The sequence below is a fragment of the Lepidochelys olivacea genome (genome assembly GCF_965140295.1).
Source record: "Lepidochelys olivacea isolate rLepOli2 genome assembly, chromosome: 5".
Classification (NCBI taxonomy): domain Eukaryota; kingdom Metazoa; phylum Chordata; order Testudines; family Cheloniidae; genus Lepidochelys; species Lepidochelys olivacea.
In genome coordinates, this window is record NC_140415.1 from 64,900,264 (window position 1) to 64,972,352 (window position 72,089).

The window sequence follows — 72,089 nt, forward strand, 5'->3', positions numbered from 1 at the left end:
CAATATGGGACAACCTTAGCTGAAATTAAATTATTAGTTTCATTTTTCTCAACATAAAAAAACCTTGGAAAAATAAAAAAAAAAACTAGAAAATATTGATTTTGTGGAAGCCACATGTTCTGTTGTGGAGAAAAAACAAACAAACAAACAAACAACCAAACACAGTAGCACCACAAAGATATTTGCAATTCCTGAAGCCTGCTGGATTTTAAATTATTTTGGCTCATAGTCTCCAAATTGTACTGTTAAAATAGAAATACATGTTCTTGCTCCTGTTTGACCAGAAAAATCCAGACTGACAACAACACTCTCCACTCCAGATTCTGGCACATTCAGGAAGCCCTAAAAATGTACAGAAGGAAATCAAAGCCACTAAATGAGACTGATTCATGAAATCTGTGGCTGTTGGGGAAAAAAAGTAGAGAGTTTATGAAAACCCTACTAATAGAGGTCCATCAGAAAGTACTCTATAGTTTTGTCAGGACTCAGAAAACTATTACTCATTGCCTAATTTCTCATTTCTGAAAAGTTAATTCTACCTTCACTTCTTGACTGCAAATATCTGGGATAGAGAGGCTGGAAATTTTCCATCAGTGTTTTTCCAACAGAAAATGGCTCTCTTGCAAAATCAAAATTGTAATTGCTGTATTGAGGTCTGTTTTTTTTCCAAAAGAACTGAAACAACTGCACTTCTTCAGTTAGGTGGTAGGATTTGGGAGACTGGGAAAAAGAAGTCGCTGGAACCAGCTTGTTTTTGCAATTCTGTACCTTTTGCAACAGGCATTTAAGGTCATTAGGATTTTGTACATTACTTTTTATTCAGATAGTAGAATTCAGAAGATTGAGATTAAAACCTGGCATGATCCAGCATGAGCTAGGTACCAGCTGGTAATTTTTTCCAATGCTATTGGACCAAAATGTGTCAGAGGTAGGGTTACTAGGCATCCGGTCGAGATTGCCAGGTGTCTGGTTGGTGGCACAGCGGGACTAAGGCAGGCTCCCTGCCTGTTCTGGCTCCACGTGGCTCCCAGAAGCGGCCAGCATGTCTGGTTCCTAGGTGCAGAGGTGGCCCCCGCCCCGAGTACTGACTCCACAGCTCCCAGTGAGAGCTGCGGGAGTGGCACCTGCAGGCGTGCTCAGCACACAGAGCTCCCTGGCCCCTCTGCCTAGGAGCTGGATATGCTGGCTGCTTCCAGGAGCCACACGAGGTAAATGTTCCTCAGCTAGAGCCTGCACCCCGAACCTCCTCCCACACCTCAACCTCCTGTCCCAGGTCAGAACCACCTCCCACACCCTAACTCCCTCCCAGAGCCTGCACCCCAATCCCCTGAGCTCTCTCCCGCACCCAAACTCTCTCCTAGAACCTGCACCCCAACCCTCTGCCCCAGCCCTGAGTTCCCTCCTGGACTGAAACTGCCTCCCAGAGCCTGCACCCCACACCCCTCCCATGCTCTAACTCCCTGCCCTAGCCCTGAGCCCCCTCCTACACCCCAAACCTCCCAGCCCCACCCCAGAGCCCACACCCCCTCCCACATCCCAACCCCCTGCCCTAGCCCAGAGCTCCCTCCTGCACCCCTCATTTCTGGCCCCACTCCAGAGCTCACACCCCCAGCAGGAGCCCTCACCCCATCCTGCACCCCAACTTCCTGCCAGGAGCCCCCTCTAGCACCCTGAACCCCTCATTTCTAGCCTCACCCTGGAGTCCACCCCCCCCAACCAGAGCCCTCACACCCTCCTACACCTCAACCCAGTGAAAGTGAGTGAGGGTGGGGGAGAATGAGCGATGGAAGGAGGAGGGATGGTGTGAGCAGGGGCGGATCCTCGGAAAGCAAAGCGGGGCCTCAGGAAAGGGGCAGGGCAAGATTGTTTGGTTTTATGCAATTAGAAAATTGGCAAACCCACCCTATTCACAGGGCACATTTTTCTTCGGAAGCAGGAAGATATTTATGACGAACTAGAAGCCGCTCTAATTGTTTTGTTTCTTTTCTTTACAGTGTGGGGGTTAGGGCCAAAAATTGCCAAGATCCAGCTTGCTCTAGGTGCCGGATCTATTTCACAGCCTCATGCACTGTCATACACTCAAGGTCTGGAATGCTTCGGGCGCAGTAGGAGGGGCTGATACACGTGGTCCCTGTTCCTGCCAGGAGCCTTGGAAGTGAGAGACAAAACCTGAATGGATCCAGATCTGGGCTGCAGCAGCGCTCGTGCTTTGGGAAGCCACGGGCTACGAGCGGGCGTGTACTTGCACTAGGATCAGCGAGGCTTGTTCCCTAGGTGGTGGATGGTGCAACTGGGGGAGGAGATGAGAGCCAAAGACAGCCAGGCAGGATCCAGGTACCTCCAGCTCTTGCCTTATCCCAGAGCACAGGGTCTGGGGTGGGTCACCCTATTGCAGCCCCCTTTTTGCTCACACTCTCGTCCCTGCGTCCGCGGAGTCCGGCATGGCGCCGGACTCCCGCCTGCAGTCCGCTTCTGCCCAGCGCCACGGCCAGCAGCAACCAGCCTGCCCAAGGCCCCACGCGCGCGCCCTGCCGCGCGCCCTCAGGCTTGAGCTGCAATCGCGCATGCGCCGACCCCAGTTTCGGCCTGGGGCGCCGCGCCTCGGTCACCTGATAGCAACAGCGGCGGCCCGGCCGGACGCGGAGCCGTGATGAGAATTTCCGCTTCCTCTGCCACAGGGCCCGGCCGCGCCTAGCCCGCGGCGGCTTCCGCGGGAGGCCGTGCCCGGGCCGGGCAGGGAAGGGGCGCGATGCCGCCGCCGCGCTGGCTCCTGGCCGGGCTGCGGCTGCTGCTGGGCGCGCTGTGCGTGGAGGCTGCCGCGGCGATCAGCGAGACCCGCTCGACGCTCCCGCAAGGCGGCACGCCCGGGGAGGCGACGCGGAGCAGCAATGGCAGCAGCAGCAGCCTGGCCGTGTCCGCCCCGCCCGAGCGCAACCAGCCCATGACCCAGCGCGCCCTGGCGGTGCTCGTGGTGGCCAGCGCCGCCCTCATCGTCTACTTCGTGATCCGGACCGTGCGGTGAGGGGCCGGGCGCGGGGGTATAACTGGGCCCTGTCGGGTTCTGGGCCTGGCCGGGCGCGGGGCTCCGCGCTTCCCCGGCAGTGTCCCGCCTCCGGGCCCGGGTGCGAGGGTTTCTCGCTGCACACGCCGGGGTGGGGTAGTGTGTGTGTGTGTGTGGGGGGGGGGTTGCTAATGAGCGCTCAGGTGAGGGGTTATGGAGCCAAACACGGCGTGCCCAGCAGCACACCCTGTCCCGGGGGCATCCCGCGGGGTATGACGCGGGCCCCTCGCGCTGTGCGTGCTGTGCAGGAGAAACTGCTCTGGCATTAGCCTTGCACGCCCATGGGCCCACCACCTTCGGGTCCTTAGCTGCTTTGCCGCCTTACTGATGGCAGATACTTTGGGCAGCGCTTTCTAGGGAGGACCAGTCCTTTACCATCTCCCTTGTACTGAATGTCACAGGTCAAGTACCAATCTAATATGTTGACTGCATAGTTATAGATGCCTAAACATAAATACAATGTCAAGTATTAATCCCCAAGCACGGGTGTCACATTTTACACCCATTCAGAGTCTTGCTGTAAGAATACTTGTTGTTTTGACCACCTTAACCCCTCTGTGCGTATCTACTCAAGCATGTGTCTACTTGTCTTCACTTTTAATGTCCCTATGTAGAAACATTGATTTAAAAGTCCTCTATGGCTTATTCTTGACTTGCCTTTTGAGACTTGGGGCTGGTCTACCCTACCACTTAAGTCAATATAACTTACATCACTCAGGGATGTGAAAAAGACAAGTTACAGCGACCTAAGCACCCTGGCACTATATCAGTAGGAGATGCTCTCCTGCTGACATAGCTTCTACCTCTCGTGGAGGTGGAGTGATTGTGCCAAGGGGAGAACGCTCTCCTGTTGGCATAGAGTGTCTTCACCAAACACGCTACAGTGGCGCAGCTGCATTGGTGCAGCTGCAGGGTGGATTTGATTTAAAATCATGATTTAAATCACTTGTTAGGAAGACTCGATTTAATCATGGATTTCTACATAAAAGTGCATTCTTGTTGGTTGTTATAACCTTAATACATATTCTTCACAACTCAGAGATAGATGTAGGTTTCATTTTTAGAAGGTACAAACTATACATTTTTAAACAGTGATTTATTTTGAAAACTTTTCAGATTATATTTACAGCTATATCAGAAAATGAATGATTGTTTGGTTATTTCATTTACCAAAGGTAATTGAAGCAGATGTTTATGAAGTCATTGGAAGGTGAGCTATCTCCAACAGGTTAATCATTAATATTTGGAGGATTTTCTTGCCATGCTGTATTAGGAGAACATCACCAGACAGACATTTAAATTGTTTTATTTAACTAAAACAACAATGGTTATGTATTCGAGAATTTTTTCTTCAGTGACAAACATATTATTTTAACAAAACAAGCATATATCCTTCTGTCATAACTATAAAGGGAAGAGTAAACACCTTTAAATCCCTCCTGGCCAGAGGAAAAACCCTTTCACCTGTAAAAGGTTAAGAAGCTAAGACAACCTCGCTGGCACCTGACCAAAATGACCAAAGAGGAGACTAGATACTTACAAAGCTGGGGGGGGGGGAAGGGGAGCGGAAGGGTTCTCTCTGTCTGTGTGTTGCTTTTGCTGGGACCAGAGCAGGAATGCAGGTCAGAACTCCTGTAAAGGGTTAATAAGCAATCTACTTAGATATGCGTTAGATTCTGTTTTGTTTAAATGGCTGATCAAATAAGTTGTGCTGAATGGAATGTATATTCCTGTTTTTGTGTCTTTTTGGAACTTAAGGTTTTGCCTAGAGGGATTCTCTATGTTTTGAATCTGATTACCCTGTAAGGTATTTACCATCCTGATTTTCCAGAGGTGATTCTTTTACTTTTTCTTTAATTAAAATTCTTCTTTTAAGAACCTGATTGCTTTTTCCTTGTTCTTAAGATCCAAGGGTTTGGGTCTGTGTTCACCTATGCAAATTGGTGAGGATTTTTATCAAGTCTTCCCCAGGAAAGGGGGTGTAGGGCTTGGAGAGATTGTGGGGGAAAGACATGTCCAAGTGGGCTCTTTGCGTGTTATATTTTGTTAGATGCTTGGTGGTGGCAGCAATAAGGTCCAGGGACAAAAGGTAAAATAATTTGTACCTTAGGGAAGTTTTGACCTAAGCTGGTAAAAATAAGCTAAGGGGTTTTTTCATGCAGGTCCCCACGTCTGTACCCTAAAGTTCAGAGTGGGGAAGGAACCTTGACACCTTCGCTTCTTACATTTATCTCCAGACTTCTCCTTGTCCGGATCTGTTCTGCCTCCAACAATCTTCTATTCCTTGAACTTTTTGAAACTTTGCACTTTTAGAGAGAGGTAAGGGATTGACTCTGTGTACACAAATTTGCAAAGGGACAGTAGGGTTGAGGTCTGTTATTTCTCACCTCTAGATATTATTTATTTTAAAACATTTTTGCTGTTAATAAGCATATTCCCTTTGGAGAGACAAATCCACAATTTGAGAACTGCAAAACTAAGCATCTCTGATGGTATCTTCTAGACTGAGCACTGAGTCCTATTGGGTAGATAGAAAGAGTAACCTAAATAATCTATACAGAAGCCCCTGGAACTCCATAAGATTGGGTCCCTAATCCATGAACTATTGGAACTCATTTACAAAACTTTTCTTAAACATGACATGATGTCTCATACTATTAAAATTTATAATCCCTATTCCATGATGAGATATCTTTGAGTTATAATATAACTTAATTAAAACTATCTTTAGGTAAGTTTTTTCCTCAAAAAGCATTTTATCAAAAAAATTATGGATTTTTATCCACCCTGTGCAGCTGCACCAATGTAGCGCTGTAGTGTAGACTTGCCTTTGTATGCCAGTAATGCTGCTCTTCATTGCTAACTTGTCATTATTTTTCAGACTCTTTTTACATTAAATTAAAGATGATCTGTATCCTAAAACCAGACACGGTAGTTAACCATTAGAACAATTTACCAAGGGTTCTATTAGATTCTCTATCATTGGCAGTTTTTAAATCAAGATTGGATTTTTTTTTTTTCCTGAAAGATATGCTGTAGTTCAAATAGGAATTATTTTAGGGAAGCTCTATGGCCTGTGTTTGGTAGGAGATAATCACAGGGGTCCCTTCTGACTTTAGAATCTATTAATCTAAATCAGAAAAATGACCAAGTTTAGTCCTGGAGCAACACCTTTTTACTCTATTTTGCGAGTTCAGCATATTTATTTAAAATAGGGTTACCAGTTTTCGTTCAAGATAACGTGTGCATATGAGAGACAGAGATACATAAATACAGTCTGATATGTTTAATAGATTCCAAGGCTGGAAAGGGCCATTATGATCATCTAGTCTTACCTCCTGTATAGCACAGGCAATAGAACTTCCCCCAGATTATTGCTAGAGTGTATCTTTTACACACACATCCAATCCTGATTTTAAAATTGCCAGTGATGAAGAATCCACCACTCTTGAGAAATTGTTCCAGTGGTTAATTACTTTCACAGTTAAAAATGTAAGCCTTATTTCCAGTCTGAATTTGTCTAGCTTCAACTTCCAGCCATTGGATCATGTTATATCAAGGGTCGGCAACCTTTCAGAGGTGGTGTGCCAAGTCTTCATTTATTCACTCTAATTTAAGGTTTTGCATGCTAGTAATTCATTTTAACATTTTTAGAAGGTCTCTCTCCAAGTCTGTTATATAACACAGCAATAGTTTAATGTAAAGTAAATAAGGTTTTTAAAATGTTTAAGAAGCTTCATTTAAAATTAAATTAAAATTCAGATCTTATCAGTTGAGTGTGATCCTTGCCCTTGCTTTTCCTTGCTGAGTTTTCCAATGTTTGGCAAGTATTTGGATACTTTAAGCTTCACACAGGCTTCTGAATGATCAGTTGTTAACCAGCTCAGAGAGAGACAGGACAGATTTCATGTGTGAAAATACCTGTTCATTGCAGGAATGTGGATCCAAATATGGAAAGCATTGCAAACGCAATTTTCTTCAAACAGTTAAATTTCACTGGCAAGGATGTCAGCAGGTCAGAATAGAGGCCCAATGAGCTCTCTCGGTAGCTTCAAGTGCACTCCGCAGATCTCCAAACTTTGCTGTCCACAATTCTGAGCTTTTTAACTGAGTGAACTGCATTTTGAAATCTTCAACACCCATCCACTGAAATACAGACAAATCCAAGTCGCTTTCATTGAACTTTTCAGGTTTAACTAGAAAAGAAAGCATTGGGCCAGAGTGCTGAAAATCTTGAAATCTGTCAGAAGATTCTGATTCCAGTTCTTGCATGTACATTCCAATCTCATTGACACTGACAGTGGAACGTGTCGATAGCTCTTTTATGTGTTAAAAGTAGCGGAAAGTCAAAGTTCGAATATCCCAAGGAAAAAACTGCTAGGTTTACAACAAATACCTTCCAGACTTCAAAAAGATCTAGAACCGTTTGTCCTGAACCCTGGAGACAGAGGTGGAGTTTGTTTAGGTGAGTGGTGATGTCAGTTAGAAACATGAGCTTATGCAGCCATTTGTCAGCATCCAGTTCAGGGTAGTTTTGTCCTTTTTCTGACAAAAGGGCCTTGATTGCATCAAAACAGTTTAATAAAGTGCACCAGAACCGTGCCACGACTTAGCCACCGAATGTTGCTGTGAAGTAAAGTGTCGTTATAAGCACTGTCCATCTCTTCTAGCAGTGCTTGAAACCATGAGTCAAAGCAGATAGAGCAACAGGGAAATTCACACTTTGCACCACTGTATTAATCACATTATTAAGCTCTGAATTAGAAATTTTAGCACACAGGTTTTCTTGATGGATGATAAGTGAAATTTGACTGCCGGGCAGCCAATTTGATCTCCAAGTAACTTCACAAACCCCTTCTGTTTTCCGACCATGGCAGAAGCACCATCTGTTGTCTCACAAAATATTTTTCTGATGTGAATTCCTCCTTCTTCAAAATGGCTTACAAAACTTTCCATTATATCTTCCCCCTTTGTTGCGCCATGCAGGGGTTTTAGGCAATGAAGTTCCTCTTGGATTTCATTGGAAGCACAATATCTTGCAAAAGCTGTCAAACGTGGAACGTCGATATATCCATGCTCTCATCAACTGCAACGCTCAACACTGCTGTGTCTTTTAATGCAGTCGTCTGCTTTTCGTTAATGTTTTCTTCCATTTCACTTACATGTCTCTCAACTGGTCTGGCAGAGACTGGCAGTTCTTTTATTCTAGATACGATCGTATCTTTATTTGGCAAATCATTGAACAAAACCTCAGAACTGCTGAAAAAAACTTTTTATATATATTCCCCATCTGTAAACGGCTTTCCGTTTTTTGCAATGCCCTGTGCAATCTTGTAACTTCTTTCTGTGGCTTGATTTTTACTTACACTTAAGCATTTAAAAACACTGCTTTGCTTCTCATATCCTGCTACTGCCTTTTTAATTCAGTCTTGTCTGCTTCATCAAGAAAGGTTTTCTTGTGCTTCGTTTCAAAATGTCAAACACTTGATGTGTGGCAAACAACATTTTCACAACAGAAAGCACAAACAGCACGGTCCTTCTTTTGAATAAATCCAAATGTCTCTGTCCAAGAAGGCTGAAATAAATAGACATCTAACTTTGCTTTCTTAGGAGCTGACATTTTGTCAAATGTACCTCTCGGGGGGGGATTGCGACAGACAGCACGCACGACGTCAAATGCAGTGTGCTGTTCCACGTGGCGTGATAGTGATGTAAGCAGCAAATCAGGACTTAAAAATATCCCAGTGGCGCTGGAACAAGTTTTAAGGTTCTTGCCACTGTCTGCACCCCTCACAACCCCAGGGGGTGGCTGCAGAGCCCTGGGCCGAGGCCAGGAGCAGAGCCCTGGGCCGGCAGCTGGGACCCCAGGCTGGCAGCAGAGCCCTCTGGGATCCGGGGCCAGCAGTGGGCTGAATGGAGCTGGCGGCCGGGACCCAGGCAGTGTGAGTGCCACTGAAAATCAGCTTGCGTGTCGCCTTTGGCACGCTTGCCATAGATTGCCTACCCCTGTGTTATATCTTTCTCTGCTAGACTGAAGAACCCATAATTAAATATTTATTTCTGTTTAATGCCTTTGGTTTGTCCTATGTCACCAAAGAGTGAGTCTTGCATAGATGATCCAGTGCAGAGCTGCACTGTGTGATTTGCAGTCTTTAACTTGCTAAATGTCTTAAAGATTCAACATATACCAAGTTGATTCACTTTTGTGATAGATTGATCATTGTTCATTAAAAGATGTAAGCTTCAAAGTTAATATTTGAGCCCTTCAGCAGTATGCTAACCAGTATATTACATTATATAACATCTCTTCTAAAAAGGAATATTCTCTCTTTTTGATAAGATCCAGAACACTCAGGTACATTAAGGAGTGACCTAATTACTTAAGTAGTCCTAAAGCTTTCTTTCAACTGTAGTCTGGCACAATTGGCATTTTGCACCTTGGACTGTATTCTCTGACATTAGTTTTCCCTATCCGCTCTTTTTGATATCCTGGAGTCCATGCTGATTTTCCTCTCATTTAATAAAATAGTAATGGTAGCAAGCATATATGCTTGCATATTTTCCACATATGCACTTATCACTTGTTTGGAAAGCTTGGAGATACATGGAGAATGAAAGCACTATATAGTGTGAAACTTTCTTTTTAAAACCAGTTACTTTTATATATTTGCAGAAATATTACAGGGATGGTTATTGTTTTGTTTTGGGGGAGAGACATATTTTCATGCACCAAGTACCATCAAGCTTCAGATCTGATTCTTTAAGGGGACCTGTCAATTTTAAATTGACTTCACTCTGAAAGTTTCTCATCTACTCTTATTACAAGTAATTCTTGTTATTGGGGTATTTAGTGCAATGGATTAGGTACACCACATGTCTTGAAAGGTATGTTTGGCTGGGTATTAATCATCATAGCAGTGGTGGTATGTCTGCAAGTTTTGTGTCTGTTGTTCTGGCAACGTCTAGTGCTGCTTTGAGTTTGTGTGTCTTGGTCTGTGGGAAACTTGCTTCTGTTAATGAATATGCAGAAGTTGGGGGGTGTTTGGAGGCCAGAAGAGGGAGTTCGGGAAAGATTTCTTTCAGGATGTGGCCCCCGTCAAGCACAGATTGTAATTGTTTAATGATACCCCATATGGTTTCCACCATAAGGTGTTTGATAACTAGTGGTGTGCAATTGCAGTTTTTTTCCTTAATGAAGCAGTTCTTTTGATACAGGTACCGATACAGCTGCGCCCTGCAGCGCATTAGGTGAAGATGCTCTATGCCGACGGGAGAGAGAACTCTCCTATGGGCATAAAAAACCCACCTCTGCAAGCGGCATAAGTGATGTTGGCAGGAGACGCTCTCACATGAATGCTAATGTCAGTTTAATTTATGTTGCTCAGAGAGGGTGTGAATATTCCACCCAAGTGACAAATTTTGCCAACACAAACTGTAGTGTAGACATAGCCTCAAAGACACTGGTTTTATGGCTTAGTTAGAACAATCTATAACCCACTAACCCTCCTTTGCCCTAGAACTGCAAAGATGTTAACTGCCCACTTCAGCTTGTATGGTCTTTTATAACATGTTAATTCCTTATACTAAACAATCTGTTCCACCCTGTATTAGGTGTGACACTGAGTATCTTTTCAGACCTGAAGAAGAATTTTGTGTAAACCCAAAAGCTTGTCTCTTTCACCAGCAGAATGTTGCATGTCTGAGTTAGTGACAACTCAAGATTGTTGAAAAATAGTCTTGATTGGAATTATTTAATCAATGATTATCAATCAGAGATTAGTACAGCACTATATAGAATACAGAATGAAAAGATACATTACCACTCTGTTGTCAGATCTAAGGTGTCTCTGTCTCTCTCTCTTCTTCACTGTATCTGGAGGGATGTGCAGTTTCATTCCCCAACTAACTTCTCCTACCAGTTTCGTCATACAGGGTTTTTGCCAAAGAAATATATGTTCTGATGTCATTTCTATACACTCTCGGTTTACCTGATTTATATGTGAAGGCATAATTATTTTACAGCTGAGAGGCCCAACAATTCAAGATAGTATCTCTCAGTGGGTCCTTCTTATCCCATGATCATTCTTCTGTTTTGATTCCCCAACACAAAACATCTGCTGTAACAATCATCCCTTATTAGTTTTCCAAGCCTTTATATATGCTTATGTAAGGCTATATTTTAACAACGGGGAGAGGGTTTCCTAGAATATCTGGAGTTTTATAGACCTGAAGATGCTATGAATTATTAAATACAGCCTAACGCATAAAATTCCTGAGTAGGGTTACTTGTCGGTCAGTGTTCTGGGCCTTAGAATTCCACTTAGTCTTAGTTAATATTATAAAGATTCTGAAGAATAGTTGATAGATAAATGAATCAAATATACAGAACGAAAGGACTAGAAGGATTAATATTTACTAATAAAAAGAAAAGGAGTACTTGTGGCACCTTAGAGACTAACAAATTTATTTGAGCATAAGCTTTCGTGAGCTACAGTTCACTTCATCAGATGCATCTAAGGTGCCACAAGTACTCCTTTTCTTTTTGCGAATACAGACTAACACGGCTGCTACTCTGAAACCTATTTACTAATAGATAATAGCAAGAAGTTGGTCCAATAAAAGGTCATACCTCTCCCACCTTGCCTCTAATATCCTTGTACCAACCAGCAAGTCATGTATTTTAAATAAATCCTTCTTCCATAAGAGAAAAAATGAAAGTGCAAAACTGGTTTTGGACAACCCAGAAGGATCATAATGCTGCCTTAAACCAAATACATACACTTCTGTTGACCTTAGTGTAAAATCAGCCATTGAAAAAGGCAATATACAATTCTTCCAACCCCTTCTTGAGCTAAGATGGTCTTCACCTACCTGTATAGGCTCTTATAATAGAGCCCATCACCATAGCACCTTGAACAATGCATGTGGACAATTCATGCATTGTATCCAACCGAAAAATAACTTCAAAAAGCAAAGGCTTTATAAGTGGAAACAAAGTTAGATTACAGAATAGATGTTCACTGTCCTAATGTGGGTAAAAGTTTCTTAATGTTATGCACTGCATGTTCTGTCACGTATGAATAAAACTGGCACATGAGTGATAGTTTTATATTACAGCCTCACTTTTTAATGCTGAATTTAAGAAACCTTCTTTCATCACTTCTGGTAAACAAATTTCTAAACCAACATCTTGCAGATCATGTTGTAGAATAAATGCACATGCTAGCAAAGATGAAGGGTTTCAAGGTCAAAGTTACATGTGTAGCATGAAAACTACGTAACACTGGCGCTCCTGGCAGAATAGATGGCTCTTGGAGTGGTAGAGGATATACGTGATTTCATGTCAAGGTTGCAGGTTTAAATTTGACCTACTTTGGTAGTGAACAATCATTATCTTCTGAAGTATGATTGGCTAGCCTACAGCATATGAAATAAGGGTCAAATTCGTGGTGAATATTGGTCCATTTCCAGTTCCCTTAGTGAAAAGGACTGACAGATTACCTTTCACTCCCAGAGAATCTTTCATGACAGGAGCTAGCCATTGTATTGGTGCCCGTATTGTCATTGCCCATAATTCAAGAACTTTAGCCTTCATTATAGTCAGTTTTGCACCAGTCGTGATCAAGGACATTCACTTTTAAGAGATTTTAAGAAGCCAATGTACACAATTATGTGTTATCAATTCATCAGATGGAGGAATGTGCAGATCAGTATCTAAGGAACGAAGATCTGTTTCCAAGCAAATCTCCACTTGCAAAACTGAACCAATAGAAACTCTTGCCATGATTTTTTTTTATTATTATTATTAAATAAACCTTCCCCTGCAGTTTGTGCTCCAAAAAAAAATTGCATGACTACACTAAGAACCTCCAAGCTAAAGACTGGAATCTGACTGGGCTAATTTCATTTTTTTAGATTAGAAAAATTCAAAAGTAAACAGCATGAACAGTGGAAAGAAAATTGTATTTTAAAGATTCTATCTTTGGTTATCCAAGACTCTGCTTTTGGTATAAAGAATCTCTTTTCTGAAGAATATCACTCTTTATCCATGGATGTTTAGAGGGATATTGTTAGATTGATATCTGGAAATTTGCCAAACTGTTACAGTGGTTAATATATCACTCGGAGCAAATTAAACAAATAGATTGATAGATTTACAGGGCCCAATATTACAAGTCCTTACTTATGAGAGTAACCTCATTGAGCTGAATAGGATTATTTCACGTGAATAAAGGCAATTTGTGGATTAGGCTCCAATGCTGTAAACAGACACATGCTTAACCTTAAGCATGTGCATAATCAGTCTGATTTTGTTAGTTAAGTATGTGTGTGTTTCAGGGTGAATAAAAATCAATGTCTTTTATTTATTTAAATAGGTTTTTTTTTTTATAGTGTTTTTTGAGGAAAAAACCTAAGATACATTATAGCTGAAAGATATCTCATCATGGAATAGGGATTATAAATTCTAATAGTATGAGACATCATGTAATGTTCAAGAAAAGTTTTGTAAATGAGTTTCAGTAGTTCATGGATTAGGGACCCAATTTTATGGAGTTCCAGGGGCTTCTGTATAGATTATTTAGGTTAATCTTTCTATCTACCCAATAGGACTCAGTGCTCAGTCTAGAAGATACCATCAGAGATGCTTACTTTTGCAGTTCTCAAATTGTGATTTGTCCCTCCAGAGGTAATATACTTGTTAACAGCAAAAATGTTTTAAAATAAATAATATCTAGAGGTAAGAAATAACAGACCTCAACCCTACCATCCTTCTGCACATTTGTGTACACAGAGTCAATCCCTTACCTCTCTCTAAAAGTGCAAAGTTTCAAAAAGTTCAAGGAATAGAAGATTGTTGGGGGCAGAATAGATCTGGACAAGGAGAAGAAGTCTGGAGAAAAATGTGAGAAGGGAGGGACAGGCAGTAGAAACCAAAGTGAAACTGTTTGCGCAGCATATTCCAGAAGTCTTGAGGTCTTTCTGAGTGTAGCCTTCATTGATTTGAGATCTACCAAACCATTCTCTCACTAGAAGGGAAAACCTATAATGGCAGCGGGCCCTAAAAGAGACCGCCCAGTTTGGGAATAAGAACCATTCAAGAAATATATGTTTGCTGATGATGTTTTAAAGAAAGTCACACCAGTGAACTGGTGGAAGTCACTTAAGCGCTGGGATTCAGACACTGTTGAAGTCATGATCTCACTTTTAACAGCAGTAGCTTCTTCTGCTGGTGCAGAAAGAATATTTTCTTCCTTTGGACTAATTCATTCCAAACTGAGAAATCGTTTGGGACCTTAAAAAGCAGGAAAGCTTGTTTTTCTTTTCCAGATTATGAACAAACAGGAAAATGAAGGTGAAGACGACTGATTTAGCTGCAGAAGCCAATATTTTAAGTTTCTTGTATTGACCTGGCTGACTGTAGTAGATTTAATATTTTTTAATATTTCATTTAACTATTGTAGTTAAACAATTTTATCAAAATCAAACCTGATTTTAAAAAACTTGAATTTAACTAAATTCAAAAATGTATATGCTTGTTTTGTTAAAATGTTATATGTTTGCTGTTGAAGAAAAAAATCCAGAATACACACGTTGTTTAAAAAAAACAATTTTAATATCTGTCTGGTGATGTTCTCCTCCTAATACAGAATGGCAAGAAAATCCTCCGAATATTAATGATTACCCTGTTCAATTGGAAATAGTTCAACTCCCAATGACTTCATAAACATCTGCTTCAATTACCTTTGGTAAATGAAATAATCAAACAATTATTCATTTTCTGATTTAGCTATAAAACTAATGTGATAAGTTTTCAGAATAAATTACTGTTTAAAAATGTATAGTGTGTACCTTCTAAAAATGAAACGTGCATCTGTTTCTGAGTTGTGAAGAATATGTATTAGGGTTATAACAACCAACAAGAATGCACTTTTACGTAGAAATCCGTGATTAAATTGAGTCATCCTGACTAGTGATTTAAATCAAATCCACCTTGGTGCGTTTGCAGGACTGAGGCCTTATGTGCCATTTTGGAATGCAAGCTTGAGCATTTTCCCCTTGGATCCATTAAAGTAAGTGGGATTGAGGGCCCCTGGCATCTCATTCACTTGAGTGTATAATAAGTAGAGTTGTGCGAATAATCACTGAGGTGAGGAAGGGGAATTTGGTGGGGTTTTTGTTTGTTTCGTGGTTGTTTTTTTGGTGTGTGTGTTGCTGTTTGTTTTCTTTTGACCAGCAAACCAAAAACAAACAAAAATCATCTTGCATTGACCTAAAATGATTTTTTTGTTTTGTTTTTCTGTGCAAGAAAAAACATGGAAGAAAATTAGGTTTTGGTCAAATGACAAGTTTTATTTTCCACTATTTTTAACTGTTTTTTTTATTTTTTAATTAAGAGCAAAGCAAATTTTGGAAATGTCATTCACAAAACTGGTGTTGGTGTTGCTGCAGTTATACCCCATAGCCTTGTAGTTAGAGGACTCACCTGGGATGTGGGGGACTTGCATTCAAGTCCCCATTCCTCCTGATGCACAACAAATTTTTCAGCTTGGGTCTCCCACATTGCAGGTGAATGCAATAACCGGTAGACTCTAGGGTATTCTGGGGTGGAGCTCTCTATTCAAGCTGTTCCACTTATTGTAAATACTCATACAGAATGACTCTGTATTAGCCTGGTGGTTAGAGTACTCATCCTGGGGGGTAGAGGGTTGGTCACCTTGGTTTCAGTCTCTGCTCCATTGAATATTTTATTATTTATCCAACATGGCATAGCTTCAACCAGACAGATTATGACCCACCCCCAAATACACTATAGTTCAGTTGTTAGGGTCATTACCTGCAATGTGGGAGACCCAAGTTCAAAATTTTGTTGTGAATCAGGAAGAATGGGGACTTGAACCGAAGTTTCCTGTATTGCAGGTAGCTAATCCTGGTGCTATAAGGAATATAGAGGTGGCAATGCCTCCACCTTCTTTGATGGTTTTGTGAATATCACCTAACTTGCCTTGTGACTCTCTAGGCTGGAAAAGAAAACTGGCTGGTACTATTCAGTGAATTTGAGTCACATTCATGAATACTTTTGGTCAACCTGAAACTTCATTTTTCCACAGATAAACTATTAATCTTAAAAAATTCACTCAGCTCTAATAAATAAAATGGTATCTTCCACCAGCTCTTGATATGTTTGGAGTTTTTCAATAAAACACTTCAGTTTGCAAGCATTTGATGAAGTTTAATAAAGGCTGCCTAGTCAAGGCTGCTTAACTGCTTCAAAGTACTGTCTGTGAGGTAATGAAAGATAATTTGACTTATTAGTCTTTTTACCCTCTATTGGTGACTCATTGTGAAAGTGGACTTGATCTGCAAAAGATACGATGCCTGATTTAAAAAATAAAAATGTTCTTCCAAACAATAGCTGCCAAGAGTAAACTCACCAGTACCCCTCTTGCCATTCTGATTAAAGCTAGTTTTATGGTAATTGAATGTACAACAGCAAACGTGCCCTTAAGTCCTATTAAAAAAAAATGCATTGCTGTTAATCTTGAATAGTGTGTGTCCACTTCTATGTGTAGATTCTAGTTTGCTCTTCTCTAGATCTGAGAGCTTATTATGGGTCATTATTATTCACTGCAGTGAGGGTTGTGTTTGGATCATAAATACAAATTACTGAAAATAGTGAAGTGCTGTAAAAGATGGTACAGTAAAAATGTAACATTGAGAGGGATTTTATTCTTAATTTATTAATTTTGATTGTAACCTCCTCATATTACTCTTTTAAACAATTCCAGAAACATGGAATTCATGCAATACAAGTGAACCACCTCATTGTAGGGACCAGACTACTCTTCTTATTCCATCATCAGACCCATGGTTAACCTTGCTTCCTCTGAGGGTGATGCTTTTGAGAATGCCCTTTAAAGATGGAGTCTCTTTTTTCTGAGAGCTGCTCTACCATCACTAGCAATTCTGGCAACAGTACATGGGTTGTAATGCTTGTTCCTGTAACAGAAACAGACCTCCAAAGTGAAGGAATGATGCTGTATATTGTAGATTCATGGATGGTAAAATTGCTTATTATGCCTTTCAGCATTTCCATCCAAAAAGATAGTCGTCATATTCCTGAAAGGCTTCCGCTCTAGCACTGTTTATAGTCCTTTGTTTCTTCTGACTACCATTATTAGACTGAAAATTATTCTTTTGCTGTCCTTTGTGTAGTAGGGAGCTGTCTAGATTTGTGTTTGTTTTTTTACTGGCTGTTTGGCTAGAGTAAAAATGATAGATGGTGAGTGGCAACATATTCCTGCAAAGTAATTAAATATCAGTTTGTTGTGGTCATAGCTTGATAAGTCGTTCGTTAATTATGGTAGTGGTTTTGGGGATGCAGAAAATGCATCCATGCCAAGGTTCTCAAGGTCTGACCAAACCAGTTTTAATGCTCAGTCTCCTCTGCTTGATCCATTTTTTTTTATTTTATTTTTTTTCCTTTTATAACCCCAAAACTTCCTATTAATCCTCTCTGGAATTCCTGAGAACTGAGGCATTGTCTACACAGGAGGGTTCTGCACCAATGTAAAAAGTGTCTGACTTGCATTGGTGCTGCATTCTCTGGCTGGAAGCCAAGGTAAACCATATCATTGCAGTGAATATACATTAGGGGCTCACTTTTCCTGCTACATTGGTGTAACTACACAGATGCCACACTCTCCTTCACTGCTGTAGACTTGAAAACACACTTTTTCCCCCTCCCACACACATTTTCCCCAATGGCCTTCTCCAAAGTCTCTCCAAACATCTTCCTTCTGGCATTTTAGCTACAGCAATATTTGCCAAAATTACAGTAAAATATAATTGGTTTGTTTAATGTCTGTCTGCTGTAGATCTCAAACTACTTTATGCTGGTGGATAGGTATAACTGTCCTTGTTACAGGTGAGGGAACTGAGGCCTGAAGTCACAGCAGGTCAGTGGCAGAGTCAGGAATAATAGAACCCAGGTGACCTGACTTTCATTCCAGTTCCCTACCAACTTAGTTATATTATCTATTTTGACTTTTTTGATTTATACACAAGAAGACTAAAAGAGCACCTATGTATGGCTGTAGGTGGCTTTTGACGGTATTTAGAATTACAAGTGTTGTAACTTGCATGTCCCTGAGTTACTTCCCTAATAATCTGGAAAATAAACTTTTTGATTCAACCCTCACACTTTAACTAAAAGCCTGTCTTAGAAGATGACTTCCTCGGTGTTACCAAGTTTGTTTGCCATTTTTCATAAGCTTTTCTGAAGAGAGGCGTGGTAGACCCTTAATTCAGGGATAAGCTATGGAAGGTGTAATATCTACATATTCTTAGCCAAATTTTAAAGTGTCTGGTTTTTATTTAAAAAAAGAAAATCCCACTCAGTAGTGGTGAAGAGACTGATGTTTGCCTACTTGACACAAATAAATAGGGCAGAATTACTAGCTCTTACAGCATTTTACACAGCAACCTCATTAGTTAGGTGACTAGCCTTACACTTGCCATAAAACTAAACTACTGTTCAGTGAGCATTTGCAGTAACCATTTCAAGCAATAATAAAAATTAATCATCTGATATCATCAGAGTCATTTTAATAAATACAAGGGTTTAAAGCTGTTGCTGGCTCTTAATTTTTTTTTTTTTTTTTAATTTCCTTAAGAGAACTAGTTCTCATATTAGGCCCCTTCTAATGTCGTCTACCATGTAACAGATCCGTCTGCTCCCTAGCTGTTAACCCTGATATCTTTCATCAAAGGAATCAGACAAAAAAAAAAAGCCCATACAAATGCGGTGCCATAGGACAACCAGTAGTGGGCAAGCTTTTGTGGTTCGTTTACTGGTGAAGAGGAAGAATTACTGATTCTCATGGGAATTTTGGTCCTATTTGTAAGGAAAATAAAAACTCTCCTAGTGCTTAAAATAGGTTTTCTAAAGTTGGTGAGGAAATAAAATTGTAGCAAATGAAATAAGAGCTTTTGATTCTTATTTTTTTAGATGTTTTCAGTGTGCAATGCTTAATTTGGCATACTGAGTAAAACAGAACAGAACATGCAAAATGTATGTCAGTATTAAACTACTTATCGTGGACTTAGTTTCCTAGAAAATTCATTTTAAATTATTTAAAATCCCTTTTGAAGGGTGATTATTAAATTTCTCTCAAGGGTATAAAATCTGCACCTCATGAATGCCCTTCATGGAAGAGAGATCCTGCTCACTTTCGAGGAATAACTTTTTTTTTTTTATAGAATAGGGTTTTTTAATTAAGATGACAGCTTTTTTGATGTAAATTGAATTTTTCTGCACAGTTAAGTATTCAATTTAGTTAAAAATATGCGTTAGTGAAGAATTCGAATTAGCTGTAGTTAATACTTTGTAGTGTGTTCTGTTGGAACATTAAACTGTATTGCATATAAGTTGCTTTAAACTGAGTTATTTTACAAGACCGTTAAACTGCTGTTTTCCCTTATGGATGATCACCAAACATTTAAATGATGCACTTACGTAACTTGTGGGAAATATAGTAGTTATTTTACTACTTGTAAGGAGCATAACTAAAGATTGTTATCCTGTTCAGAGTTTCACTTTAAAAGAGGTATGTGGTGAATCTATATCATCTAACCTATAGCTATCAAATATCTTCAGCCTGTGGGCATGTCTGAACTTGAAGCTGAGGTGTGATTCCCAGCTCTAGGAGACATACTTGTGCTAGCTTCATCAAGATAGCATGCTAATAATAGTTGTGCAGCTTCAATAGCATGGTCAGCAGCTCAGGCTGGGCACCTGAATATGTACCCCCTGGGTATGTACTTGGGGTGGTTAGCCCCTCCCAGTGCTCCCCACTGCCTGTCTACCTTGGACGTGGTGCTACTGTGGCTACACTACTATTTTTAGCATGCTAGTTTGATGAGAACTAACGTAAGTGTCTCCTCAAGCTGGGATTCGCACGCTGCATCCTGTAAGTCATCTTAATAAGCAGCTCTCCAGATTATCTAAAATGATAGTCTTAAAATGAAAATTAATGAAGTGGGGCAGTATGTGTTGTTCTGTGTTGGGTATATACCGAAAAATATTTCATTTCCAGTAGAAAGCTATTTCAGGACTGCTCATCAGACAGAACTGACTTCTATACAAGTTAGTTACCAGTTTACTCTGACTTCTAGGGCTAGGAAGCAATTGGTGTTCCTGAAGTATGGTGTTTACAGAAGGCAAACTTCAAATTCACCTCCGTAGATTTAATTACCTGTTGCTCTGCATCAAGGGTAGTCATTTACACATGGGCAAAGGAAGTGTAAAATGCAACAAAGCTGGAATAGTAAAGTGTTACACCCATTTTGCCCATATGTAAATGACTACACAAGGTACAGGGTACTAGGGAATATCAGTCCACTGTGCAGAATCAGTATGTTATGCATTGCATATCTGTAATTGTCGTCATACCAGGATTTGTGTGTCACACACACAAAACTACAATCTATTTTATTTACACAGCATAAATAAAACTGGATGGGGAAATGCTATAGTTCAGACTATAGCAGCCCAACAGTCTGTCCCATTTAAGAAAGGATGCTGCAGATAATCTTCCTGGAAGCGGGCCCTACCAAATTCACGGTCCATTTTGGTAAATTTCATGGTAATAGGATTTTAAAAATTGTAAATTTCATGATTTCAGATATTTATATCTGAAATTTCACGGTGTTGTAACCGTAGAGGTCCTGACCCAAAAGCGAGGGAGGAGGGAAAGGGAGAGGGGGAGCTGCAAGGTTAGCGTCTGTGTGGTGGGGTCGCAGTATTTCCACTCTTACTTCTGCGCTGCTGCTGGTGTGGTGCTGCCTTCAGAGCTGGGCGGCCAGAAAGTGGTGGCTGCTGGCTGGAAGCTCAGCTCTGAAGGCAGCACCACCTCCAGCAGCAGTGCAGAGTAAGGATGGCATAATATGGTATTGCTTACACGCTTACTTCTGTGCTGCTGGAGGGATGCTGCCTTCAGAGTTGGGTGCCTACTCTCTGGCCACCCAGTTCTGTAGGCAGCGCAGAAGTAAGGGTGGCAGTACAATCCCCCTATAATAACCTTGTGACCCCCCATTTGGGTTGCGACCCCCAGCTTGAGAAACGCTGGTCTCCCCTATGAAATTGGTGTATTATAGGGTAAAAGTACTTCACAGGGGAGACCATATTTCATGGTCTGTGATGCGTTTTTCATGGCCGTGAATTTGTTAGGGCCTTACTTATCAACACTAATGAAACCTCTTTTTGTCCTAGCCTTGTTAACAAATACATTTCTTGGATTTCCCTCCTTATCCAGGGAAGAAGGGGTAAATGGCAGAAGGTTCTAGTTCTGAGAATATTTAGAGCCATTTAATTCAGTTCTTAAAAAGAATTATTCTCTAAAACCAGATAAATGGATCTGATTTCAGCAAGGGACAAGAAGGGTAACAGATCCATCAGACTGCGGGAAGGCTGCTCATAAAGCCCACTCAGGTTCTGATGGGCTTTGATCCTATAGTTTAAACATATATGTGCACGGTGTTCTTCCATAGGGGTTGTTCTAGAGTGCAGAGTCAGTTTTCTGTCAGTCATTAATTCTCAACCATCTGAGAAGTGTTTATATGAAAACTACTTGGTTCCATGCCCCTCCTCCAGAACAATGTTCACTTGAACTAATCCTTTTTCATTTCTAAGGTTCTGAGGTCTGCTTAGCCCTGTCTCCTGGCCTGAGCATCTTCTTCTAATGTTGTAAAAGGGGGTAACAGATTTGTAAATCCTGCTGAGAAGAGGAGAAGTCCAGAGTTGCACATATTGAAGTTTCTTGCTCTCTATTTAGAGGTACCTCTGGTTCTCTTTCTTAGATAAACTTTTCATATGACTTTTTCCTGCAGTGCTGTGGGGTTCTGGCATGATTGTAGGTCAGACTCTGTGTCTCTGACGCTTCTGGCCAATAGCTGAAGAGGCAGACTTTACAATGTTATACCAGGGTAGCCACAAGAAAAGTGACTAACTTCCCCCAAATGTCCTTCCCCTAAATGTTGCTCTAAGTTAGAATCTTACATTAAAAAAATAAAACAACAAAAAATCTCAATCCTCCTGAATTCATTATCTGGTGTATGACTTCTCCTCTGATGGGAATGAGGAAAAGCAGAGCCTTGGGGTAGCGGAGTCTACTTCTAGTTCTCTGTATGACTGATTATTTTTAATGATGTGTATGGGATTTGAGGCCTCTAGTAGCAAGATTTCTGGCTAAACTAGCCTGTTTTTTTTGGCACTTAACATGTTATCTAACTGTAATAATTGTCAAGAACATACTTGTCTTCTAGTGAGAGAGCACAGAGTGCTATGGATAAAAGGGCAAAGTTCATATTGTGTGTGTGCTTTTGGGTGGGGGGGTTAGGTGCTGCCTTAATTTTTAATTTCTTGACCTCCAGATTGTAGGTGTTTTTTTTGTTTGTTTGTAAAAGCACTTGGTATATGCATTTGAAAAACCAGGTACATTAATTGTACTCATCTAAGGTATTTAGTTAAATCTGTGATCAGAAGGTATCCAGTCCTAGAAAAAATACTAGCTGAAGTGAACTGTAAAGACCTGTTCAGCTTTGCTCAATCACAGCAAGGTATCCCTGTCCTTTTACCAAGAAGTTATGTGAAATATGATTCATACACTGAAGTGTAAAGTACTTTCACTCTCCTCTTAAAAATTTTTAACGCACTGGCTTTAGTGATTTTATTTACTTTGACAATGGAGCTTACATGTATTGATGAGTAGTAATAAATATCTAGCTGTTAGGACTGTTACTCCTTTTTTACCTGAATGGAAAAATGGATAATCTGAATTAATCCAAGAGGTGAGATTCTGTGCTGCTCCTTTTAACTGCAGTATAGAATTTGCTGTCTGGAGAGAATGGGACTAAGGGGATCTGAAGCCACCTTTGTGCCCACCCAGTTCTGGGTTGCTATGTTAGTGAAACAGTCCCACTGCTGCAGCCCTGCCATCAACATGCTGTCTTCAGTTCCTACCCCAAGTGAATGCTCTCCAGCTGGATCAGGATTTTTCAGAGCCCGTTTCTGCTGCTGCAGCCTCTTGACTTAGTGGACGGGGTGAGAGAGGGAGTAAAACTATTGTCCAAGCTATCTAATTGTTTGAACAAGGTATGTCTCTGCTAACAAAAGAGTACTAGGCTAATAGCTTAAACTCTTTAATGTGTGATACTGACATGTTGCTCTTCAAGTGGTTAAGATTAAAAAAAAAAAAAAAACACCTCATGTAACTATAGAACTTGTTGTCACCCATGTGAAGTCTAATCCTTTCTTGTACTCTGTCGGCCCCAGTATCTTGGGATGTTGACTTCCATAGGCTGAATATACATTATGGCTTTTTTTAAAACAGACAAACAACCATTTCAGTTTTTAAATTTGTCTTTACATGGGATGCGAACTTGTATTTTAAAAGGGTAAATAGAAACTCCCAATTTACTTCCTGTATGCCATTCATTGTTATATACTTCTGTCATGTCCTCTCTTTTAGCTCCTCTCTAAGCTTAACAGTCCCAGTATTTTCAGTGCTTTGTATGTCAATCTTTCCATATATCTAATCATTTGTCACTAATATTTGGTCCCCTTCTACTTCTGTTGTATCTACTTTGAAGCAGGGTGATCAGAGCTAATCATGGTATTAAAGATGAGGTCCATTTACTTACATAATATAACATTTTTAGTATCCTTTTTCTATCCCATTCTTTTATAATTTTATCATCTTGCTTAGTTATTTGATCAGTGGTGTATATTGCACTATCCACAGTAATGTCCAGAGGTAAAATCTTGGCTCCATTAAATCAGTGAGTGTTTTGTTGTTAACTTCAGTGAAGCCAGGATTTTATCCTGGTTTCCCCACCACCACCGACCCACCCCCACCCGAGTGATGACAGCTAACTTGCAACCCAACAATGTGCATGAGTACTTCATTTTTTTCCTTCCAGTATTTATCACCTAGCGTCTATTAAGACTGAATTTCATCTCCTAATAGTGACCATTCAAGCGGCTCACACACCGCTGGACAAGAGAGAGAAACACCACTGCATGGAAGGGACTCTTGTCTGGGAGTGTGTGAGCTGCTTGCACACACTAGTGTGACCAGGGACAGCTGCCCATCAGTTTGGTGCTCACCCCAGTGGGCAGGGCTTGGGGTGGTACAGCCACGCTGGAGGAGCTGCCTGCACGAGGCTCTGGCTCCTGTGAGTGGTGGCCCAACATGCTGCTGCTGCTTTTGCCACTGAGATTCCTGGTAGAGCCCTGCAGCTTTGCAAATATCCGATTTATATCTGTGGATATACATGAATAGTTAGTTTCCCTAATAGACTTTTAGGAGGGACTTTGTTGGGGGCATTTTAAAAGTACAAATACATTGTATCAACCACTTCTCCTTTATCCATTGTTTTATAGACCTTTTCAAAGAATTCCATTAGACTAATTTGTAAGCTCGTCAGAAGAAGAGCCGTTTGTGTGTGTGCCTGGGGCTTATAGGTGCTACTGCAGATACTAATAATGGATTTGAGAGGCACAATTTTCTTTATCTCTGATCACATGTTGATCTTTGTGTTCTATAACTCTTTCTACCCACTTACTTGGCACTTTCTGGAAAGGGGGACAATATGTAACAATGAGGACTAAATGCCTATCAAATTTCTTTTAAAGGAAGTCATTAGTGGAGTTAAAAATAGAAAGCCTTCAAAAATTGCAATTTTTGCAGCATTATTATTTATGAATCTAGCATCTCACAGAATACTAGAGATGTATACCATGTTCCAAAGAGATCACTGTTGAACGTCCCCCAATCCTGCAAAGACTTCTGCTAGGGGGAACTTCAAGTAGGTAGATGAGTGATCCCCCTAAGTTGAATGAGCCTATATACACTGCAATTAGGCACGTGTAAACTTTTGCAGGACCACAGCCTAAATGGGTGATGTGAGAGAAGGATCAAAACAGCAACTATTTTGACATGATGATAGGCATAAGTCTTTTCACTTTCTTGACTTTATTTCAATATAACCGACTTAATTTCTTTTTTCCCATCTGTGCTAGTGCCTCAAAATCTGTACTCTACAAGCCTTGTTGCCTGTTGCTCCTCCTAAATACTGAAAGTCCTCCTTTAAAGCAGAGATGTAGGGCTGAGTATGACAGACAAACAAAAAGAGCAAATACCCAAGTAGCAGGTGTTGGTGTTCAGAGGTAGGATCCTGTTTCCTGGATATGGGACCAGTGGTCTTCATGGACAGTCGTGTCGTCTTGCCATCCATCAACATTAACTTTGACTGAACAGTTTATTTGTTTTATTACATGTATAAAGTTTCAGTCTGGAATGTATGTTTACCATAATGTGCTAAACTCCTAGAAAAAGAGACTTGTAATGAAAACAGTGGCATAATCTGAATGTGCAGGTGTGTAAATGTTGCCTGTCATAAATATAAAGGGAATGGTAAACACCTTTAAATCCCTCCTGGCCAGAGGAGAAACCTTTTCACCTGTAAACGGTTAAGAAGCTAAAACAGCCTCGCTGGCACCTGACCAAAATGACCAATGAGGAGACTAGATACTTTCAAAGCTGGAGGGTGTGGGGGGGAAACAAAGGGTTCTGTGTGTGTGTGTTTTTTGCTGGGACCAGAGCAGGAATGCAGGTCAGAACTCCTGTAAAGAGTTAGTAAGCAATCCAGTTAGATATGCGTTAGATTCTGTTTTGTTTAAATGGCTGATCAAATAATCTGTGCTGCATGGAATGTATATTCCTGTTTGTGTCTTTTTGTGACTTAAGGTTTAGCCTAGAGGGATTCTCTACATTTTGAATCTGATTACCCTGTAAGGTATTTACCATCCTGATTTTCCAGAGGTGATTCTTTCACTTTTTCTTCAATTAAAATTCTTCTTTTAAGAACCTGATTGCTTTTTCCTCGTTCTTAAGATCCAAGGGTTTGGGTCTGTGTTCACCTATACAGATTAGTGAGGATTTTTATCAAGCCTTCCCCAGGAATTTTTTGGGGGAAAGATGTTTCCAAGTGGGTTGTTTCCCTGTTATATTTGTTAGAGGCTTGGTGGTGGCAGCAATAAAGTCCAGGGACAAAAGGTAAAATAGTTTGTACCCTGGGGAAGTTTTAACCTAAGCTGGTAAAAATGAGCTCAGGACGTTTTTCATGCAGGTCCCCACATCTCTAGCCTAGAGTTCAGAGTGGGGAAGGAACCTTGACAATGCCATTGATATAAAGTATGTGATCATGAGCCCTTATTTCTATAAAGATTGATTGGTATACTTTGCAGATGTTCAGCTACGTGCTTTTGTCTGGCATTTGGCTTAGTAACAGTTTGGCTCAGTAACAAATAGTTGCCTAATAAGAGTTGTAGTGTTTACTACTTAGTCTAGTTGCAGATAGTGAGTGAAAACACTACAGCATCCATAGTTCTGCTCATTTTGCTTTTTTTTTTTTAAGATACAATTCCATTAGACCCTTTTTTGGTCAGATATCTTGTCTCTGCATTGTGCATCTATTCTTCAGTATAGAAGTGTACAGCATGTGACATAAAGGTTAACAGGATTTTCCAGTTTGACCAGAGAGTTTTCAGAACCAGAGGTCCATTCTTAATTGCGTACCTACATTTGTATGTATAGCTATGTCTACGCTACCACAGTATGAATAACGTAGCTGGAGTCGACATACCTTAGGTCAAGTTATCACGGGATGTACGCCATGGGGGGGTTGACAGGAGACTTACCTTACTGTTCTCGTTGGGGTAGAGTACAGGGGTCGACTGGAGAGTGATCTGCAGTCGATTTGGCAGGTCTTTAAACCCGCTAAATCGACCGCCGATAGATAAATCTCAGAGCGTCGATCCCTGCCGTAGTGTAGACCTGCCCTGAAATTACTGCAAATCATGGATGGTATTTGCACATAGGTAGATAGGTGACTCAAACATGTGGGTTTGCAACTACCTATCTTGGATCCACTGTTAAAGTAATTATTCACAAAAATTTTATACATATTTGTGGTATTTTAGGCTTCCTGTTTTGAAAACTTGGCTCTCAGGGGAATGTTAATCTTTGATATTTTACTTTTACTCTATTGAGATAAAGAAAATATTTTAAATGATTAGCATATATTAAATGTGCAAATATGAAGAATTTAAATACAGATCTATAATTTAAAGAACTAAAACTGTTCTCTTTAATACAGTAATCTCACAGTTATAACTTTCTATTTCAGCAATTTAAAGATTAAAACTTTAAAAACGTTGTATTTCAGCCTCAGAAAAAGAAACAAAAAGACCCGAAGGTATGGAGTTTTGGACACCAACATAGAAAATATGGAATTGACGCCATTAGAACAAGATGACGATGATGATGATACAACATTGTTTGATGCCAATCATCCTCGAAGGTTAGTGTTTAGAAGTTCAGTGCACTCTTATAGGATGGAGGAATGATGGGGGTCAAGCAACTTCACTACATATTCAAAAGCAAAGCATTTATTGTACATACTAATTTTCAAATGAAGTAGTTAGGCGAGGAGCATCACACTTGTTCAGCAAAGTGACAAATTACAATTTTACATGTGGTCAGTGGCTTTTGCATATGGTTACTTTATCTGGACTCTCAGCTTATATTCAGATTTTCAGAAAGTCTGGTGGACCACGTAAATGCAACAAATGTGAGCCTAAATTTAGGGACTCTTTAAAGTGGCTTAGTTTTCAGAAGTTGTGTACATCTACAGTCTTGGCTTCAATGTGCATTATAGATGCTAAACATAGGCACTTCAGTCTATATTTAAGAACCTAACTGTTCCTAACTGAAAATTCATCAGGGTAGATACCATGGGAAAATGGCACAATTATTAAAAATCTAATGTTGTTGCCTTTGGGTGTTTGTGCCACAATCTTCCTCACTTCTATGTAGAAAAAATGTGTGGTTCACAATTCTGTGCCTAAATCTAGTGCTCGGGGTTATGTGAAGACTTTATTTTCCCTCCTTGTAGCTAGAGATAGGGCAGGTACTTTAATAGGCTTTCCAATAAATGCCAACAAGTTGGCATGACTTAATTTTTTTCAAGTTGTGACAAAGTTCCTCCTCTACCTTGGTGGGTCCTGCACTTTTTGGGTGATTTGCTCACCTCAGAGGTTCACAGCAGCCCTCCATTTAGCCACTTCTGCTAGAGCCTCAAACCTGCCATACACTGAACTAACCTCATCACTGTTCTCCATTTCCCCCATGCTGGCCAATCTCCACAGTCTCTGTTGCCCCACGTAGTGGGTCAGGGACAGGCCAGATCCCTTTCCAAATTAGACCTTCCCTTCTGGTGTTGCTCACAGACCAGGTCAACTCCTCCTGTGTCCGATCAGGAGTTGGGGGAACCCGGGCCCGCCCTCTATACCGGGTTCCAGCCCAGAGCCCTGTGGATAGCCCCTGTCTGTCTCCTGTATCAGCTGTGTGACAGCTACAACTCCCTGAACTACTTCTCTATGGCCTCCCCTCAGCACCTTCTTTATCCTCACCACAGGATCTTCCTCCTGAAGCCTGATCACACTTGTACTCCTCAATCCTCCGTCAGCATACCTTCTCGCTCCCTGCTCCTTGCACGTGCTCCACGAACTGGTGGGAGGTCCTTTTTAAACCAGGTGTCCTGATTAGTCTGTCATAATTGATTCTAGTATGTTCTTAATTGGCTCCAGGTGTCTGAATTAGCTTGCCTGTCTTAATTGGTTCTAGCAGGTTCCTGATTGCTCTAGCACAGCCCTTGCTCTGGTCACTCAAGGAACAGAAAACTATTCATCCAGTGGCCAGTATATTTGCCTTCTAGCAGACTCCTGTACCCCACTGGTCTGGGTCTTTCACAAAGTGTACAAGGAGTCTAAGCTCTGCTTAGAAATGTAGATACAAATACCCATTCTTGGCATCTGTGGCTGTAAAGTTACTTTGTACTCCTGTAAATGAGTCTTGTGTAAAGCAAGGAGGAATCTGAGATGCTTTCAAGTTCACTTCATACAGAGATTAAATGTTATCTCACCTGCTGAGAATTGGAGTATCTGATCTAAAAGGAATGTGTAGCTGGTATAAGACAGTTTTTAAAATACTAAGCTCAACATATAGAGAAGAACTCTGTGTAAGTTGAAAAACTTGTCTCTCTCACAAACAGAAGTAGGTCCATTAAAAGATATTACCTCACCCACCTTGTCTCTCACTTAGTGGTGAGGCAGATTACTGTTTGTAGAATTTAATGCAGTAGACCACTCCAATCTGTCACATGGAGGAGCTACATTTGGAAAACAAAAGTACAGATACACATCTCTTTCCTGTATATATTTTTCTTTGTTTTGGCAGAATATAATATGACTCAGTCTAATTTTTTTCCTCTTAAAAAACTTTTGCAGATTATATTAGATTTTCTATATTTTGACACTGCAGTGTATGTAACAGATGTTCTCACTATCCCACTTTCTACCTTTGTATGTCATTCTCTAAACTTAATTCACATTCTGCAAATATGCCAGAAATCAAATCCATAGCTTGAAGCTTACTGTGCACTAAGAGAGAGCATCTTCTGTGCCCTATTTTTTTAAAAAACCTTTTCTCTTCTTGTCTTTTTGATAGTTATTAGGTTGGTTTCAAAGTCATTGTAACTATTCAGTATTTTTTATGTATTTATTTTGCTGCTATAGAAAGGCCTCTATTTTTATGACTGCTCCATATATTTTTCTGTCTTTATGGATCAAATTGCCCAGTGTTAATACTTAGACCATAAGTCTTCTAAACCAGTATGTTTATATTTCGGAAATTATTCCATTATATGATAGCTAATTAATACTACGGTATCTAATTTTGCATAGTATTCCTATCATTTCTCTCTAGACTTAGGCATTTCTGAGATTCTCACATAATATACTTCGGTGGTCTTCAGCAAAGCATCTTCATTAAAAGCAGTTAAATTGCCACAAATCCTCTTAGCTATGCAACCTGTCATGAAGTACCTCAATCTAAGTGTGCAAAGCAGATTGCAGTATCTGCAGTAGAGCAGTGTATCTTTCTCCCTTGACAGAATAAATGAGGAGGAAACGGGGAAGAGAACTGCTGACACAAGTGTGTTGGAAAATCAAGACTGCCTTCGTTTTTCCATTTTGCCAGCCAAAAAGGTGTGATGTAAAGGGTGTATATGGGCATCCTTAGCGGCCTGAGGGCTAAATATATTGCTGTACAGAATAAAACCCAAAGGGACAAATTTGACAGTTGATTAAATCTGAATGGGATCGTACCAAAGATCTAGTCAGTTTTAATGAGATATTCAGTAAATCGTATTTGTTCCCCTTCAAAATATACCTCTGGAACTTAGGTTGCCAATGCAGTGGCTAGAAACTGGAACCTTCCTTCCAACAGTTCAGAGATGATAAACTATTAAATTATAAAATAAATAAATAAATTAAAATTGCTCATTTGAAAAACATTTTGTAGTCTTTAGAATGACAGCTGTTACCCACATTTAATTTATCTGCTTATATCGCTATACATTCTGGCAGCTATTAATGTAAATAAGGAACACATCTTGCTGCTGAAGATTCTAATAAGATGCTTCAGTCAGAAAATAGAACCAGACATTTTTTGTTCTGACTCTAAGAAAACTAAAGAAAATAGTGGTGGTTATGGGAACCAACCATGTACTGGACCTGAGAATAACAGTTGTTCCTTGACGCAGTTGTTAGATACGAAGAGGCTATCCATTGTAAAATTCACACTACTACTTTGAGATGGCGTTTTTATAAGAAAATTTAACGAAATGTGACTTCTCCATGGTAAAAGTGATTATAGCACCATACTAGCAATGCAATGGAAAGTGATACACACTAAGAAATCAGTTTGAGGTGCTTTAGGTGCCACAGTGATGGGAACAGTATCAGAACCTAGATAGAAAAGCATTTTATTTTTAAAAATCTGTTTTCATGTGTTACTAATGGTGTTCTTGCAAAGCCCAAAGCAAAATTTCTTTTCAGTTTTGTCTGTCTTCAGTCTTTTTAAATATTCTTATTCTTATTATTACGTGGATTAAGGGATTTTGACCCATCCTATACTTGCTGTATAATATACTAGCATGGTGATGATATGCTCATGCTCTGTTTTGAAAATCACTTGTGTTTGCTTCCACTTTTATAAGAGGAGACTGCAGCTTAATATTTGCTCTGTAGAGTTGCTGTACTCCACAAGACTGAAACCTCAACAGTTTACTAGCTTGCAGAATCTGAGTTCTGCAAGAATAGTGATTTGAGACAGAGTAACTCTGGACAAACTAACCAAACTTAAGTTAACAGAGAGCAGTGATACTCAGACTTAAGAGCCAAATTAGCTATCAACATTCCCCAAAAGAGCCATGGTAGTGTGAATTGTTTCATTTACTTCTCTCTATCTATATTATTCTCACAGCACAATGACTGACCAAGTGTTATTATTTTATCAACTATACTTGGTTAATAACATAGAAAAGGATCCTGATTGGTTAATAACTTAAATTGGTTAATAATTAAATCAAACATTGTTTTAATATTATGTGTCTCTGGCATTTTTTTTAGCACATTAAAGAGCCACTTGCGGCTCACAAGCCTCAGTCTGAGTATCACTTACCTAGAGTTTCAGTTAACCAATTTAGAAAATTATAGTTGTACTATGTACACAGCACAGACATAGCATAAATGTCTCCAGAAGAGAATAGCCTGCTAAACATTCATATTTAAGAAATATTAAGGTAAAAGTGTTGCAGAGAATTGAACTTGTTCTTTTTTGTGTCTTGCAAAGGAAAGAGAGCTACAAAGTCCTAATTCATTATTCAAGTGTCTTGAGCCACCATCTCAGGATGAAAAGCTAGGGCAAATGGCTTCCAGGGGCTTCCAATTTCATCCAGTCCATAATATAAGAAGAAATTAATCTTGAAAATCTATGTAAATCAGAGGCTTGCTACATTCTCTCATATTGCACAATTTATTTAATCTTGTAGAGAAACTCTCAGCCTTTGCAAGAGGTTGATTCAGCAGCTTATTAGGACCCCTCTTTCTTCCCTCCCACCCCCCCCCCCTTTTTTTGTCTTCCAGTGTTTTCCTCCATTGCTTGTTCAGGTAGTCCATTTGAGTTACCTGTAGAGAATAACATTTCAAACAGTTGCTGCTAAGTTAACATTCCCATTTACACACAGTATTTACGGAGTATTGCTGCTCAGTGGCATTGTTTGGAGGATTAGTGCAGAAATTTGAAACCTGGGTGTAGGATGCTTAAAAAGTACATCTTCATGATTAGGAGCGTGTTGACTCTGGTTGGACTTTTGGTAGGTTCATGGCAAGCACTGGTGTAATTAAATCTTTTGAAACTCATCACTTTTCAACCAGTATGTTTTAATGATTATCGGGATCTGTATTATTCTTAAAGGAATGACAGGTAAGGATTTAAAGGCCTAGAGAGTTGATTTAGGGATGGAGGAGAATCTTGCAGTTGCCTGTAGAGAAGGCACCTAGTGCATCTGAACATCTGGCTGACTGGTATAATTTTACTTCCAAAGGTTTTTTTTTTATCATTGGTGGTGTTGATGTGCACAAAATCTTTATCATAGAAATCTGCTGCAACTCCAACCCAGATTATACAGGAAAACCTTTTTTTTTTTTTTAATTTTTAAAACTGATAAACCCTTTTCTGTTCTACAGACTGTTTCATTTATTTTTTTATTGTTTAGGTAAAAACAAATTACTACATGCTACAGTGAAATTAAAATTGTAACACAAAAACAATTTCCTATTTAAGGATGACTGGCTATAATGTATGTAGGTGTACTTCAATATTGCAAGAATCTAGTGACTGACATATGATTTCAATTTGTATAGTATCTGTTAACTATTCAAAAACAATTTGGAGTGAAGTAGTTGCCTAATTTTAAAATTTAAAAAATGGAAGTGAGCAAGAGAAATACGGAAGAATAACTTTTTGAAAATAAATGGTGTTTCTGAGGCTAAGATTGCATACAGGTTTTTCTAGCTGGGAGGAGCTACAAAGGTTTATGTGCTTGCACTATGTCAAATTCGTGTGAAATAACCATGGGGAGTCTGGTGCTAGGTAGAAGGGGACTAAAGAAAAGATATGTGAGGTCGGCTGGAGTTTGTCTATCGTGGGCTTTATAAACAAGGAGGGCAATTTGGAACTGTGTCGTGAAACAAATGGTTGAGCCAGTAGAGTTAGTACAGGATGATTTGGAACTGCAATTTGACATACTTGTAAGTAGATACTTGGATAGCTGTAGACAAATGTCAGGAGAAACAGGTGTTTGTATTTTATCTCTTCTGTAAGATAAGATAAAAAGCTATAAATTGCTTCTTCAGAAAGACTTGCCACACTGGTTCTCTAAAATAACAAAACACCGTGTAAAACAAACACCTGACAACCTGCATTAGAGAATACTTGTTGGCATTCAAATTACTTGCAAAAGTCCCAGAGGTTAGAATATAGCCCTCAAGTATCCTCTTCAAGATTTACAAGAAGCAGCATCTACTTTGGGCAGGTGAAACATCCTGACGTTAGCCAGCCTTGAAGTTTACTGCTGAAGTTGTGAATCAGGGGAAAAAACCACAAAAGCCTTTGTTACTTAGAAATAGGGCATTTCAGTAGATCATAATAGTGAACATGTTTGGATTGAAAGGGATCAGACCTGGTGTATTTGAATATTGTGGAAACCCAATATTAGTTTTAAAAGAAATCAGATTGAGAAATCCTTGGTTCCTAAATACAATACTTACTTTGCAGTACATACTATAGAATCTTAAGTCTTTAAACTATTCTTTTTGTAAAGATAAACCTAGCATGGAGAAATCATCCTTCAAAATGCACTATTCCATCATTATACAGTATAACAGATCGATGGAAGGATATTTTATGTATGAGGCAGACTCCTTTTATCAGTACCAGAAGTTATTGGGTTTTTGGACAGGTTTAATCAGAGCAAAAATATTTTAATTTCTTTTGTTTTTAAAGGTGTTTAAAAATGTATATGTTTAAAGATTACCACCTCTGTTTCTTCTGTTGCAGATAAGTATGTGCCTTTCATTGAGAGAAATTAATCTTAAATCAACAGAAAGAGGAGGTTATGCAGGAGGAATAAGAAGCCAGTATATCAACAGGGTTGGGGGGGGGGGGATTTAAAGTGTGTATATTATGGTATGCTTAGTTTGTTGCAATAAATACTATAACAATTTGTTGTACCTCTTTGTACATACAGAAATACTCTAAATTCAGAGGGGTGTGCACTAAAATTCAAAACTATTTGGAAAGGAGATTCCCTTTTAAAACAGGGTATTTTCTGCTTATTTGAATTCCCTATTTGTGTATATGTATTGTATACTTTTCTGTACCAATCTGGAATACGTTCACTTATTTTTGCCAGTGTAATATTTTAAGTCCATATAAACAACATCATCTTATGTATGTGTGAATTCTGTAGTATGGCTAGATTTTGTGTAGTTTAGTTGAGTTTCTTTCCCTATCTTGAAAAAGCTCTGTGCCAAACTACTGCCTCTTGTTTTCTTTTGGGTTTTTTTGTTTGAAATATTTGACTAAATGAATGTGAGTTATTGTATGTAAACATTATTTAAAACTGCCTAAGTGCACCAATAAAATGTTTACAATATTCCTAACATTTGTATGACACTTCATTTATGTAGGTTTTAAAGTTGTCTTTGATAGGATCCTGAGAAATATGGTAGTGTTATGGCCATTCTAGTCAGCCAGTTATGACTGATAATTGTTCCATTAGCTTCTCTAACAAATGCAGTCACGCTGACGTAAAGCTGGTGTAACAGTGGAAAATCTGGCTCCAGGGGCCACTTTCTCAGCTAATGTAAGTCAGTATAGCTACATTGACATCAGTGAAGCTACTCTGACTTCCACCTGCCGAAGATCTGGTCCTTGGTATTCAAAGCCACCCAAAAATGGTAGAGCAAGAAGCCTTCATTTAATCCTGTAATCCTTTCTTTAAAATATTCCAAGATAATGGAGTGGCTGATATAGAACTCAGTAAGTAAAGAGTTTAAAGGAAGGTCATATAACTAATGTCAATCAACATGGGTTTATGAAAAAAGATGGGTTTATGGAAACTCAGTTGATGAGTTTTTAATGAGATTACAAGTTTGGTTGATAAAGGTAATAGTGTTGATGTAGTGTACTTAGATTTCTGTAAGGCGTTTGACTTGGCACTTCATGACATTTTGATTTTAAAAAAATTAGAATGATATAAAATTAATATGGCTCACATTACATAGATTAAAGGATGGCTAACTGATAGATCTTGAAATGTAATTGTAAACTGGGAATCAGCATCGAAAGGGCCTGTTTACATTTGAAGGAGATAATGCTGCCCACTTCTTGTTCACAGTGTCAGCTGAAAGTGATAACGTGTTCTCATGGCACTGTTGTAGCTGGCATTGCAAGATATTTACATGCCAGATAAGCTGAAAATTCATATGTCCCTTCATGCTTCAACCACCATTCCAGAGCACATGCATCCATGCTGATGACAGGTTCTGCTCAATAACAATCTAAAGCAGTGCGGACCGACTCATGTTCATTTTCATCTTCTGAGTCAGATTCCACCAGCAGAAGGTTGTTTTTTGGTTGGTTGGTTTTTTTTTGATGGTTCAGGTTCTGTAGTTTCTGCATCGGAGCGTTGCTCTTTTAAGACTTCTGAAAGCATGCTCCACAATCCCGCTCAGATTTTGGAAGGCATTTCTGATTCTTAAAACTTGGGTCGAGTGTTGTAGCTATCTTTAGAAATCTCCCATTGGTACCTTCTTTCCCTTTTGTCAAATCTGCAGTGAAAGTGTTCTTAAAATGAACAACATGTGCTGAGCCATCATCCAAGACTACTGTAATATGAAATATATATCAGAATGCAGATAAAATAGAGCCAGAGACATACAATTCTCCCCCAAGGAGTTCAGTCACAAATTTAATTATTTTTTTTTTTTAAACAAGCGTCCTCAGCATGGAAGTGCGTCCTCAGCATGGAAGCATGTCCTCTGGAATAGTAGCCAAAGCATGAAGGGGCATGCAAAGTTTAGCATATATGGCACGTAAACCTTGCAGTGCCTGCTACAAAAGTGCCATGCAAACGCCTGTTCTCACTTTTCTGGGGATCTTGTAAATAAGAAGTGGGCAGCAGTATCTCCTGTAAATGTAAACAAACTTGTTTGTCTTAGCAATTGGCTGAACAAGAAGTAGAACTGAGTGGACTTGTGGGCTCTAAAGTTTTGCATTGTTTAGTTTTTGAGTGCGGTTATGTAAAAAGGAAAACTACATTTTTAAATTGCACTTTCACAATAAAGAGATTACACTACAGGACTTGTGTGTGGTGAACTGAAAAACACTGTTTCTTTTCTTTATCATTAGTTGTAATAAAAAAATAATATAAAGTGAGCAGTGTACCTTTTGTAGTCTGTGTTGTAATTGAAATCAATATATACAAAAATGTAAAAAACATCCAAAAATATTTAATGAATTTCAATTGGTATTCTATTGTTTAACAATGCAATTAAAACTGCAATTAATCGTGATTAATTTTTGTAGTTAATCGTGTGAGTTAACTGTGAGTAATCGACAGCCATAAAATTAATATTTGTAACTCTGTCAGAACCCGGTAATCTAATCTGTCTATTCTGTGTTGTAATTATTGGTCTGTGGGGGTAAGACTTGCACCACAATAATCTGCCAATATGAATAGCTATGGTATCTTAATGTGATATGGAGATTTACTAGTGATATTTATTGAAAGCACATGAAAATGGTTAGTGTGAGTCATATTAATTTTATATCATTCTAATTTTTTTAAAATCAAAATGTCATGAAGTGCCAAGTCGAATGCCTTACAGAAATCTAAGTACACTACATCAACACTATTACCTTTATCAACCAAATTTATAATCTCATTAAAAAATCATCAACTGAGTGAGTGACTCTAAGCCAAACCAATCTACAAAGAACTAGTCTGGGATAGCCAGATTCAGTTCACAAAGATATAACCCCGAACAGCCATCAGATAATAGCTTTTTCATTGCCAGCTGGTCTTGATTTGAACTGATGACTTAGACATGAAAGGCTTTATATCTCATTATCAATCCCCTGAAGTATTCAATTATTTCTCTAATAGCTCTAGTTAAGATGGATTCTTCTGTACTCAACCTGGCATATTTAGAGGAGAAACCTTTTTAGTTGCAAATGATGTGCTTTAGTTAACTTCAAAATAACTCTGCTACCCACACTAGCTATAACTCAATATTATTTTCAATATTGCAGTCTCACCAACTAATCAAGATTTAAGTCTAGATTCAGTAAAGCACTTAAGCACATAAGCCCTGTTGTAGAATTGGGGTAGATTGTTAGGTTCCAGTTAGTGAGTTCAACTGTAGCGAAGTGGATAAAAGTTTATACAATGTTTTAACCACCCATAACAAATGTTGATGGGAAAAGGTACAAAATGAAGACTGGGATAGTTCAAACAAAAAGGTTTACTGTTATAACTCAAGAACTGCATTGAGATCATTTCTGGTAAACAAGAGGACTGTGGGATACCAGCTGTACTGTTGGAATGCAGCTACCTGTGGAGGTATGTAGACAGACACAATATCCTTTCCATTTCTATTCATTATATTTATTTAAAAGCTTAAAGCAAAACTAATTTAACAAACTGGAATTTTGACCCATTTTGAGGCAGGTGTATTTAAATGAAAACTTGCAATATGAAAATAGACCCATACCCCACATTTAATGTATTTGAATATTCAGTGCTCCTTTTTGAGTAAATCTGGTACTTTTGCATGAGCACAGAAGCACTGAAGATTGGACAACTTCCCATCGGTGTGGAACTGGATAAATACTCCTCTGTCAATGTCATGAAATGCATCCCTAAGCGTAGCTGAAAAAAGGATGGAAAAGAGCATGGGAGCCAGTATGCAATCTTGTGTGGTAACATTGGTGACCATAAAGGAGTTCTTTATTTCAGCATTTTCCACCAGTCTGGCTATCATCCCATCATAGAAGGTCCAAATTATAGAAATAAACTTTGCAGGGCATCCAAAGATGAACAAAAGTTTCCAGAGTCCCTTACGATTTACAGCACCAAAAGCTTTAGCTAGGTTGACAAACAATATAAAGACCATGGTTTTGCACCCAGCACTTTTCCTGAAGCTGATGGGCTGTGAAGATTGTGTCTAAAGTGTCCTTTCCTGACTGAAATCCACAGAGACTTGGGGATGATGGCTTCCATAAGATGGGAAGTAAGTCTATTCAATATGACCTGTGCAACAATTCTCCCAGCAAGAGAGAGTAGAGAAATCTGTGCTTAGAGGGGTATCCCATTGAACCTGTGGCCATAGATAGCACAAAGGCCAGAAAAAAAGCTTTTGGTGTCTGGTCTGCTGCCAGTTGTAACTCCACCACTTTCTTTTCCCCGCACTAGATTTTCATTTTTCAAAGTTTGAGCTGGATCATCTGTTTTGCTCACTGGATATGTAGCCTTCCTAGCTCCTAGGCTTCCTAGGAGTTCAAGAGTTGACACATTTCAGGTCATTCTCATCAAATGAGTCCTGATGTTTCTGACTGGTTCAGTCACAGAGATCCCCTTGGGACTGTCACATGATGTGCTGAAATTACCTCTGAGCCCATTTTCCCTGCTATCTTGGGACTTCCGAAACCCTGTCTTGCAGCAAGCTAGCATATCTGGCTCAAAAACAAAGACCCAGGGTCCGGTCCATGCCCCCAAAGCTGCAGACTTAACTGAAAACAGCTCTGCAAGTTATGTCTCCAGCACCCAGACACCCAGTTCCTAATGGGATCCAAACCCCAAATAAATTTGTTTTACTTTGCATAAAGCTTGTACAGGGTAAACTCATAAATAGTCCGCCCTCTAGAACACTGATAGAGAGATATGCACAGCTGCTTGCTCGCTCCCTGCCATTAATCACTTACTCTGGGTTTATTAATAAACAAAAGTGATTTTATTAAGTATAAAAATTAGTATTTAAGTGGTTTCAAGTAATAACAGACACAACAAAGTAAGTCACAAAAGCAAAATAAAACAAACTCGCAAGTCATAAGAACATAACATAAGAATGGCCCTACTGGGTCAGACTAAAGGTCCATCTAGCCCGGTATCCTGTCTTCCAACAGTGACCAGTGCCCTAAAGGGAATGAACAGAACAGGTAATCATCAAGTGATCCATCCCCTGTTGCTCATTCTGAGCTTCTGGCAAACAGAAGCTAGGGACACCATTCCTGCCCATCCTGGGTAATAGCCATTGATGGACCTATCGTCCATTAATTTATCTAGTTTTTTTAACCCTGTTATGGTCTTGGCCTTCACAACATCCTCTGGCAAGGAGTTTCACAGGTTGACTGTGTGTTGGGTGAAGAAATACTTCCTTTTATTTGTTTTAAACCTGCTGCCTATTAATTTAATATGGTGACCCCTAGTTCTTGTGTTATGAGAAGTAGTAAACAACACTTCCTTATCTACTTTCTCTACACCAATCATGATTTTATAGACCACAATCATATCTCCCCTTAGCCGTCTCTTTTCCAAGCTGAAAAGTCCCAGTTTTATTAATCTCTCCTCATACAGAATCTGTTCCATACCCCTAATAATTTTTGTTGCCCTTTTCTGAACCCTTTCCAATTCCAATATATCTTTTTTGAGATGGGGCAACCACATCCGTACAGAGTATTCAAGATGTGGGCATACCATGGATTTATATAGAGGCAACATGATATTTTCTGTCCTATTATCTATCCCTTTCTTAGTCTAAGCCTAATACATTAAGAAACTGATTACAGGTAATATCTCATCCTCAGAGATGTTCCAATAAGCTTTTTTCACAGACTAGACTCCTTCCTACTCAGGGCCCAATCCTTTCCCCTTGTACAGTCCTTGTTAGTTCCAGCAGACATCTTAGGTGGTAAGCAGGGGTTTTCTCATGACTGGCAGCCCCTTTTGTCCTGCTCAATCCTCTTTTATAGCTTTGGCACAAGGCAGGAATCTTTTGTCTCTCTGGTTCCCCACCTCTCCTTCTAAATTGAAAAGTACCAGATTTAAGATGGACTTCATTATCAGGTGACACGGTCACATATCACTGTAAGACCCCTACTCTCCATTCCCCATGGCTGGCCCACACATACACAGGAAGGCTTTCAAGTAACTAAGGCCATTTACAACTGATCGTTTCTGGAGCACCCTTAACGGCGTCCACTTAATATGTTTCATCAGTGATACAAGTTTATATCTTATTCTGCTAACTCAACACATAGATATAATACATGCAGACAAATAGGATGAACACACTCAGTAGATTATAAGCTTTGTAGTGTTACCTTACAAGAGACCTTTTGCATAAAGCATATTCCAGTTACATCATACATTCATAAGCATATTTTGATGTGCAAATGGAGTGCAATGTTACAGTTTCCTCTTAACGAAGCTGAGAACTTCAGCAGCCATAATATAGGTCATATCCTAAAAATGTTTCCAGGCTGTCTCAACTTCCACTGAGGCTTCTATAGCTAAGGGAAATACTTCCATGAGTTTCTGTTGGAGTTTGGTCTGTTTGTCTGAAGTTATTTGCTGATGATGGTGCACTGGTTGCCTACACGATTGATGACATTCAGTTTTTAACTGATCACTTCACTTGTGCAGTCAATTCCTTTGTTTTCACAATTGGCCTAAAGAAAATGGAAGTATCGGACCAACTTGTTCTGAGATACGTACATGTTGGTCTGAATTAGATAAACAACTCTCCGCTGAAGTCCATGGGGAAGTTTTGCTACCTAGGGAGTATGCTGTCACTGAATACCACAACTGATGATGAGATTACCCATTGCATGGCCAAGGCCAGCTTTGCATTTGGAATGCTGTCTCATGACCTATGGAATGATAGCAGTGTTAAAATAAGCACTAAGCTAAATGTCTATTGGAAAGTTGTGCTCCCAATGCTTCTGTAGAGTTGTGAGATCCATACTTACTGCCTTCAGTCTGTTTTCAGGGTCAAAGGGTAGGACAAGAGTCCGAATATCAAAATCCTTAATCACTGTTGGATCTCTGGCATTCAAAGCATGCTCATAAAAGCTCAGCTGTGTTGGCCTGTGCATCTTTTTCACAAGGCCAACTCAAGAATACTCAAAGCCCTATTTTATGGTCAGCTATAGCAAGACATTCATTCTCATGGTGTCCAGTACAAACCATATAAAGATGCATTGAAATCAAGCTTGAAAGTACGTCAGGTTGGACCCAGCAACTCAGAAGCAACAGCCCCCAACAGAGCATGATGGCAGCAGATTTGTCATATCTCTATTAATCTCTTTAAAGCAAGTCACATTAACATTTATGTGAAAAACATGAAGAGTGCAAAGCAAGGATACAACAGCCTGTAATGGTCCTGGACAATCTTGTCTGTCCCACATGTAACTGTGATTCTTGCATGTTTCTGACCTCACATATACCTATAGTTTTTTAAATACTAGTACTTTGACAGTTGACAAATTCTATACACAATGCATGTTCAGTAGGATGGGTGCTCTTGTATGCACTCCTAGCAGAGTAAGATAGGCATCATTCTCTCAACTTAAAAATGGCAGCTGCATATTCAATTTCCCACATGCTGTGCTGAAAATTCAGGCAAATGGAGTGTTTGACCTTGTTGTCTCCTGTGCCAAGAGTACAGCAAAAATTTAATCCTCTTCTGTTTGCAGGTAAGGACGTTAATTGATTTCTTCAAATAGAAATTAGTTTATTAGGGAGCTTTTGTTTGTTTAGAGTTTGTAATTAATACAAATTGAAAAGGGAGGGTCAGCATACTTGTTGGATCAGTAAGAATCCAGTGTACAAAAGATATGATAGGGAACAAACTCCTGTTTTTGTTGGGATTTTTTTTATTATTTTTGTTTGTTTGTTTGGGTATTTTTGTGTTTTTGGTGGGCTAGGTACTTCTGTGTGTGTGTGAGAGAGAGAGTATGTCTCTGTGTGTTCTCATTGCTCCTCACAGTCATTAATCATAATGTTCTCTGGTCCTATTTTATGGGGATTTGTGTTAGGATTTTTTCTGCTTCTTTACATTTGCTTTGAATTACAGTATTTTATTCTTCCAAAACTGAAGATGTTTCTCAGTTTGTACTCATTTCTGATTTGGAATAAACACTTCTCATACACAAGCAGTCCTTTCACCTGGAATTAACTATTGGGTAACCATGCCATAGGCTCTTATGGAAGTAGCACAGAGACAACTAGGTGTTCACTCTCTGTACTAACAATATAAAGACACACTGAAGTCAAACCTGAAAGCATGTCAGTGTATGCATGTAAATCTCAATCTCTCTCTCTCTCTCTCTCTCTCTCTCACACACACACACACACACACACACACGACTAGAAAGTTAGAACATGCCAAATTAAGATTGTCTGTCTATGGAATGGAATGCTAAACTGTATTATACTGTTGAACGATCAGGTGGTGCTGTATGTAAAATACCTTATTGAACCTAACCTTACCCATACCTGACAGAGCATTAAAAGATCTTATGGAAGATCTGGTGTATATCTTTCTGAAAACTAAGCTATGTAGTCAGTCTATATATTATATATATATATACAGAAGCCTGACCTGCTAGAAGCAGCCCTGCAACCTTCTGTGTACAAGAAGTAAATGGCATGATGTCAGAAGTAAACTAGTGCTAGGGGAGAACAAATAGAAAGAACAAAACAACAATGGTTGCAAAGAAAAGGAACAAAGCAATAAAGTTTGCAGGATCTCATCAACATGCCCTAGAGAACATAAACTTTGATAAACCTTCACAATGGACAGACTGGAAGCAGTATTTTTGCAACATTTCAAATTGCTACAAAGCTCCACCAGGAAACTGGAGACATTCAGGAATCTAATTTATGCTATGGGGAAAGCAGGAAGACCATTTTTTTGAATCCTTTAACTTTACTGAAGACAGTCACAAAAATGCCTATGAAAGGATTCTGGCTATGTTTGATGCATATTTGATATCAGAGAAATGAGCTTTATGAAAGTGCATTTTTTCACCAGACCTTGGGAGAGACTAGCTGTGATTTATATGAATTCAGAGGACAGCATTACCTGATTGCTGTTGACTAGTTTTCTTGGTATATAGAAATAATATACTTGAAAGACATAATATTTCACAATGTTACTGAGAAACCAAAGTGCACTTTTGGTCATTTTTGTATTCCATAACAATTTTTGATGGACAATGGACCATAATTCATTGCAGTAGAATTTGTCATTGTGAACAAAATATTATTTTGATCAAACTACTTGCAGCCCACTTTACTGTACAAGCAGCCATTGACTGTACAGACAGTGAAGGAAATCCTACAGTAGGAAGAACTATTCCTTCCTCTTCTGAATTACAGATCAACACCACTAGCAACACAACTCCTGATAGGAATACATTGAAACTCATGGAGTCCCCTGACACCTGTCCCTTCTGCAGCAAGAGAGAGACCCTGGTGCACATTGAAGTAGTGTGTGTCAGGCTGTAGCCCCTCTTCTGTCTCCTTCTGACACTCTTACTGAGGTTCTGGCTGCACTTTACCCCTCTTGTATTTATCCTAACACACCCCATCTGTGGTCCCACAAAGTCATCAACCTTCTCCTGGCACTGGCCAAGATGGCCATCCATCACACAACAAGGGAAGCTAGAGTGGGGAGAGTGGTACTCCATAACTGTGATGCATAGTTCTAGTCTCTTGTCAAATCATGTCACCGAGTGTAGTTTTTGTGGGCAGCATCCACTGCTGCCTTAGATGCTTCTGAGGAGGGGCACGCACTGCCTGGAGTGTCCCATTCTGGTTCCCTAATTTTCAACCTTTGACCTCCATTCCCACTCCTTGTTTTTCATTTGTTGCCCTAAGTAATCATTTGGAGCCTGAGCTCAATAGTTCCTCTCCCTTGGTTTAGGGGGGGCTGGACCTTATATTTTGGGAGGGTCTTGGACCACGTGTTCCCACATATCCCATACGTACGCACCTTCCAACCTCTACAACAAATAAGGCAGAGGTCTTATAAACAACAGCCTAATTCATTACATGACTCTGATTTATTCCCAGAGCACCACAACTCCATTGCACCGATTTGCGTGAGTGTATTTCTTCCATATCTGAACATATTAACCCCCATTCTGCCCTCCGGTACAGTTAAGGAACCCCTCTACTCCAGAATTTGATTTCTTCTGCATAACCTGTTACAAAAATCGTGTCTGTGCTTGAGAGGCACAAACAGCTTGAGGGTGCTGGATGGATGCTGCAGAAAGGGAGGTGCTATTTTGTCTCTCTCTCAAGCCACAGGGCTTGAGACTGATTCAGAGCCCCCAGCTGCACAAAGGACAAAATGAACCTCAAGACTCAGCCACACCTGGAAGGACTGATTGCCAACTGTGCCTGTTAGGCCTTTCCTGTACCATGGGACAGCCAGGGCTTAATGCAGCCAGGGAAGCCCTTCATCTGAAAGGGCTACTCATCAGTTTCCCAGCAAGAGATGCCAGCCCTTCTCATTGAGCTCCAGCTCCATCAACCAGCAAGTCCTGTGGGGACACTTCAGGGGCATTTTAGTTATTTTTTACTTAACTTAGAAGTAGTTCACATTTTTTGCTGTGCAACTGGTTGACAGCCTCAAGTCCCTTGTCTGGTCCCTTTCCTTTCTTTTAGTTTCCCCTTATTCTTTCTGGGAATAAAATGTTTGTTTAGCTTTATAATCTGTCAGTCTTTGATTTTCTTCCTTTATTATGAGTAATGTCTTACAGATCGTAGGGAACGTCTGTTAGTTTATGTACCTGGCTGCTTGGTGGAGGCACTGAGTGCAAAGAATATCTAACAATTAGATAACCAGGTGAAAACAATGCGAGGAACTCAGAACGTGACTGCGCTACTTCTCTTTAAAAAAGTCAAGTATATTGTACTGTAAACGTTCACTTTTATCCTATGTTATGCAGAGTGCCTGCACTCAGATCCATGCATGACCTCTAAAGAAACCAGATGAATGCACCTCATTAAAAGCACAAAAAGCCACAACTCCACCACTATGGAAATTCCCAGAAGTATATTCTATACATTGCACTACTGCACCTCAGATACACAGAGAACCCTTCTTTTAAGAGGACTCTCAAATTGCTACACTATGAATTATAAACGATACAATTAACTCAGGAAAGAAAGCAATTTTCACAGAAGATCAATGGATTTTCTTAGGTATGATTGCAAATGGCAGATTAGGAATTTACAAAGCAACCACGCTGTCATCAATTATTTAAGTACTATCCCCATGACTTTTACTGCCAAATAAGCTGTGCTGGTACTCATGTACTTCTGAACGTAGAAATTGCAGATTTATCCTCTTTCCATCCATGAATGTCAGCTTTTTAATTTGGCGCATGAATCACATGATTCGATTCATATTATTTATTCTAAGCAAACTTCATTTTCAGCAGGAAGAGTCTTCAATGCTGAATCACGCAAGCCTCACTGACTAGATTGTGGAAGCAGTTAAGGCATACAGCAAAAGAATAAATGAACACAAATCTGACATCAGGAATCATAACATTCAAAAACCAGTAGGAGAACACTTCAATCCCCTTGGTCACTCAATAACAGACCTAAAAGTGGCCATTCTTCAACAAAAAAAACTTAAAAACAGACTCCAACGTGAAACTGCAGAACTGGAATTAATTTGCAAACTGGACACCATCAGAATAGGCCTGAGTAAAGACTGGGAGTGCTTGGATCACTACAAAACCTAAACCTAATTTCCCCAATACTAATTTCCCACTAGTGTTACTCACACTTTCTTGTCAACTGTCTGAAATGCACCACTCTCATTACTACTTAAAAAGTAATTTTTCCTCCCTTGGTATCCTGCTGTCAATTGAATTGTCTCGTTAGACTGACCTCACACTTGGTAAGGCAGCTCACATCTTTTCATGTATTTATACCTGCTCCTGTATTTTCCACTCCATGCATCTGATGAAATGGGTTCTAGCCCATGAAAGCTTATGCCCAAATAAATTTGTTAGTCTCTAAGGTGCCACAAGGACTCCTCATTGTTTTTGCGGATATAGACTAACACGGCTACCACTCTGAAATCTAATTGTGTATGTTTTCAGTGCAGTATTGATTTAATTCTGTTTGTAAGACTCATTTAAAATGTGTAACAGTTCCTTTCATATCTCACACAATGGGCTCTGAAATAGGAAGGAAGGACTCTTAATTAGGGTTAAAATAGTTAGACAATGGTTTAATTGAAACAGTTTAATAGTGTGAGTCTACAAAAACATTTACTGTCAATGTTTTACAGACACAACTCTGCTGAAGACTAGATGGACTGCTGATCTGTACTGGTATGAAAATGCATATATTCCTTATGAGTTTTCAGTTATAATCCAGTTTTGGTATACAAGTTCCATGTGGAAAGACAACATGAAACCCAGTAGTCTAAAATCCAGTGTTGGACTAGGAGAATGGAGAGGAGGGAAAAGCTAAACAAATGTGGGTCTAGAATATCCTCAACTTGTGTAAATCAGGGTTGCTCAGCCCTGGTCTACACTAGGAGTTGAGGTTGAATTTAGCAGCGTTAAATCGATTTATCCCTGCACCCGTCCACACGATGAAGCCCTTTTTTTCGACTTAAAGGGCTCTTAAAAATAATTCCTTACTCCACCCCCGACAAGGGGATTAGTGCTGAAATTGGCCTTGCCTGGTCGATTTTGGGGTACTGTGGATGCAATTAGATAGTATTGGCCTCCGGGAGCTATCCCAGAGTGCACTATTGTGACCACTCTGGGCAGCACTCTCAACTCAGACGCACTGGCCAGGTAGACAGGAAAAGGCCCGCAAACTTTTGAATTTCAATTTCCTGTTTGCATGGTCACCTGCAGCTTGCCACGCTGGCCAGAGCTCATCAGCAGAGGTGACCATGATGGAGTCCCAGAATCGCAAAAGAGCTCCAGCACGGACCGAACGGGAGATACGGGATCCGATTGCTGTATGGGGAGAGGAATCCGTGCTATCAGAACTCTGTTCCAGTTTTCGAAATGCCAAAACATTTGTCAAAATCTCCCAGGGCATGAAGGAGAGAGGCCATAACAGGGACCTGAAGCAATGCCACGTGAAACGTAAGGAGCTGAGGCAAGCGTACCAGAAAACCAGAGAGGCAAACGGCCTCTCTGGGTCAGAGCCCCAAACATGCCGCTTCTATGATGAGCTGCATGCCATTTTAGGGGGTTCAGCCACCACTACCCCAGCCGTGTTGTTTGACTCCTTCAATGGAGATAGAGGCAACACAGAAGCAGGTTTTGGGGCGAGGAAGATGATGATGATGAAGTTGTAGATAGCTCACAGCAAGCAAGCAGAGAAACAAGTTTTCCCGACAGCCAGGAACTGTTTCTCATGCTGGACCTGGAGCCAGTACCTCCCGAACCCACCCAAGGCTGCCTCCCGGACCCGCCAGGCGGAGAAGGGACCTCTGGTGAGTGTACCTTTTAAAATACTATACATGGTTTAAAAGCAAGCATGTTTAATGATTAATTTGCCCTGGCATTTGCGGCTCTCCTGGATGTACTCCCAAAGTCTTTGCAAAAGGTTTCTGGGGAGGGTAGCTTTATTCTGTCCACCATGGTAGGACACTTTACCACACCACACCAGGCCAGCAGCACGTACTCGGGAATCATTGTAGAACAAAGCATTGCAGTGTATGTTTGCTGGCATTCAAACAACATCCGTTCTTTATCTCTCTGTGTTATCCTCAGGAGAGTGATATCATTCATGGTCACCTGGTTGAAATAGGGTGCTTTTCTTAAGGGGACATTCAGAGGTGCCCGTTCCTGCTGGGCTGTTTGCCTGTGGCTGAACAGAAATGTTCCCCGCTGTTAGCTACGGGGAGGGGTGAGGGGCTAGCCATGTGGTGGGGGGAGGCAAAATGCGACCTTGGAACGAAAGCACATGTGCTGTGTATGTAATGTTAACAGCAAGGTTTACCGTGAAAGAGTGTACCCATTGTTCTATAAAATGTGTCTCTTTAAATACCACTGTCCCTTTTTTTTTCTCCACCAGCTGCATGTGTTTCAAGGATCACAGGATCTTCTCCTTCCCAGAGGCTAGTGAAGATTAGAAGGCGAAAAAAATGCACTCGTGATGAAATGTTCTCTGAGCTCATGCTGTCCTCCCACACTGACAGAGCACAGACGAATGCGTGGAGGCAGACAATGTCAGAGTGCAGAAAAGCACAAAGTGACCGGGAGGAGAGGTGGCGGGCTGAAGAGAGTAAGTGGCAGGCTGAAGAAAAGGCTGACGCTGAAAAGTGGCTGCAGTGTGTTGAGAGGAGGCAGGATTCAGTGCTGAGGCTGCTGGAGGATCAAACTAATACTCTGCAGCGTATGGTTGAGCTGAAGGAAAGGCAGCAGGAGCACAGACCGCCGCTACAGCACCTGTGTAACCAACCGCCCTCATCCCCAAGTTCCATAGCCTCCTCACCCAGACGCCCAAGAACGCGGTGGGGGGGCCTCCGGCCACGCAGCCACTCCACCCCAGAGGATTGCCCAAACAACAAAAGGCTGGCATTCAAAAAGTTTTAAACTTTTAAAGAGCTGTGTGGCCTTGTCCTTCCCTCCTCCACCACCCCTCCCAGTGCTTCTCTCCTCCACCACCCCTCCCAGACTACCTTGGCAGTTATCCCCCATTTGTGTGATGAATTAATAAAGAATGCATGAATGTGAAGCAACAATGACTTTATTGCCTCTGCAAGTGGTGATCGAAGGGAGGAGGGGAGGGTGCTTAGCTTACAGGGAAGTAGAGTGAAACAAGGGGTGGGGGGTTTCATCAAGGAGAAACAAACAGAACTTTCACACCGTAGCCTGGCCAGTCATGAAACTGGTCTTCAAAGCTTCTCTGATGCGTACCGCGCCCTCCTGTGCTCTTCTAACCGCCCTGGTTTCTGGCTGCGTGTAATGAGCGGCCAGGCAATTTGCCTCAACCTCCCACCCTGCCATAAATGTCTCCCCCTTACTGTCACAGATATTGTGGAGCGCACAGCAAGCGGTAATAACAGTGGGAATATTGGTTTTGCTGAGGTCTAACAGAGTCAGTAAACTGCGCCAGCGCGCCTTTAAACATCCAAATGCACATTCTACCACCATTCTGCACTTGCTCAGCCTGTAGTGGAACAGCTCCTGACTACTGTCCAGGCTGCCTGTGTACGGCTTCATGAGCCATGGCATTAAGGGGTAGGCTGGGTCCCCAAGGATACATATAGGCATTTCAACATCCCCAACGGTTATTTTCTGGTCTGTGAATAAAGTCCCTTCCTGCAGCTTTTGAAACAGACCAGAGTTCCTGAAGATGCGAGCGTCATATACCTTTCCCGGCCATCCCACGTTGATGTTGGTGAAACGTCCTTTGTGATCCACCAGAGCTTGCAGCACTATCGAAAAGTACCCCTTGCGGTTTATGTACTCGGCGGCTTGGTGCTCTGGTGCCAAGATAGGGATATGGGTTCCGTCTATGGCCCCACCACAGTTAGGGAATCCCATTACAGCAAAGCCATCCATTATGACCTGCACATTTCCCAGAGTCACCACCCTTGATATCAGCAGATCTTTGATTGCATTGGCTACTTGCATCACAGCAGCCCCCACAGTAGATTTGCCCACTCCAAATTGATTCCCGACTGACCGGTAGCTGTCTGGTGTTGCAAGCTTCCACAGGGCTATTGCCACTCGCTTCTCAACTGTGAGGGCTGCTCTCATCTTGGTATTCATGCGCTTCAGGGCAGGGGAAAGCAAGTCACAAAGTTCCATGAAAGTGCCCTTACGCATGCGTAAGTTTTGCAGCCACTGGGAATCATCCCAGACCTGCAACACTATGTGGTCCCACCAGTCTGTGCTTGTTTCCTGGGCCCAGAATCAGCGTTCCACGGCATGAACCTGCCCCATTAGCACCATGATGCATGCATGGGCAGGGCCCATGCTTTCAGAGAAATCTGTGTCCATGTCCTAATCACTCACGTCACCGCTCTGACGTCGCCTATTTGCCCGGTATCGCTTTGCCAGGTTATTGTGCTGCATATACTACTGGATAATGTGTGTGGTGTTTAATGTGCTCCTAATTGCCAAAGTGAGCTGAGCGGGCTCCATGCTTGCCGTGGTGTGGCATCTGCACAGAAAAAAGGCGCAGAACGATTGTCTGCCGTTGCTCTGACGGAGGGAGGGGCGACTGATGACATGGCTTACAGGGTTGGCTTACAGGGAATTAAAATCAACAAAGGGGGTGGCTTTACATCAAAGAGAAACAAAAACCACTGTCACACAGAATGCCCCCCTCAAGGATTGAACTCAAAACCCTGGGTTTAGCAGGCCAATACTCAACCCACTAAGCTATCCCTCCCTCTGGTATTTCAGGCAGGACATCACAGAGGGAGGGAGGGGGGAGCAAATGAATACAAAACAAATCTGGTCTATTTCTTGTTTTGATCCACTCCATCTATCTTTTACATCTTTGGCTGGTAGCAGATGGTGCAGAAGGACTGCAAGCCATCCACATCTCTTGGCTGCTTGGCAGAAGATGGTACAATAGGACTGCTAGCCATCCGTATTTCCTGCCTGCTCACCATAAGATGGTACAATAGGACTGCCTGCAGGACTAAAGAGAATGCCCTGGTCTAGTCACTCCTAATTTAGTCCCTGCACCCATGTCTGCCCAGGCGCTCCTGAGCGACGTAGCCAGGAGCACCTCGGACATGATGACAGTCCTATTGTACCGTCTGCTGCCACAAGGCAATGGGTTGCTGCTGCTGTGTAGCAATGCAGTACCATGTCTGCCAGCACCCAGGAGACATACGGTGACAGTGAGCTGAGCGGGCTTCATGCTTGCCATGGTATGGCGTCTGCACAAGTAACTCATGAAAAAAGGCGCAAAATGATTGTCCGCTGTTGCTTTCACAGAGGGATGGAGGGGAGGAGGGCCTGATGACATGTACACAGAACCACCCGCGACAATGTTTTAGCCCCATCAGGCATTGGGATCTCAACCCAGAATTCCAATGGGCAACGGAGACTGTGGGAACTGTGGGATAGCTACCAACAGTGCAACACTCCGGAAGTCGACTCTAACCTCGGTACTGTGGAAGCACTCTGCTGAGTTAATGCACTTAATGCACTTAGAGCATTTGTGTGGGGACACACACAATCGACTCTATAAAAACGATTTCTAAAAAAACGACTTCTATAAATTTGACCTAATTTTGTAGTGTAGACATACCCTCAGTTGACTATAATTAGTTATGCTGATTTACTCCAGATAAGGACCTGGCCCATAATGTTTTTGTAAGTGACATGGACAAGCCTCAATAATGGGCTAAGTTAAAAGGCACTTTTTATAGATGGGACTTGTCATTTGTGGTACTCAGCCTCCAGCAGATGGGGGCAGGGGTCACTAATGTTGTCTTGCGGTAGTATTGGTAGGGGGAGGCCAGTTTTCTATCAGGCTAAGTTAAACCTCTAATAAAGTTGAAGAGGGCGTCTTTAATCCACTTATCTGTGTAGCTTTTATTTATTTGCCCAGGCTGTGAGACTTAACAATGTGTTTTGTGTGCTTCTGCAATTGTTAACTTTATAACATACAAATGTGAAATTCAACAAAGCAGATCACAAGCAGTGCCAGTGAGATCCAGACCTTTCCCGTCAATTTGCCTCCCCACTGTGTTTTGCTGCTTTATAAAGCATTTCTATTCCTCTCTGTTGTGACTCCTTATCATGTGATAATATGACATGTTACTTTTTCTTTGTACGTGCTTCTGCTTCGTGACCTAAATATTGTCAGTATTTTAGATATCTTGAATAAGACACATTGATTCCTCTAGTTTTCATTGTGATGGATAACTAAATTAACAGCCAACTCTGCCTGTCTGGAGTTTAGCTGTATTCTGGGTAACTTGCTGTAGAACTGAACACAAGTGCAGAAAAGCCACCTTTCCTTGATGTAGTTAGTATTGCTTTGGAGGAGGTTATTTTTTTGTGTCTCTTAATAAACTTCTCTAACTTGTTCTGGGACACAGGCCTGTGCTTTAAGCATAAGACTATTCTTCTTCCCCTAGAAGGTGGATTTAAGGAATTGATATCCCAGAGATGGTCAGAATTAGTTGTGGCACTCTTACTGACATCCTAATGATACATGTCCAGAGGTTAGAAGCCTGGGCCACAATGAGAGTGGTGCTTACGGTAAGAAAAAATAAATAGTAAACATATTACATGAACCTGGCTTGGGAAGAAATACTCATGTAACACCCTGATCTTTTTTTAAAAACTCTTTATTGTAAACATTGCAAGAATAGACACGTTCATAATGATTTTCTTTTGTTTTCAATGACATCTAAACCTGCACTATACTTATATCGTGATCTCCAAAGGATACAAAACTGTATGGAAGGGGTAAGTCATATTTATTTTTAAATAACTGACTGTTTCCTTTTTTCTTTCAAACTGCTCTGAGTTCTGTGTTGTCGTTGCTGAGACTTGTTCCATTATAATGTTTACTTTGATCAGTTTTAGCTCTGGGGGCCATCCATCTTTCCACCCAGAGCAAGCTGCTATGTTCTTGATGGAGGCTGTAACCATATGTGAACAGCCTGCTTTGGGAGGGCTCTTTAATCAGCTTGAAAAGATTTTCTTTTACTTCCACAGGGGCCCTTCCTCAGTCACTGGTGGTTAGATTGTGGGTTATTACAGAGCGCTTCCTCTCCTAGTCTGAGCTTCAAAGGAGAGCTATCCTGCAGAGAAAGTTGCAGGGTGTGGGGCGCTGGCCCTTTCAAAGTTGTGCCCTGACTAACTTTGCATCAGTTGGCCAAGGATGAACCCTTTAAGTTGGACACCCAAAAGCTGAGGCACCCAAAAGTCACTAGTCACTGAAAATCCTGGGCACCTATCTCTGTCTGTGTCTGGGTGGTTAGCAGAAAGGGGGAACGTCTCATAAAACCTGGGAGGGTCTCTACTGGCTATGCAACCCAGGAAGATGGCAGAACCTTATTTTTTGTAGCAGTGCCCTCAGTAATTTAATAAATAAACACCACAGACTGTTAAACTCTTATTTAGTGCACTACAGGAAACATATGTTATTCATGCCTGCAGGTGTAGTGAGCAATTAGTTCTACATACTTGGGTTTACTTCAGATGTAATTGCTAAACAGGTAGGTTTGATTCACATGGGATGATTCCTTCTTGTGCTGAACATTGCAGTCTCAAAATGACATCGCTGCATTCTGTTCATGCCTAAAAAGACAGTGAAGGGGGAAATGAATAGAACACATTCGAAATACTAGAATGGTAAAGAGAAAGATGACAGAAGAAAAACTGCAAGACAATAATAAAATGATTGAATGCAGCATAAACAATGACTACTCGGCATGTTTAAAGCAGCAAAAAGACTTTTAGCTGTTTAGAGTGTTACTGCTATGAATACTTAGATCATTAAAGTTTAGTCTCGTAATACTGTTTCCTGGAGGATTGACACTGAGCATTCATCTCTAATCCTCCCCCACAGCAGGAATCCTGCTTCCTTCTTCTCCTCTGCTCTCTTCCTTCTTCTCCTTTTTTACCATTTAGCCACCCACTAAGCCCTTCCTCTTTGTGCCACACATGTACTGATGCACCTAGTAGACCTATGGCCTTGCACTCCCCACACACTTCCTCTCAGCTGCTTCTCCCATATGCTTCTGTATCCCATGTGATTAATTCACTGGCTCCAAGTGAACATCCTGATGTGACACTCTTCGTTTTGCTGAAGCCCTAGGAAACTAGCCAGACCCTCCAAGTAATATTCCGTCTCCTCCCTGTGTAAGTCAATGTGTATTAAACAATTACATTTCTGATCTGCTTTGAATATATACTCTAGCCAGACCCCCCAAGATATTAAACTGCCATGTAATATTCAATCTCCTCCCTGTGTAAGTCAATGTGTATTAAACCATTAAATTTCTGATCTGCTTTGAATATATACCCTATAGTCTAAATCTGAACTGGAACTCTAAACATTCAGAACGAGAATTCTTCCTTCCTCTCCCTAGAAATACTAAGCTAATTACTGTACATATTCCCTCTAGAACTCCTGTATTTGAACCTTGGTCTTATGTTTAATTTTAAACTTTTTAAGATTTTAAACAACTGATACCAGAGCTGGTCAAACATTGTAAGAGCAGTAAAAAAAATCATTCAGATCATAAACAGCTGTTTGGTTGATTATGTTCATGCCTTTTCATTCATTATAAACAAGCATTCACACGAATATGGTTCATTTCACCCAAATGTTTAAGGTCATGACTGTTCTTTGTAAAAATTCCTGTAAAAATTAATGTAACCAGAAATAATAGCACATGAGTAGGAGTACGTGCTATTCATGGTTTGTCACTCAATATTTTGTATTCTTGGGTTTAAATAGTTTCAGTCATCAAACAGGCTGCAGGAAAAATATCATCCAAACAATCACATATCATTCATTAATAGTAGATAATCAAAATGAAGTTTGCAATCCACAGACTGATGACTGTTCATCAGTATGAAGTAAATCAGGATCAGTTCACAAATCATTTGCTAACAGGAATAAAGGGCTAAACTAACTAACTAACTAACTAACTAACTAAATATATATATATATATATATATATATATATATATATAGGGGAACAGATCATAAGCTGCAGCCAAGGAGCACAAAGGAAGAGGGTCACAAAGGTGTCCTTTCTGCTTCCCCAGTACTGATGCCAAAGAAGCACCTGGAGGCTGCTCTAAACTGGGCAACTGCCAGCCATGTAAAAGACTGCTACAGCTGCCAGGGATTGCTGGGAAGAAGGGAGCTCCAGCCATACACTGTCAGCAGCAGAGCATGTGGGGTACAGGCTGTAGAGACCATGTAAGAATTCCCCTATAAAAGAAAAGGAGGACTTGTGGCACCTTAGACACTAACAAATTTATTTGAGCATAAGCTTTCGTGAGCTACCGCTCACTTCATCGGATGCATTCAGTGGAAAATACAGTGGGGAGATTTATATAAGTAGAGAACATGAAACAATGGGTGTTACCATACACACTGTAAGGAGAGTGATCACTTAAGGTGAGCTATTATCAACAGGAGAGCAGGGTGAAAAAAACCTTTGTAGTGATAATCAAGGTGGGCCATTTCCAGCAGTTGACAAGAACTTCTGAGGAACAGTGGGGCCGGTGGGGGGGGGGGGAATAAACATGGGGAAATAGTTTTACTTTCTGTAATGACCCATGAGGGCAGGGAGAAGCCCATACAAAAACCAGTTGGAGAACACTTCAATCTCTTTGGTCACTCGATTACAGACCTAAAAGTTGCAATTCTTCAACAAAAAAAACTTCAAAAACTGACTCCAATGAGAGACTGCTGAATTGGAATAAATTTTCAAACTGGATAAATTAACTTACGCTTGAATAGAGACTGGGAGTGGATGGGTCATTACACAAAGTAAACTATTTCCCCATTTTTATTCCACCCCTCCACCCCCCACTGTTCCTCAGACGTTCTTGTCAACTGCTGGAAATGGCCCACCTTGATTATCACTACAAAGGTTTTTTTCCCCCTGCTCTCCTGTTGGTAATAGCTCACCTTAAGTGATCACTCTCCTTACAGTGTGTATGGTAACACCCATTGTTTCATGTTCTCTGTGTATATAAATCTCTTCACTGTATTTTCCACTGAATGCATCCGATGAAGTGAGCTGTAGCTCACGAAAGCTTATGCTCAAATAAATTTGTTAGTCTCTAAGGTGCCACAAGTCCTCCTTTTCTTTTGCAAATACAGACTAACACAGCAGCTACTCTGAACCTATAAAAGGAGAGAGCTCAAATTTAGGGCTTCGTGCCAACACAGTACAGCTCAGCATAAAGACTATTATTTGAAACAAATACTTTTACCAGCTCTCAGACATCTAAAGAACATTGCCATTGAAAACTATGTATTGTGTTGTTTGTTGACTTCTATTATTTTAAGACCAGACTATATGCTGTAGAGAGGATCCAAACTACAAAATTCACCTGTGGATTTTGAGCTTGCCAAAGTTTGAGGTGTTTGCAATCTGGGTTTCTGGTTTGATCCATTATGAGGACAAGGAACAATTGAAATAATTGGATCTGGAGTAACATAAAGTTTTCAGTTCTCTCAATGCCAGGGGTGTGTTATCTGTCTCTTCTGTTTTGCTTCAGGTCCATCTTTAAAAGTGGTACGTTTTAATGGATAAAATTTGGGGCCAAAATATTGTTTCTTTAGGCAACATGCTTTGAGTGCTGTATGAATAAATGGGGGACATATAGTTCCACATGAATCCAAATGGAAGGTTTTTAAATAATTTCGGTAAGAGTAAGAGTATAGCCAGTTTTTTGGGGCTGGCTTGTGAAGTACGAGTAGAAGTGTCATTTTAATTCCTCCAGCCTCCAGTCAAAATGTAGCAGCAAAGTAACAAGACAAAATAATGAGGACAGGTGAAAGAGTGGTGATATGGGTTGAGAGAAAAAATTCCTGAGGTGCACCGAGTTCCTTGAGACAGAGCCCAGAGGGAAGGGGAGCCGGAGGAGAGTGAAGAGAACTGACTGAGGATATGACACTTAAGGCAGAAAACCTAGGAATGGAAAGGAAGAAAACCAGTTGGAGATATTGAATGAAAGCAAGAAAACTCAAAGCAATGATCAGCACGTATCTTTTCTTCGTTTTATTTCTGTTAGGATAAAGCTCAGCCTGTTCAATATGTGTAATTATAAAGCGGGCCAGGATACTTGCAGCTGCTTCCTACTGTGCTTTCAGAGTGCAGGCATAAAGCAGACATAAAAAAGTATATTGCACCACCTGGATAGTTTTCACATGTATACTTAACATTAGAACCATTTTCTAGTTGCTGCACTGCTGATTATAAGCCCTGCCATTAAACATGGTACAGACATACTTCAGTAGGAGGGCCTGACTGGTAGTGGAGGGAGTGTTCCTTTTCACTGGGAAGATGGAGAGGTTTGTTGGGGTTTTTTTAGAAAAAGAAATGCACTGTCAAAATGTAGTCGAAAAGATAAAAGGTTAAATACAAGGAAAGGAGATTGAAAGAGATCAAGACAGTCATTTTATACATTTCCTTAAACTCTATTTAGTCTTTCTTCCTCTCTCTCCTGCTGTGCTGCTGAGTTCTAACACTTTGTTTGTTCACTTTATTTTCTCCTTTTCTTCAAATTGCATTTTTGTTGTGTGTGTGACACTTGGGAATCCTTTCCCACTAGTACTAAACCCTTTACAGATTACTTAGAATGTCATTTAGAACCACCAAAGTGTGGGTATGGTCACAGAGGTACTGTTCTGAACATGGCACATTGTTTACTTCCACTTACCTGTGCCCCCAGGAGTCTTCTAAGCTTTATTCACTTAGTTTGCTCACAAAATCATGGTTCACTGTTATCAGTTCAGAGTCAATATAGCTGCTGAAGAGCAAGCTGTACACTGTTCTTCTTTCTGCAGCAGCAGCGAATAGTCAGCTAAAATTTTGATTCCAGAATTTTTCTCCTCATGATCACTGGTAGTAGTATATGAAGCAGAAAAAAGAGCTTGTTTTGCGGATGAGAAATTGAGCTTGTAACATGAGCAAATCTGTTGGTGAAGTCAATGATGAGGAGAAACATGGGAAACTCAGGCTGCCATTTTTACAAAGTCACATCCCTGACCATAGCTATGCACTAAAGCCCTTTGAGAGTACTTCATACATAACTGTGCTATTTAACATGAAATGTTAGGAGATAATTCTGGAGAAGCTCAACAGAAAAATGCAACTGAGATTTAATTGCTTATGTGTTGATTTCCCTTTAATAATATATACCCGTGCAGGGAGGAGATGATACCACAGAGACTTGAATACAAAACTTCAATCTTACTACTTATCTTCCAGTGCTATGCCAATTGGAGTTGTACGCAAGTGGGGGTCACCTGAATTGAAGATACAGCTCCAAGTATTCCACTGATCCTTTTAATGTGCATTTTTAGCTGTAGAGTAATTCTGAATAATTCTATGTAACACAAAGATGGTTCTGTCTAGCATTGTTTCAGAGATTTATAGGTTTCAGAGTGGTAGCCATGTTGGTCTGTATCAGCAAAAATAACGAGGAGTCCTTGTGGCGCCTTAGAGACTAACAAATTTATTTGGGCATAAGCTTTCGTGGGTTAGATGCAACTGATGAAGTGGGTTCTAACCCGCGAAAGCTTATGCCCAAATAAATTTCTCTAAATAAATAATAGTCTAAAATAGACTAAATAAATAGTCTCTAAGGTGCTACAAGGACTCCTAGAGATTTATATCTATATTTACATTTTGATCCTCTGGTCTGATAGCTGCATAACTCAAGCCATAGGACTTCTCTGAATTAATTCCTGTTTGAACCAGAGCATCTCTTTTAGAAAAAAACATCCAATCTTGATTTAAAAATTGTCAGTGATGGAGAATCTACCACAGCCCTTCATAAGTTGTTCCAATGGTTAATTACCTCATGTAGCACGGTGCTGGTGCAAAAGCACCTAATTAGTCCCTGTCCAGTCAGCTCCAATCAGCGGAAACAGATTGGGGCTGATGGAAAAGGCCTAATGCTGGCCTGAGAATTGGCAACACCTGCTGGCCTGACAAGCCAAGGGCTATAAAGGCTGGGAGGGAGGCAGAAGGCTGGGGGGCAGCTAGGGAGAAGTTGGGGAGCTGGAGGCCGTCTAGTTGAAGGCTGGCTCTGCCTGTAAAGGAGGAGATGAATCATAGAATATCAGGGTTGGAAGGGACCTCAGGAGGTCAGCTAGTCCAACCCCCTGCTCAAAGCAGGGCCAATCCCCAACTAAATCATCCCAGCCAGGGCTTTGTCAAGCCTGATCTTAAAAACCTCAAAGGAAGGAGATTCCACCACCTCCGTAGGTAAACCATTCCAGTGCTTCACCACCATTCTAGTTTTTCCTAATATCCAACCTAAACCTCTCCCACTGCAATTTGAGACCATTACTTCTTGTTCTGTCATCTGCTACCACTGAGAACAGTCTAGATCCATGCTCTTTGGAACCCCCTTTCAGGTAGTTGAAAGCAGCTATCAAATCCCCCTCATTCTTCTCTTCCACAGACTAAACAATTCCAGTTCTCTCAGCCTAATCCTGTAAAGCTGTACATAGATGGACACTGGTGGTGGGATGAAGTTAAATAAATAAAGACACAAGTGTTGCAGAACCCTGAAGCCTCTCTGAGCCTTATTGGGGAGGGCAAATGGGCCCCAGGAAGAGAGGGTGGGTTGTGAAGATTGTTATATGTGGGGGCTTGTCCGGGATCCTTTGCCAGACACACAGTTTGGTGACCAGGAGATGGAGGGCACTCTGCAGTGGCTCACAGAGCAACATGGGGAGATGCAGAAGACACTGCAGGCCTTTCAGCAGTCCCACCAGTCGGAGAGGCAAGCTTTACTGGCATGGCAGGCTGAGCAACAATGGACTTTGCAGGACTTTATCAAGGAACAGGTAATGGTGCAGCAGCAGCTCCTGCAAAAACTGGTGAGTCCTGCAGGGGAGATGGCACCTGGCCCCTGGGCATTAGCCTCTGTAAGATAGCCCTGGAGGACAACCCTGACGCCTTTTGGGGCACATTTGAGCGGGTGGCCCTGGGTGCAGGATTGGACAGGACAACCTGGCTAGCCCCATATCTTGCTGGGGAGGAGCAAGCAGCATATATGGCCCTGACAGATGCCCAGGGTAGGGACTATGACACAGTGAAGGCAGCCATCTTGGACCGCCTGGGGCTTTCATCAGAGAAATACCGGCAAAAGGTTTAGGCAGCCTGGTGGGGGTGGGCAGGGGGCGTGCGGCCCTGGGCCTTCACCCAGAAATTGATGGACTGGGCGACACGGTGGTTGAGGCCCGACGCCCAAACAGTGGGGCAGATTATGGATCAGGTGATCCTCAAACAGTTTGTACAGTACCTCCCAGATAGCATGCGGGTCTGTGTGCAGCAACACCAGCTTTCCACCGTGGAAGCCGTAGTCGAAAGGATGGAGGGGTATACAGAGGCAGACTTCCCCCCAAGGGAGCATTGGACCCTACGAGATATGGAGGGAGGGAGGCAAGAAACCCAGAGAGCATCCCGCTAGAGAACATCCTGCTGGAAAGCCGGTAGACAAGCAATGGGAGAAGCCCAAGGGAACCCCTAGCTGCCCTGGACAGCTTGTGTGCTGGCACTGTGGACAGCCAGGGCAAAGAGCTGTGACTGCCCTGTGATGGACTGTGGGGTTGCTGAATTCTGTGTTTGGACCAAGGTTGGGGGGTGGAAAAAGAGGCATGGAATAGCCACCATCCCTGTGCGGGTGGGGAGAAAGCCTCAGAGGGGTCTAGTGGATACGGCCTCAGCCTGCTCCCTCATACAGCGGTGCTTGGTGAAGCCGAATTGATTTATCCCTGGAGAAAGGATGCTGGTGGAATGCATCCACAGGGATAGGGAGTATTGTCCCATGGCCCAGGTACCCCTGGAGGTGCAGGGAAGGTTTGCCTGGACACAGGTGGAGGTAATAGAGGGGTTGCCCTACCCTGTGGTCCTGGGGTTTCCCCCCAAAAGGGAAAGAGGGCATGGGGAGGAGACCAACAGAGAGAGCAAGAGAGAAGGACCTAGAGGGAGGGAGCCAGACTCCTACTGGGAAAGGGGAGTCCCCATAACCTCAAGGTGAGAAAGCTATGCACCCTAGACAATGCAGCCAGGATAGAGACCCTACAGGAGTGACTGAGGGAATGGAGGTCCCAGGACAGGACCACCCAGGGGAGGGAATCTCAGTGATAGAGGCAGAGCAGCTAAAGAAAGATCAGAAGATAGAAACCCAAAACGGGGAGGCCCAAACTCCAAGAGGCAGAGGGCCCGAACTGGAGATAGGGGGGCAGACTCAGGGCAGTTGGTTCTGACCATCTCCCCCAGCAGGGAAGGAAAGAGAACCTCTGGGGTGACCTGCCCCAGGTTGTGACTGGTGTGACAACCTCTGGGCAGAGATGGATTTGTGGGGTGGCCCACGCCCTATCTAATGCACCTTTCGTGGGTGGGGCATGCCAAAACCCCACAGAGTTGATCCTGGGGACCACCCCGCTGGGCAGGGAGGCCACCCCCAAAGTAAAACTCGAGGCCGAGGAAACTGGGGCCAGGGAAGATCAGGCCCAGTATAGGCTTAAGCGGGGAGGTATGTAGCAGGGTGCTGGTGCAAAAGCACCTAATTAGCCCCTGCCCAGTTAGCTCCAATCAGGGGAAACAGATTGGGGCTGATGAAAAAGGCCTGATACTGGCCTGAGGATTGGCAACACCTGCTGGCCTGACAAGTCAAGGGCTATAAAGGCTGGGAGGGAGCCAGAGGCTAGGTGGCAGCCAGGGAGGAACTGGAGGCCTCCCAGTTGAAGGCTGGCTCTGCCTGTAAAGGAGGAGATTAATCCTGTAAAGCTGTACATAGATGGACACTGGTGGTGGGATGAAGTTAAGTAAATAAAGACATGGGTGTTGCACAACCTGGAAGCCTCTCTGAGCCTTATTGGGGAGGGCAAGTGGGCTCCAGGAAGAGGGGTGGGTTGTGAACACTGTTACACCTCACTGTTAAAAAATTGTGCCTTATTTCTAGTCTAAATTTATCTAGCTTCAAGCCATTGGATCTTGTTATATTTTTTCCGCTAGATAGGACAACCCCACACCCCACTATCGCATATCAGCTCCCCATGTAGATACTTTATAAAACTGACCAAGTCACCCCTCAGCCTTCTCTTTCATAAGGTAAATGGATTGAGTTCTTTAAATCATTCACTATAAGAAAAGTTTTCCAGTCCTTTAATCATTCTTCTGGCTCTTCTCCAATTTTTCAAAAGCCATCTTGAAGTATGGACACCAGACCTGGACACAGTATTCCAGTAGTGGTCACTCCAGTGCCAAATACAGAAGTAATATAATCTTAATATTCCTAATTGATATTCCCTTGTTTAGACATTCAAGGATCACTTTAGCCCTTTTGGCCTCAGAATTATACTGGAAGTTTATGTTCAGCTTGATTATCCATCAATCCTTTTTTTAGATTCACTACTTCCCAGGATAGATCCTCAATCCTGTAAGTCTGGCCTGTATTATTTGTCCGTAGATGTATGATTTTGCATTTGACTATATTGACATGCATATTACTCGCTTGCTCATGGCTTACCAAACATTTTAGATTGCTCTGTACCAGTGATCTGTCCTCTCTATTATTTACTATTTTCCAATCTTTGAGTCATCTGAAAACTTCATTAGCAATGATTTTATGTTTTCTCCAAGGTCATTGGTAAAAGTGTTAAAGTCCATAAGGCAAAGAACTGATCCCTGCAGGCCCCCACTAGAAACACACTCATTTAATGTGTCAATTTACTGTGTGCCTTGTTGATTTGTATTGTTTTACTTTTTAAAATCAATGTGTGCTATTGCTATGAGGTAAGTGTCTTATAGAAGTCTACACCTTTTAGATCAACACTATTAATTTTATCAACGAAATCTGTAATCTCATGGGAAAAGATAGATTTTTCTATAAACCCATGTTGATTAGCATTATTTCTATTACCCACTTTTAATTCCTTATTAATTAACTCCACTAACAACTGTTCCATTATTTTGCCCAGGGTTGATGTCCAGCTGACAGGCCTATAATTAGCCAGATCATCCTGTTTATCTTTTTTAAGTACTGACACAATATTAGGTTTCTTCCAATCCTCTGAAACTTCCCCACTGTTCTAAGAATCATTGAAAATCAACATGAATGGTCCAGATTGCTCATCAGCCTGCTTTTAAAACTCTTAAATACAAGATATTTAGACCTGCTGATTTAAAAATGTCTCACTTTAGTAGCTGCTGTTTAATATCCTCCTGAGTTACTATTGGCATGGAAAGGATTTCACCCTCATCATTTGATATGAATACATCACTTGACTTTTTCCCATATAAAGAACAGAAATATTTATTTAATACTTCTCCTTTTCTGCATTGTTATTAATGATTGCACCATTTCCACCTAATAATGAACTAATACTATTGTTAGGATTCTTTTTGTTTCTAATATACCTATCAAAGTCCTTATTGTCCTTAACTCTGCTGGCTAAAGAGTTCTTCATGTGTTATTTTGCTTCCCTTATCAATTTTCTACAGTTAATAGCAATGACTATAAATCAGAAGCTACTAACTTCCCCATTTTTCCTTTTGTTATAGATACGTGTTATAGTTGCTTTCCCTTTCCCTCTTAGGTTAGTTTTTCAAACCAGTATAGCCTTCTTTCTTGATTATGGCTTTTGGGGTACCTTGTTAAATATTCTTAAACAGCTTTTAAGTATCCTTCACATTTTTCTGCTTAAGTGCTTTCTGCCAGTTGATTTGGTTCATAATTGGAGCAGGTCAAAATCACTGTGTTTAATTAACATATTTATTCCAAAATGCAAGCAGTTTTTAAACAAGCACTATTGGAACAACTAAATGAATAGCAAATAGGCAAGTGTTAAAATATTAAAAACAAAACTGGGAATAAAAAGATAAAGATTGGAAAAAGGAAAAAGGAAAAAAAGATTAGGTTACATTTCCTCCTTCCCTCCAACTACAGCAGTGTGAATAATTTGGGGGTGAACCACAAACTATTTTTAAAAAACTTGAGAGCAGGGGCAATCAAAAGTCAAAAACAATATTATTTTAAAAAATAATGAACTGAAAATTTGAAAAAAGTTGTTTCAAACTGAAAATCTAAAAGTTTTGTTTCAAAAACGTTTAAAGAAATGTTTTTTGATTTTTTTGGGCAATTTTTTCATGATATTGAAACTGATACAAATTTGCAAAATATTTTGGTGTCACTGAATCTGCATTTTTCTCTGAAAAAAGTTTCAGACAAAAAATTTGCTTAGCTCTACCTCCAACTCTTATTTTTTTCTGTCCTTTTCTGTTGCCTACTTAACGTCCAGTCCTTCAAACACTGACTATTCATTGTAGTTCTTACTCTTATGAGTAGCATTAAGACAGGCACTGGATTGCATAGGTGTCATTCAGAGTATAATCTGAAGAGATTGAGATCACACAGATGTAGCATGAAAAACACATACTCCTCTATATGATTATGGTCAGGCACATACATCTGGTCTTTTCTGTCTGCTTAAATGAGCTGCACTCAAATATTTGCATATGCTTAACTTTGAAAATTGGGTCCTAAATATTAGAATTGGCTTTATTCTCCAGTCAGCAAAGCTCTAAAATTACAAATGTTAACAGACACTCTTTGGGTACGGATATACTACATATTTCTTTCATCAGCGTGTAGTGTACATACGTCTGTAGCCACCTTAGCTTGGGTACAAATATCCATGTATCTGGCTTAGTCAAAGAGAGTAAAGACATTCTTGAAGGGTGTGAGTATATACATGAGTACACAGCTGTCTAGTCATCCAAACCGTGACTCTACACCATTCTTAGCAGTGTAGCGTCCCGCTGCCTCCCCATTTTCCCTACGCAGGAAAAGGCTCTGGCAGCTTCGGGGGCAGTGGGAAAAGGGTCTGTTAGCTCCCTACTTCTGGTGGCTTCCCCTGCTGCAAGGAAAGACACTGGCAGCAGGGAAAGGCTTCGGCTGCTGAGTCTTTCACTGCTGCTTCCTCCCTGCCAGATTCCTCCACACAGTGAAAGGCTCTGGCAGCGGGGAGCTACTGATGCTTTTCCCTGCTGTGTCCCCTCTGCCAAAGCCTTGCTGGCTTTTCAGCGCAGTGTGTAAGCCACATGTACACTACATGTCATCACCAGTGGTGTGTGGAGTAGAAGTATCATTTGGCTGTTGGTGAGAAGTGGCGGACTCCTGAATATTAATTAGGTAGATCTGCTTTACAAAATTCTGAACATATATTTTTTTCCATCCCATTTGTTTCTCTTCTCTATTTGGACAGTAAGCTCTTCAGGGCATGGGCTGTTTTTTCCTATGTGTTTGTTCAGCACTTAACATATCGGGGCCCTTATCTTGGTTGGAGCTGCTAGACTTTACTGTAATAAAAATAATTATAATTAATAATGCATGTGCTTCTTTATATTTTTAGAAAAGAGAGGGTTTCCCTATTTACCTGTGACACAGGCTGATTTTGTTAAAGTTATAACCTGAGGTCTCATGATTAGGACCCTACCAATTTCATGGCCATGAAAAACATGTCATGAACCGTGAAATCTGGTCTTTTGTGTGCTTTTACCCTATACTATGCAGATTTCATGGGGGAGACCAGCATTTCTCAAACTGGGGGGTCCTGACCCAAAAGGGCTTTTGATACTTCCATAATGTTTAAAACCGTTCTTATTATTTCTACTTTTCCTTGTCATTTGCTTGGTCTGCCTTAAGCAAAATGCCTCAGGAAAGAAGTGCTGTCTAAGCAATCTTTGTCACTGTTCCAGGGCTTAACATATATCCCCTTTATGAGTTTATTTGGATTTCTATCCTGAAGGAAATAGCCATATATTTTGTAAATTTCCTTTTGTAATGCTTTCTATTTGTTATACACATCTAATGGAGCTGTGTGTTGTGCTTTGGTCACAGTGGCCATTGCTTCAGTGCACATGTTTAATAGCCTGCTATATATCAGAAGATTAACATCAATCAAGAAGACTTTACTCTTCACCCAGTGTGGTTAGCTACATTCAGAATAATGAAGAAGCTTGTGTATGTATTGTAACACCGTGGTCAAAATTAGATACAACTTAGAATATATAGTATTTATAAGATCCTCTGTTTTCTCATAATTATCCTCCATTTTTTCCTCTCAAGTTCTTTTAACAATGAAAGGCCAAAATTTATGGAATTGAGTCTGTGTAGGACGGTCATTTTGTGAGCAATGTGAGGCTTGTGAGACTTTGATGCATTTGTTATGAACACACATGCATAAAAGCTGCAATTTAATGAGGAATGAAACTGTACATGAGGAAGAAGTTAAGGGAGCCTGGAGAAATTCATAGTCCAATATGTAATTAACAAGGAAAGAATAAAGCCCTCTCCTTCATCCCTCCCTCTCTCACTCACTCACACTCAGATACTTTACTGAATTTGCATAGGTTATTAACTATAATCCTGGTGGATCCTCAGGTAGGCTAGCAGCACTCTGGGAGGCGAGCATCTTCTAAGCCAAATGTCTGGGCTGAGCTGGACTGAGTTCATAAAATGGAGGAGTCTGTATGTAAAATGAAGGGTTAAACGCAGACAAGGGTATTTGAATGATCATGTAGCTTCCTGTGCGTAGAGGACAAGTGAGTAGGCAGAAGACTCTGGTACAAGGAATTGTGGGAATGGCAGTAGAGGACTGCCTAGACTTGAGGCCACCTTTGTTACCTCCAGAATGCAAAATGAGTGGGTCACAGGTCGACACACTCTGAGCCATACCCTTTGGTACCCTCGCCAGCTTGGGTTCAACATGCATCTAGATACATGACTAATGGCTTTGCATATGGATGATAGGGAGTATGGATAAAAATGCAGGGCTACATAAACACAAAGCCTGCAAAGTAGATATATCCCAAGTATTACATCACTGTAACATCAGCATGGATGAAAACTTCCACCGCAGGCTTATTTATCCCAAGGAGTTGCAACTTCCACTAGATTTTTAATGAAATCCACTTGTGTTCTAGGAAGTAGGCTGAGACTAGCAAATCATTTCACATACAGTGGGTCAATAATGAGCCGTCATAGAATCATAGAATATCAGGGTTGGAAGGGACCCCAGAAGGTCATCTAGTCCAACCCCCTGCTCAAAGCAGGACCAATTCCCAGTTAAATCATCCCAGCCAGGGCTTTGTCAAGCCTGACCTTAAAAACCTCTAAGGAAGGAGATTTTACCACCTCCCTAGGTAACGCATTCCAGTGTTTCACCACCCTCTTAGTGAAAAAGTTTTTCCTAATATCCAATCTAAACCTCCCCCACTGCAACTTGAGACCATTACTCCTCGTTCTGTCATCTGCTACCATTGAGAACAGTCTAGAGCCATCCTCTTTGGAACCCCCTTTCAGGTAGTTGAAAGCAGCTATCAAATCCCCCCTCATTCTTCTCTTCTGCAGGCTAAACAATCCTAGCTCCCTCAGCCTCTCCTCATAAGTCATGTGTTCTAGACCCCTAATCATTTTTGTTGCCCTTCGCTGGACTCTCTCCAATTTATCCACATCCTTCTTGTAGTGTGGGGCCCAAAACTGGACACAGTACTCCAGATGAGGCCTCACCAATGTCGAATAGAGGGGAACGATCACGTCCCTCGATCTGCTCGCTATGCCCCTACTTATACATCCCAAAATGCCATTGGCCTTCTTGGCAACAAGGGCACACTGCTGACTCATATCCAGCTTCTCGTCCACTGTCACCCCTAGGTCCTTTTCCACAGAACTGCTGCCTAGCCATTCGGTCCCTAGTCTGTAGCGGTGCATTGGATTCTTCCATCCTAAGTGCAGGACCCTGCACTTATCCTTATTGAACCTCATCAGATTTCTTTTGGCCCAATCCTCCAATTTGTCTAGGTCCTTCTGAATCCTATCCCTCCCCTCCAGCGTATCTACCACTCCTCCCAGTTTAGTATCATCCGCAAATTTGCTGAGAGTGCAATCCACACCATCCTCCAGATCATTTATGAAGATATTGAACAAGACCGACCCTTGGGGCACTCCACTTGATACCGGCTGCCAACTAGACATGGAGCCATTGATCACTACCCGTTGAGCCCGACAATCTAGCCAGCTTCCTACCCACCTTATAGTGCATTCATCCAGCCCAGTCATGTTCAGTGTCCTTGTGGAAGTATTTTATAGTGCTGGGCAGGAGATCTGGGTTTGATTCCTGCTCTTATTATATCAGACCCTAAAGGTTCTGAAAATAATACAGTAGAACCTCAGAGTTACAAACACCTTGGGAATGGAGGTTATTCATAAGTCTGAAATGTTCATAATGCTGAATAAAACATTATAGTTCTTTCAAAAGTTTGACTTAATACAGCTTTGAAACTTTACTATGCAGAAAAAAATGCTGCTTTCCCTTTATATTTTTTTTAGTAGTTTACATTTAACACACTAGTGTACTGTATTTGCTGGGTTTTTTTGTTTTTTGTTTTTCCTTCCCCCTTTTGTCTCTGCTGCTGCCTGATTGCATACTTCCAGTACCAAATGAATTGTGTGTGGTTGACTGGTCAGTTTGTAACTCTGGTGTTCATAACTCTGAGGTTTTACTGTAGTGGGAAATAGTTGCAATGTGCTGTCATAACACCCTTGGCTTTGTTCCTGTCAGACCTCATATGCAAGTGAGAGTCTGGTTGGTAACTTGCATGAGAATACTTACAAGAAAAAAAAGGACATGTGGGCTCCATATATTTATGTGCCAGATGGTGGCTACAATGCCATCTCTTTAAGTAGCTTCTGTAGTTCTCCCCCTTTTTATTCATTTTTAATATTTTTTTCCCAAGATTTTAATTTGAGATTGAGATTTGATTTGCACAAAATTGAGACTCAATGTTCTTTACAGCAACCTTAAAGCTTTTTGCTAGCCATTACATAAAGGTATTTCATTACCAAATCCCACATCTCTGGACAATGTGCCATGCTATTCATGAGAGAATACAATGCAAAAATGCAAAGAAACTGAACTTTACTTTTTTAACAGCTGTAGATGAATGCATTACATGTGAAATTTTGTGACACTACGTGGACTTAAGATGAATTTTAATATTAAAGCCTATGCAAATAAAATTTCAAGTGTTAATTTGTGCATAAATTGTACCTTTTCTGCCTGTCTCTCAGTTTAGTGACAATTATTGTAAAGTTGTACTATGCCTACAACATAATTACTTTATGCAGAAATAATTTCCAGTAGAATGAAAAAACTGTTAAATTGCACAATAACAACTTTCTTGTTTTTCCACAGTTCTAGAGTACTCTGTATTCAAAACAATTTGATTGTAGGAAAGTTTCCTTTGTATTCTTTTATGACCAAATTTTCAAAGGATGCACCTGTAAAAGTGCATGTGCACCCATTATGGTGTTTTCAGGCAGAAATCAGGTAACTTTTTGCATATGTACAGGCCGAATGAAAACCCCATTGAAGTCAACGGGCTTTGGATCAGGTCCCAATTACCCAGTCTGCATACACAATTTTTGGATTTTGTGGACACAACAGGTGTACCAACATTTAAAAAATCTGGCTTTTAATATACAATTGCTAGATTGTGTAGTTCATAGAATCATAGAATATCAGGGTTGGAAGGGACCTCAGGAGGTCAGCTAGTCCAACCCCCTGCTCAAAGCAGGACCAATCCCCAACTAAATCATCCCAGCCAGGGCTTTGTCAAGCCTGACCTTAAAAACTTCTAAGGAAGGAGATTACACCACCGCCCTAGGTAATGCATTCCAGTGTTTCACCATCCTCCAAGTGAAAAAGTTTTTCCTAATATCCAATCTAAACCTCCCCCACTGCAACTTGAGACCATTACTCCTTGTTCTGTCATCTGCTACCACTGAGAACAGTCTAGATCCATCCTCTTTGGAACCCCCTTTCAGGTAGTTGAAAGCAGCTATCAAATCCCCCCTCATTCTTCTCTTCCGCAGACTAAACAGTTCCAGTTCCCTCAGCCTCGCCTCATAACTCATGTGTCAAAGACTGCTTTTCTGAAGTCCAGAGTCCGTACTCTGATGCTCTCCTTTCTTCCTTGTGTCAGGATCCTAAACTCGACCATCTCATGGTCACTGCCTCCCAGGTTCCCATCCATTTTTGCTTCCTCTACTAATTCTTCCTGGTTTGTGAGCAGCAGGTCAAGAAGAGCTCTGCCCCTAGTTGGTTCCTCCAGCACTTGCACCAGGAAATTGTCCCCTACACTTTCCAAAAACTTCCTAGATTGTCTGTGTACCGCTGTATTGCTCTCCCTGCAGATATCAGGGTGATTGAAGTCTCCCATGAGAACCAGGGCCTGCGATCTAGTAACTTTCGTTAGTTGCAGGCAGAAAGCGTCGTCCACCTCATCCCCCTGATCCGATGGTCTATAGCAGACTCCCACCACGACATCACCCTTGTTGCTCATGCTTCTAAACTTAATCCAGAGACGCTCAGGTTTTTCTGCAGTTTCATACCGGAGCTCTGACAGTCATACTGCTCTCTTATATACAATTCAACTCCCCCACCTTTTCTGCCCTGCCTGTCCTTCCTGAACATTTTATATCCATCCATGACAGTACTCCAGTCATATGAGTTATCCCAACAAGTCTCTGTTATTCCAATCACATCATAATTCTTTGACTTTTCCAGGACTTCCAGTTCTCCCTGCTTGTTTCCCAGGCTTCTTGCATTTGTGTATAGGCACTTGAGATAACTTGCTGTTTGTCCTGCTTTCTTAGTATGAGGCAGGAGCCCTCCCCTTTCATGTTCTCCTGCTCGTGCTTCCTCACAGTATCCCACGTCCCCACTTACCTCAGGGCTTTTGTCTCCTTCCCCCGGTGAACCTAGTTTAAAGCCCTCCTCACTAGGTTAGCCAGCCTGCTTGCGAAGATGCTCTTCCCTCTCTTCGTTAAGTGGAGCCCGTCTCTGCCTAGCACTCCTCCTTCTTGGAACACCGTCCCATGGTCAAAAAATTCAAAGCCTTCTCTCCGACACCACCTGTGTAGCCATTTGTTGACTTCCACAATTCGACGGTCTCTACCCAGGCCTTTTCCTTTTACGGGGAAGATGGACAAAAACACCACTTGTGCCTCAAACTCCTTTATTCTTCTTCCCAGAGCCGTATAGTCCGCAGTGATCCGCTCAAGGTCATTCTTGGCAGTATCATTGGTGCCCACGTGGAGAAGCAGGAAGGGGTAGCGATCCGAGGGCTTGATGAGTCTCGGCAGTCTCTCTGTCACATCATGAATCCTAGCTCCTGGCAAGCAGCAGACGTCTCGGTTTTCCTGGTCGGGGCGGCAGATAGATGATTCAGTCCCCCTGAGGAGAGAGTCCCCGACCACCGCCACCTGCATCCTCCTCTTGGGAGCGGTGGTCATGGAACCCCCATCCCTACGACAGTGCATCTCATGCCTTCCAATCAGCGGAGTCTCCTTCTGTTCCTTTCACTCAGATGTATCATCTAGTCTGATCTCCGCATTAGTACCTGTGGAGAGAACATGAAAACGGTTGCTTAGCTGTATCTGCACTGCTGGTACATGGACGCTCCCCTTTCTTCTACTGGAGGTCATATGCTGCCAAATTCCTTCACCGTCGTCCTGTCCCTGCTGCGCAGCCTGCTCTGAATCTTCAGAACATTGTGCCCATAGAAGCATATCCTGACATCTGTCCAGGAAATTGTCAGTTTCTCTTATGCAACGCAGGGTCGATACTTGTTTCTCCAGACCTTGAACCTTCTCTTCCAATATGGAGACCAGCTTGCACTTTATACAGACAAAATCGCTTCTGTCCTATGGAAGAAAGACAAACATGGCACATCCAGTGCAGGTCACAACAGCTGAATGCTCCCCATCCATATTACCTTCCTTCTACGAGCTTCCTCAGGAGTTGTAGTAACTACTCAGAGAAGCTGGCAAGATGTCAGCCTCGGTGGGCTCTTCCCGGGCGAACTCCCAGGCAAACTCCCTCTGTTAGCCTCTCTGCCGTTCCCCACTCAGCTGGTTCGCAGCTGACTGTCTTTTTATAACAGTCAGGCCCACTCAAGGCTCACCTGGAACAAATCACTCCCAATTCACACTTTTCAAACAAACAACCAGTCAAGCACACGGTCAAACTGTCAACCTGTCCCCACAACAGACACTCAGATACTCACCAACACAGCCTCCCTAATGCAGCCCTTAGCATACCTCCTCTCAGACAGATCCCAGATGATAGTTCCAACAATTCAGTTTATATCTCTGAGTAAGCTCCTTAAACATTGTGTGCT

At 41.2% G+C, this 72,089-nt stretch overlaps 1 protein-coding gene across 1 annotated transcript; it reads left to right on the forward strand.

Annotated features, from left to right (window-relative positions):
* The first annotated feature begins 2,605 nt into the window (after positions 1-2,605).
* Positions 2,606-34,700, forward strand: FAM174A (family with sequence similarity 174 member A). The gene is made up of 3 exons (XM_084627698.1): positions 2,606-3,018; positions 27,350-27,484; positions 34,147-34,700. The coding sequence occupies exons 1-3, from the start codon at positions 2,750-2,752 to the stop codon at positions 34,148-34,150; spliced, it is 408 nt and encodes a 135-aa protein (XP_084483824.1). The 5' UTR covers positions 2,606-2,749; the 3' UTR covers positions 34,151-34,700.
* The last annotated feature ends 37,389 nt before the right edge of the window (positions 34,701-72,089 follow it).

Excerpts from the sequence above, each read along its gene's own strand:
- FAM174A (XM_084627698.1), top strand. The coding sequence starts at position 2,750 with ATGCCGCCGCCGCGCTGGCTCCTGGCCGGGCTGCGGCTGCTGCTGGGC. Across the intron at positions 3,019-27,349 it reads TTCGTGATCCGGACCGTGCG|CCTCAGAAAAAGAAACAAAA; the intron begins GTGAGGGGCCGG and ends GTTGTATTTCAG.